Genomic DNA, 51,187 nt, shown 5'->3' with positions numbered 1-51,187 from the left:
AGTATGTGAACCAGAACCTAATTCTTTGAGCATTTTAGGAAATATGGGTTGGTTTTTGTTGAACTTTACCCCTTTTTTAATTTCCCCAAATACGTAAAGCTGCCATTATGGATCTAAACATAATTATAAATTTTTACTGGTTCACATACTAATTTTATATATATCCTGCATAAAAAACCAAACTTCATGCAAAACGGATGTACAGATAGCTAGAACTCTTTGTTTTAAGAAAGTGATGTTTTAACCATTTTTTTGCTGATTCAGCATTAAAAAACTTTTCTTTTTTTTCGTCATACAAATATAACTTTTTAATGTTGAAAAATAAAATAAACTTTCCCCTAAATTGTATTTTTAATTTTTTTACCAGTCGACCACCTTAATGTCATGTAAATTGTACCATGTATTAATCAAAATAGTTATATAGTTATAAGAAGGAAAAAAAGGTAAAGGTAAGAAAAAAATAAAGTAGTTGTAAGAAGAAAAAAGTAAATATAAGAAAAAAAAGCTCGATGAAAGAAAATAAAAGTTAGATGTAAGAAAAAAAGTTAGAAAATGTGTGTGCAAGTTATACAGAGGCATTATGAAAACTGTTTACTTATAATCATTTTAATTATTAGGTGCAGAATATTCCAAGTGGTCTTTCAGACTGATTTATAAAAATAAAATAGTTAAAAATAAAAAACACAAATGCGACTAAAAGTTAAGTAAACTATCTTGCTGCTTAATTTGATTCAAAATCAATAATAAAAAAAAGAACCCAAAATTTCGATCACATACTTTTATGGATTGTTAAAACAATGATCAAATCACCAAAAATCACGAGCGAAAAGATCTTAGCGGCAAAGTGCTTGCCTTAAATGTGGACGCTTCTGTAAAAATTGTTTTAATACGATATATATTTTAAACATCATAGTTGTTAGGACAATGAGTATTACTACAGTGACTCAAAGAATACTTCTACCCACCTATAGTACAAATGAAAAACTAAATTTGAAGTATTGGAATGGCCCTAATTCTTTCTAAAAATATAGCTAAATCAGTAATCAAGCCTATAAAATCTCAAAACTTACGAACCTCGAACGCAGTGGTTTTGAAAATTTCCATATTGAGACTAAATCCATTTTAAAGATTACTATTTCTAAAATATCTTTTTGAGCCCAAAATATTAGTTTATTCTAATATTTTACTAAACATTAGTTTTTTTCTTTTAACTTAGTTCTGATTCACTCCTAATTAGGTTGCAAGCAACCACTATTAAGTCGGAAGTTATTAGGAAGAAAAAAAAAGAATAGAGTTTTAGAGCAAAGAAACAAATGACAGAAGACTTGAAAAGTTATAGGTTATTAGAGTCAGGAAAACATGAGATGAGAAAGAGTTTCAAAGAGTTGAAGTGTGGAGGAAAAAATTAGCAAATCAAAGTTTTTAGAGCATGCAGGATAAATACAGTAAATGAACGAGACTTTGTTGAATGACGAGTCAAGCAAGAATGAGTTTTAATTGATGGAACTAGAAACGATAGCTCTTTTGAGCAGCGACCATGGTAGAATTTGAAAAGAGAAAGAGATGCATCTTTACGACAATGGGAGAGAGGTTCAAGCTTGGCAGATAGAGCTGGTCCAACTACGTTTATATTGCGTTTTTAGACTTTGTCTAAAAGAGAAAAAGCATTATTAGAAGAACCAGCTCAAATATGACAATAGCATTCCATTCGGGAACAAATAAGAGATTTGTCGAGACAAAGAATGGAATCAAGACTAAGAAAAAATGCGAGCACGGCAAATAGAAATAACCTTAGTAGATGCGAATTTAGCAATCGATTGTATATATGGTTTCCATTAGAGCTGTACAAAGTTAGGTTTTTATTTTTGATTGAGGTTACAAAAAATTCGAACGAGTTCGAGTTCGAGATTATTAAACAAACTAGTGAAAGTGCATATTCAATTCATTTAAAAATGTCATCATCAACAAACCATGCTTATCCTAATGCTAAAATACAAATTTTTATTTTTAATGATCGCATTTGAAAATCAGCAGTTAAATATATCAAACAAAATGGTATAAAGGAATACGGTGCGCGAGAAGACTATATGTCTGAGGAAAAACAAAAGGATGGCATGGCAACAAACTCCGTAATTATGCGATCAATCATTTCTCGTTTCAAATTTTTATACATAGTTGATACAATACTGCATGAAAAAGTGGTCCTGTTTGGAATATGATACTGAGGAACAACCAATTTTATAAGTGCCTGAAAATCTTGTTTTTCTACGAAATCGTACGGCAGATAATCGGAAACCAACAAGCGCCCAATAGCTCGTGTTATTTCTTTAGCTTATCGCCTATCAAAATAACTCCAAATAACGCTTCGTGCTCTCTCGTCCTCCATTTTGAAGCGTTTTAATATAACTTTACAGCGATTTTTTGAAGCATTTTAATACAATTTTACAGCAACTTTTTAAATATCGAACTTTTGGTTCGAAATTCGAATTATATTCGATTAACTAAACACATTCGATTTGAGTTCGATTATTGAATAAACTCGAACTCGAAACTTCGAGTTTCGCACACCTCTAGTTTCCATGAAAGTTCAGTAGTGAATGATAATCCGAGAAGACTCAGTGTAAGAGGTGCCATTAATCAAAATAGCAATGTCGACAGTATTGCAATAATTGTTTGCAGTAAATAACTGAGTTTTGGTGGAATTAAAATTTACAAGACACTGTAAGCCCTAATCTGTTACAGTAGTGAGATCAGATCCAAGATTGGCTGCTTGTCCTAAGCGATTAAAAAGAGAAGATTTTTTGTTAAGACAGGATTATAAAGTCAGCAAAAAGAGCTACTTTAGATGTAAGTTTTTCACGAAGATCATTAATGAAGATAAGAAACAAAACAGGATTAAGGATAGCACCTTGAAGTATCCCAGAAGTTACTGGAAATGAAGAAGAGAAAAATTTTCAGTCACAGCAGTTAGCAAGTCAGCCGCAGAGCGAGAGTATCGAAAAACGTGTTGATTATCTGACAGTAAGTTATTTGACTCAAGATGGGAAGTGAGAATTTGTTCATCTAAGATTCAAAGACTTTGCTAATAACAAAAAGAAGACTGATCGGACGATAATTGGGTCAGAATATTCTCAAAAGGCTTTGACCCACAGATGCCATTTTCAAGCAGACAGAAAAACAAGACTCAGTCAAGTGCTTATTAAATAGTTTAGAATGAATTGAAGAGAGTTCTGAAGAACAATTTTTTAAGACTATGACAGAAATGATGTCTCGACCACAAGCCATAGAAGAGTTTAATTGAAATATGACTTTAGAAACGGAAGCTGGATTGGTTTGAATGTCTAGCAATGGGTTAACCTGTTTAATTTAAACGGAAGGATGAAGGTGGCAATAAGATTCAAGAGTTGAGTTTGGAGGAAAGCTCTTTACAGATTGTTCTGACTTACCTTGGGAGAGTTAATAAGATTAGTTCCATGAATGAGAGAAGAAATGTTAGACCTAACAAAAGTTTATAAAGTCTAACTTAATAATTATGAGAATAATGGAGATTAGCATCAGACAGCATCTTTTTACATCGATTTTCTTACAATAATAAATAGCCGTTTGTTTTCAAGAGAGCTTTTTTTTTTTTTTTTAATGAAAATAAAAACAATTAAGACTAGATATGCACAAGAAAACCTTGAGTGAAATGAAGCTTGACGCGGAACCAACAAGAAGAAACAAAAACTTCCATTCCTGCCTGAGTCCATGAGGTTATGTAGGAGACGCATTTATTAACTGAAAGGGAAAAAACACTAGCCTATAGACCGTTACGTGCCAGCAGGACCAGTGGTGTAAGAACCATGCCTTTCAGTGTGATGAGCATTGAAGTCACCAATAAAAAAAATACTGGCAGAGGGGTAAAGATAGAGGGCATGTACAATTTGATTACAAATTACATCTAAAAGAGTGCAGTCTTAGGAACAAGGAGAACAATAAAGAACAAAGAGAATGGGAATAGAGTGAAAAGGTATGAAGTAGAAGTACATAAAAGAATGGTCATAGGATTCAAACTTGATTTTACGACAAATAGGTGAATTGATGAGTATGTATACCCCAAAATTATGCATATAATTATTGGAGCATTTGCAAATTAAAGGATATTACCCACCAACACTGAGATTTAAATAAGGAATTGCGGAATTTAAATTAGTCTCAATAAGAGCAAGCAAATATGGTTAATTTTGTTAGAACTAAGATTAAACTAATACAAGGTTGCTTTGCAGACCACAAATATTTGAGAAAAGATACATTAAAAATTTGGCATGGTTTAAATTTAAAGAAAACTTGACTTATTCATAGTTAGAGCACGGCCTTCTATCCAAAGAGCTATGCAGTTGTCACAGTCCCATTAATAAACCCAAAGTCGTAACTTAGAGCTACTTTTGTGTCCTCGACAATGCGCACCAAAAGCATTAACAGGGACACCGTCTATGCCCTACATGGCACTGTTAATACTTTGATAATTTGCAGCTGTTGATGGGATCAACTTCCCTAAGAGCTACCACTAAGTTCGGGAAACCTTACTACCAGCTGACCTCAGAATTAGTCAATGGAGTTTTAGAGTTGTACCTTTATTAGGAGATAATAGGAAGAGTTACATAGCCACTATCAAGAAGGTGCAAGCCAAAACCTATGAGTAAAGTCAAGAAGGTTCATTATTCATCATCCAAGGCAGAAACAATGTAACACACGTTTACATCTACGCCAGCCTAATAGGTGAAGAAGGGGTTCGAGGTTGGTCAGCCAAATTATTTTATTTACTCCTAAAGTCTTTGCCTAGGAGTACACACAAGTTTGCACACTCAAGTGTGTACTAACTTGAATCCTCCTGCAAAAAATGTTATTTGGTGAAACAAAATTAAAAATGTCATCTCGCGTTTACCAACATCAGAAAAATACATACGAAGGAAAATGGAATCATTCAGCAATAGCAGAACATTCAAAAAATTATGACGGTGGAACAACAAAAATACTTTACAATTAGAGGTTAATAACTTTAACAGAAAAGTGAGGGAGGCACTTGAAATACAATACAAATTATTTTCAGAACATTGCGAGCTTATAAGCCTGGTTTTAATTACAGCTTTTTGGGGTCGTCCTTAAATTACGTCACGCTCAAGAAGGGGGGGGGGAGGGAGGTGTTAGCGCTTTTGTGACGACTCATACGCGAGTTGTGTCTAAAGTGTTACGATGTTGTGACGAGGGGGAAGGGGGTCAAAACTGTCGGAAATTGCGTGACGTAATTTATGGACAACCTCTAAACAAAGTATGTACTTTGTAAAAAGCTGTTCTGTTCTTACTTGTAATACTGTACAGTGTACAGAATAAGAAATATGTAGTACAAGTAAGTACGGAACAATTTACAAATAAAACGGGTAAATTTGTATGTACTTAAATACCCACTATATCAGCTATAAGTTCGGTGAAATATTTATAACATTTCCCACAAAGCGATATACAAATAGATTTATTGGCATCTCCAATTTTTTCCGTTGTCGATAAAATACATACTGTGTTTTTAAATAACTTTAAAAAGTAATTTTTTTAAACACTTATATGTCTCTAATTAACGTTTACTTCTAAAATGATGTAGTCATTCTCAGCTCAGCTCACGCTTACTTTCAAATGGGCTTAAGATGAGGTAAAAATGTTTTAAAACTTGATCATATAATTAAAGGATTTTTTTACAACTTTAATTTTTTTCCTAAATTTAATATATATTTTTAGAAAACTTGAAATTATTAAATTTCATATTATATAACTTGGACAAAATTATTATTAAAAATGCGACATTATTATTATAATATGATATATACACATTAGGGCCCTGCGAATAGAGTTTAAAATTTTTTTTTATAAATTTCTTTGTTTTTTATTGTAAGTTTTTTTTAGTTAGGTTAAAAATAAAAAAAGTTATTAAAGCAATAATATTCATTACAAATCTAAGCTGCAACAAAAAGTTCTGTAGTATAAATGTGCTGAATAAGGATTTAAACAGATCGAAACTCACATTAGTTATACAAAATCTTCATCAATTACTTTTATACTTTAGCATCAATACTTTTCCATTTAGCGTTCTTTGAAGTTATTTTAAGTTCCTCTAAGCAACTTTTTTAAAAAGTGAAAAGTACATGCACTGACTGACAATTATATCAAAAATGTAAGATGTAGTACATACATTGACTGAGACTGTGGATTGGGACAGGGTTGGGGTTATATTTTTAATGAATTATTGTTATATTTCTATATAGAAATATAATAAATATTTATATAAATATTTTTTATATTTATATAAATATTTTTGTTTTTGTAAATAAATGAAGTACCGGCACTTCCTTGTAACAGCAGGCTGTAAAATGTTCAGTGTAGCAGCAATCCCTTGTAGCATCAGGCTATAAGATAGTTGATGTAGCAGCACTCACTAGTAGCAGTAGGCTATAAAATAGTTAATGTAGCAACACTTTACGCGTGTTCTACAATAAAGGTATAGAAATAATAATGATAATGTTCTGTATGTTTTCAAAAACATTCAGAATGTTTTTAAAAACATTCTTGTCTTTTAATTTGCGTTTTTGTGGTTTTTAAAAAAATGATAAAATTAATTAGTTTCAATTTAATTAAAGCTTTTTGACATAATCTATATTTAATTTTTTCTTAAGATCTTCATCTAATTTTTAATTGTCTAATTATCTAATTTTTAATTGTCTTCAACAGTGTGTTTTTCCATCAGTAAGTTCATCAGGAAGAATGTCTAAACATCAAAAAGTTCAAACTATAGAAAAACTATTTCACAGGAAGTTGGGAATTGTTATAATTAATTATGTAATAACTTTAGTATTTTGCAAACAAAAAGTTGCATCAACTACATTAGATAATTAAAAAATCATGAAAAGAATTCTTTAGAATTAGGATAATTTTAGACTGGTCATTTGTTTTTATAATTTTTTAAGAGAAACTTATTTTCATGTCTGCATTTAGAAATTAATTCAGATTTTTTATTCAGTAAATTTTCTTGATCTAAATGAGTAATAATTTCAAATTTTTCTTGTAAACAGTATACATTTTTTGGAAATGTTATTATAGGTAGGCGCGGTTTTTAGAACAGACCAGTTTAATTTAAAGTTAATATATTTTTCCTTCAGTAGCCAAATATAGCATTGTCTCTTTTCTCAAGTCTCAAGATAGCATAGTCTCTTTTGAGTATTTTTTATATTTAGAAGATTGTTTGTGGTTGGCATAATGTTTTTACCATTTGCCCTCGGTTAAGCCAATATATTGTTTATTAGGGTTGTTTTGTGAGAAAACAATGCATTTGTAGGGCAGTCAATTTTTTGCTTGCAGTTACGATTTTCAGTATTTTTTTATTTGGAAAATTCATTTTTATTAATCAATGCAAAATTATGGCCTTTTATAATTCTTTCAATATTTTTTGTACAGCTAAAGCTTACCTGAGTAGTGTTTCTGTTAAAAATTTTGTGCAATTTATTAGAGGGAGGGAAATGTATATCAACTAATTTTAAAAACGCTTTTCCAATAGTTGTTAAAACATTTATATAGACTAAATCAAAACTCTTCTAATGAAAATATTTTTAACTCTTCCAAACGTGTGTGCGAAGATGCTCTTAAAAGAAGCGGATTTAAAAATTTTGAGCTAAAATTTGAAACAAAAATTGCAAAATAGCGAAATAGAAATAGAAATATCATTTGGTTCAACCCTCCGTACAGCACAAAAGTTAGATAATTGTTTTTACTAATTTATATATATATATATATATATATATATATATATATATATATATATATATATATATATATATATATATATATATATATATATATATGTATATATATATATATATATATATGTATATATATATATATATATATATATATATATATATATATATATATATATATATATATATATGTATATATATATATATATATATATATATATATATATATATATATATATATATATATATATATATATATATATATATATATATATATATATATATATATATATATATATATACATATATACAGTGGGTGCTCATATTATTAGAAACACTGTCTTTTTTTTGAAAATTATGTGTTAAAGGTTATTTATTATAGAAATAAAAAGGTTGCAGACTATTTTTTCGTAACTTTTGAGTGTTGCGGTCTATATTTATTACAAAAAACATACTTATTTATATATTTTTTTTAATAATTCCAGTATTGTACAAGCAAAAGATTACATATTGGTGATTTGTTTTAGTATTTTGTTATCCCTCCCTTGGCACTTATTACCGCTTCTACACGTCTTGGCATACTTTCTATGCATTTTATTACATTATTTTGAATATCTATGTTATTGTGCCAGACTTTGATCATCTTTTCAATTAATTGTATTTTGTTGGTGATCATTTCAGAAGCAATTTCCCTTTTCATGATCTCCCACAGATTTTCAATAGGGTTTAAATCTGGTGAGTTTCCAGGCCATGGTAGCACTGGAATTTTCTTTGCTTTTAGGTACTCTGTAACCTTCTTTGCTTTATGGCATGGGGCAGAATCATGCATAAATGTAAATTTTTGGTTCTTTGGGAACCATTCCTTTAACTGTGGTACCAATCTTGTGTCAAGAACTTTAATGTATTGGTCCTGGCGCAAAGTTCCCTCAACGATATATAAGCGCCCTGTTCCATGTCCACTAATGACAGACCATACCATTATACTTAGAGGATGCTTTACACATTCTAAGATGCAGTCTTTGTGGAATTTTTCTCCAGCTCGTCTACGCACAAACTGTGATTTGTTCATCAATATCTGGATTGTTGATTCATCCGAGAAACATATCTAAACAACATCAAAAAAACTTATAAGTCAAAGTTTTAATGTAGGCAAATCTCTAAATGGAATGTGTACAATTATAAATGAAGTACTTACATTTTTCCAGTCATCGACGGTCAAATGCCAATGAATTTTAGCCCAAGCAAGGCGTTTTTGTTGCATTGCTAGAGTGAGCTTAGGCTTTTTAGCAGGTCGACAGCATCTAAATCCTTGTTCTTTGAGTCGGCGATGAACTGTCATTGGAGATACTGGTATTCCAGCATCTTGTATTAAAGTGGTTAGTATTCGCCTAGGCTTATTCCTATTTTCTAGGCAAATATCTCGTATTTTTCTATCGTCTCTTGGCGTTGTTAGCCGTTTTCTACCACAATGTCCTGTTCGTTGAGGAGTATAATCAGCATTTTTGTCTAGATTTTTTTTTATTCGGTTGACTGTTGCCACTGAAACCTTTGTCATTGATGCTATACACATTTGAGAATAAGAAGTATTCTTCAATAATGCTCCAACTTCTCTTTTTTTTGAGGGTGAAACATCTTTTGCCTTTCCCATATTGAACAAAACACGTGATTCTAGTAAATCGTTATAGAAGTCAAATTATATGTAAAAATATTGATTTAATCATGTTTAACTGTAAAAAATAGACACATAAATAGAACTCAATAACAAAACAATAAAAAAATCTTTGAAAACTTTAAAAAGAGAGCAATACACAAACAGCACTTCCCGCGACAACAACACATGTATAACTGCCAAAATTGTCAAAATTCGGGAAAAACCCTATAACTTCATAATGAGATGAAATGCAATGTTGCCAAACTCCCAGATTAAAGTAAAAGGTACATACATACTATTTGTAAAATAAAAAAAATTATTTTGTTAAAATGTTTTGTTAATTTTGAACTTTATTCACAAAGTTTTTAAAATTTGGTCGTGTTTCTAATAATATGAGCACCCACTGTGTATATATATATATATATATATATATATATATATATATATATATATTATATATATATATATATATATATATATATATATATATATATACATATACATATATATATCAGGCCTTGTTACAAGATTGTTAGCGAAAACGCGTAAAGCATTTCTAAGTAACTCAACTCAGCAAATATATTTTGCATCGTTAACTCCGCGCATGATTAACAGTAAAAATAAAATTAAAATAAAAACATTTTATTAAAAAAATAAAAACATTTTATTAAAAAAAATAAAAATAAAAACATTGTTTGTATTGTTAAAAACATTCAGAATGTTTTTAAAACATTCTGGTCAATTAAGTTTGTGTTTTTGTGGTTTTTTTAAAAAACGATTTATTTGTAATTAAATTAATGGTTTTTACTTTCTTCCAACACGCAAATGTTGGACGAAAGTCAAAAGTAATTAAAAGTGACATATGTGTTGGCGTAAGAATCACTTTTTTCCTTCCGCTCTTCCCAAAGACAACAAACTATAGATCTATATTTATATATATATATATATATATATATATATATATATATATATATATATATATATATATATATATATATATATATATATATATATATATATATATATATTAGCGATGTGCCATCGGCAAAGGCCAATTGAGGCTAATGATAAGGTTTGCACATAAAAGGTGTGCCTATGCACCAGTTTGGTTTGGATTATTAGCCAATGCTGATAAATCAACCGATGCCATCTGCCGATTAATCGGCCAATGGTTAGGCCAATTAATTGGTTGCCGATTACCAATAGCATAGGCTAGTATACTGAATTACTTCTGATAAATAGGTGCATGTTAAATATGTAAATAAAATCCTTAATATTATTATAAAACCCTTAAATAAATACATTAAACCTATTATTAGCCATAATCAGAATTTGCCATCGTTATATCATTAATATATATATATATATATATATATATATATATATATATATATATATATATATATATATATATATATATATATATATATATATATATATATATATATATATATATATATATATATATATATATACAGGCCTTGTTAAGAAGCGTTACGCAGCTTGCATTTTGCTTGCAAAAAGGCGATTTGCCTACGCGTTCAGCAGCTTTGCGCTACGCAAAAACTTATATCTTTTAGAATATTTAAATTACCTTTTGATTGTCGTTAACGTGACGTTTATTCAGAAGAAATAAAGTCGTAAGTAAAAGCGTTTAACCGCGATTGTAAACTTATAGATTTTTTTGTTAAAGAAACAGTTTGTTAAATAATTTTTTTGTTAAAAATTATTTAAAAAAAATTAAGTGTTTTAAGTTTTATCATAAGGATTTAAATATATAAATTTCTTTCAAATATAAAGTTTTTTTTTGTCATAATAGTTTAAAAAATGCACGATTTATTTTGATGTAAATATTTTATTAATAAGATATTTTGTTTATTGTTAATTCAATAACGTAAAGTTTTAATGGCATTCGTTTAATTTATGAAAATAGATTATAATCACGAATATGATATGGTAACTGATAAACAACAAAAAAAAAACTCTTTCTTGTTTAAAAACATTATTAAAATGAGTTCACAAATTAAATAAGAAAAAATTCATTAACAGTTATTAAAATAACCAAAAACCAACTGTAAAATCATAAGAAAATAAACAAACATTATTTTTATATTTAACACGTTTCATGAAAAAATATTTTTTTCAAAATAAAATTTAGTTCATATTTGAAAAAAATAATATAAATTATTTTTCTAATAAGAACTTAGATTTTATTTGTAACTTTTGTGATAGTGAGAAAAAAACAAACTGTTTGTATGATTTTTAACACTTTAATAAAATAACTTTAATTACGATGCGGTACTTGAAAAGACGCGATTGACGCAATATAACTTCTAACGATGCAAAATATATTTGATGAGTTGAGTTACTTAGAAATGCGTTACGTGTTTTCGCTACACAGCAAAATCTCGTAACAAGGCCTGTATATATATATATATATATATATATATATATATATATATATATATATATATATATATATATATATATATATATATATATATATATATATATATATACATATATATATACACATACTGGAAGAGAAAAGATGAAGATTGTAGAGCAAGTTAACAATTGACAGGCGGGTTAAAGGATAGCAAATTATATAAATCAGGAAAGCAAGATGAAGCAAATTATATAAATCAGGAAAGCAAGTGAATTCTAAAGATCTGATGTTTGAGGAAAAAAACTAGACAAATAAGAGTTTTTGGAGCACTTAGGAACAGTCACAGTAAAAGGGTGAGACTTAATTAAATGACAAGTAACACGAGAATGAATTTTAGTAGATGGCACTAGAAACGCTAGCTCTTTGGAGCAGTGTCCATTATAGTATTTGTAGAAAAGAGAAAGAGAAGCAACATTACGACAATGTGATAATGGTTGGAGGTTGGCTGCAGGAGCAGGTCCAAGTATGTTTACAATGCGTTTTTGCACCTTGTCTTAAATAGAAACGGCATCATTAGAAGATCCGCCCCAGGTATGGCAACAGCAGGGTTCCGAAGTCCCAAAAGGACTCCGGCCATATATCTCTATTTTTTCCAAGTCTGTAGCGTCCAGAAGCTCTAAACATGATTGTTGACTTATGATCTGCTATAAAAAAAAAAGTTCATGAGATTTAATGACTTGAAACTTATTGTTTTTAAGCCCGGAGCCCTGAAGTCCCGGAGTCCTTGCCGCCATTATACCTAAGGACTCCGGGTTCAAAAAACAATTGTTCCTCTAACCTAAAAGTCTTAATTTTTTTCCTATTAGTAGTCCATAAACTTATTTATATTTTTAGAGCTCCTGGATACCAAAAACTAGGATGAAGTAATCTTTTTGTGACTTTCAAATCCGGAGTCCTTTTTGGGACTCCGCATCCCTGGGCAACAGTATTCCATACAAGGCTAGATTTGAGATTTATAGAGATAGAGAATAAAATCCGAAGTAAGAAAGTGTCGAGCTTGATAAAAAGATACAACCTTAGCAGATGTTAATTTTGCAACAGATTTGATATATGGTTTCCAAGAAAGATCTGAAGTAAGAGTTATTCCTAGAAGATGAATAGTGGATGACTCATCGAATACATTACCATTCATAAATATAGGAAGATTTAAATAATTGCGATAACGATTGGCTGAAAAATATTGAGTTTTATCTGAATTTAAGTTCACCAGTCTCTGTGAGCCCCATGCTGTAGCAAAAGTGAGATCTTTTTCAAGCTCAAATGCTTCTCCAAGCAATCAGAGAGTGTTGGTTTCTTATTACAACAAGAATAAATGGTAGTATCATCAGCAAACAATGCCACCTTAGATGTGAGAATATCTGGAAGATCGTTAATGTAAATTAAAAAGAGTATAGGGCCAAGGATAGAACCTTGAGGAACCCCTAAAGTTACGGAATAAGAAGAAGAGTGCTGTTCATTGAGGACAACTTTTATACTACAATTGGAAAGTAAGGATTCAATAATTTTAAAGATGTTAGCAGATACACCATAAGAAAAAAACTTATAGAAAAGACCAGCATGCCAAACTTTATTAAAAGCTTTTGAAATGTCAAGAGCGATGGCCTTAACCTCTCCACCTTTATCTAATGCCCGATAAAACCTATCAGTTATTACTGTTAGCAAATCAGCTGTAGAACGAGAAGATCGAAATCCATATTGATGGTCAGAAAGTAAGTTATTAGATTCAAGATGAGAAATTAAGTGTTTGTTAATTAAAGATTCAAAAACCTTGTTTATGATTGGAAGAAGACTAATGGGACGGAAGTTAGACGAATCAGATCGCTCTCCAGAATTTTTGAAGATAGGGATAACAGATGCCGCTTTTCAGCTGGCTGGAAAAAAAGACTCTGATAAGCACTTGTTGAATAGTTTTGAGAGTATAGATGACAGCTCCGGAGAACACTTATGCAAGACAATAACAGGTATGTTGTCCGGGCCACAAGCTGTAGAAGAGTCTAGGCAGGAAATCACTTTAGATACAGAAGCTGGTGTGATTACGAATGTCAAGCAATGGATCAACCTGTTTGTTCATATATCAGGTTATATCAGGTAGAATGTAACTAGTGGAATCAAGAGATGATATTGATGAAAAGTTTTAGCAAACAATTCAGCTTTGTCTTTAGATGAGGTGAGAAAGTCTGAACCATACAAGAGAGGTGGAGTTAAAAATTTGCCCTTTTTATTAATACTATTAAAGATTCTCCAGAAGTCACTAGAGCCCAATTTTTGTGGGCTTTAATGCCTGTTGAATCACTGACACTAGAGCCAAGCCATTCAGTGTGATGAGTATTAAAGTCACCGACAACAACAATTTAGGCTGATGGATAAAGAGAGAGGGCCTGGTAAAATGATCAGAAATAACCTCAAAAAGAGTGCAGTCTTGAGATGAAAGAGAGTGATATAGAACAAAGAGAAAGGCCACAGAGTGAAGTGGTGCTAAACGAAAGCACATGAAAGAGTAGTCTGTGGATTCAAACCTAGTTGAAATGACAAATGGGTGAATATTTAGTCATGACAAATGGGTAAATATTTACAAATGTAAATGCCCAGGCTAAGCATGTGACTATTGGAGTCTTTACGAACTAAAGGAAGATAACCATCAACACTAAGATTGCAAGATGAGACAGCTGAACTTAAATTAATCTCACAAAGAGCAAATAGGTCTGGTGAACTTTGCAAGAGAAAAAACTCAGCAGAAGAAAAGTTACTTCAAAGACCACAAATATTAGTGAATGATAGGTTTAGAGAACTTGGTGATGATGGTTTTTTATGCTTTATAGTTTTTGGTACTTTATTAATTTTTAAATTTGTTGAAGAACTTGACTCAAAGCATAGATAGTACTCAGAACACTGTTTAATAGCCCAAGCAATTGCCATATTACTATTAATAAACCCTAAGCTGTAACAAAGGTGGCCTCCACAATGCACACCAAAAGTACAAACAGGGACACTGTCCATGCGCAACATGGTACTGTTAATACTTTGATATTTTTCAGCTGTTGATGAAATCAGCCTCTCTGAGAGCTACCACAGAGTTTGGGAAACCTGACTACCAGCCGGCCTTAGAACCATGAAACTTAGTTTTAGAGCTGTACCCTCATTAGGAGATAATAGAATGAGCTGCCTAGTCATAAAAACAGAGACACAAGCAAAACCCATGCATTGATTCAAGAAGATCCAGCATTTAACATCCTAAACTGGAAACAATGTATTAAAAATACATCTGCGCCAGCCTAATAGATGAAGAAGGGGTGCAATGCTGGTCAACAGGTAGAATCTGTTTACCCCTTAAGTCTTTGCCTAGGAGGCCTTCTACGAGACAGTAGCCGGATGCATTTAACATCTGCCCAAGATGAGTATTTTTATTGAGACACCATCTCTAGCCTTTACTCAAGCAAGAGTTTTAAGTCGGAGTTGGCATCTTCTAGCCTTTGCCTAAAAAGGTATATTCTACAGGGCAGCAAGACATGAAGCATATTATACTGGGTTACATGTTACCAGTAACAGGATAACCTGACCTGACATATTCTCAAACAAACTGTTCGGAAGTAAATATGATATAAACTTATAATTTTTAATAACTTCTTTTACTTGAAATATTTTCTTTATATACACTCATATATTTTAGTTCTTGAGTAAAAGCCTTACTAGGACATGGAAAGTACATGCAATAAGTTCTCATCTAGCAGCCTTCATAGATATGCACAGCTGATCTCTGTCAGGTTATAATGAACAATCAACAGAAGCCTCACTCCAAAAATGAAGGCTTTTGTAAAGAGATTTAATGTATCTGTCCTTAGCTTGCAGCACAGTGAAAGTAGTAAATGAACTGCTGAAACTTTTTCCAATATATATATATATATATATATACAGAGTGTTAACCAGAAATAAATTTTATACCGCGTTTTTGCCGTATTGGGAATTTTTATTGTTGTTGTTCTAGAAAATGTTTGGAATTTTCTAGAAAAAGTCCTAAAAAACTCAAAAAAACACTTACAAAAAAAAAGGTCATTGACTTTTGGGAATTTTAAGCCCATTGGGAACTCCGCGTTATATATATCTATATATATATATATATATATATATATATATATATATATATATATATATATATATATGCATATATATACATATGTATATATATATACATATATATATATATATATATATATATATATATATATATATATATATATATATATATATATATATATATATATATATATATATATATATATATGTAATTGTTAATCTATATTTTGACATATTTTAAATTGTTTGATTTTCTTTTCTTGAGCAAGACTATGAACTTTTGACTTAATGCCCATCATCAAGTTTTGCACAGTGCTATCAGAAACCTTATCACAAACTTATTTCCACTTTTTAAGCAGCTTGGACTCTGTATTGGCTTATTTAACTTAAAGTTGTAGAGTTCCTTTTTGCTCCTCCTTTTTGTAGATTTCGACATTCATTGGCTTAGAGGTTACAAATGACTTGCATTTTTTTGCCACATCTACAAATAGCTTGCCATATCATACATTTCCTGCCAAACTCATCCAGCTTTGTATATTTATTTTTATTGCTGACAGCTCCGCGCTTAATGCCTACATAAAATCTATGGTTAAATATTTGTTTAAAGTCTAATGCGACATAAGTTTCATCATCAAGAGATATGGCAAGCTATTTGTAGCTGTGGCAAAAAATGCAAGTCATTTGTAACCTCTAAGCCAATGAATGTCGAAATCTACAAAAAGGAGGAGCAAAAAGGAACTCTACAACTTTAAGTTAAATAAGCCAATAGAGAGTCCGAGCTGCTTAAAAAGTGGAAATAAGCTAGTCAGCCATTGAACTTTGTCAGAATGTTGTCTTACAGTTTTTTTGCTCGCGTTTTGATACATTTTTGCTGCTTTTCTGTATGGTTTGGATATTTCATCTTGCGATAAGAGTAAATACCTTAAAAATTCTTAATTTTTTGCATAAAAGAATGCGATGTATCTATTTGCTTTTTAATAGTCAGATAGTCCAGAAATAATGAGTTTTTGAGGCCAATTTTTAATTCTGAAAACCCTTTATTCTTTAAAATCCTGACTTACAATTGATGGATAAAAATTTCTTGTAATGTTTGAGAACCCAAAAAACAATTGACTGTCAGACTTGGCTAGTTTAGAAATTGTTCTATATGATGACCTAGTAGTTTCACAGTTAATTTGTTCTTTTGGCATCTTTTTTAACAAAAATCTTTTAGGAAAAAAAGGTTTTGTTTACTTTTTTGTGAAAAACTTATAATAAGCTTTGTTTATAATAAGTTTACTTTTTGTTATTATTTTTTGTTAATGTAAATTTAAATTAAATAGTGGAATCAATTTTTTTTGTGGCTATGCTTTATTTATGTATGTATGTATGTATGTATGTATTTATGCATGTATGTATGTATGTATGTATGTATGTATGTATGTATGTATGTATATAAGGGCGTAGCCAGAAATAAATTTTATACCGCGTTTTTGCCGTATTGGGAATTTTTATTGTTGTTCTAGAAAATGTTAGGAATTTTCTACAAAAGGTCCAAAAAAAACACTCTAAAAAAAAAAAAAGGTCATTGACTTTTGGGAATTTTAAGCCTATTGGGAATTCCGTGTTATACACGGCACCATTGGGTTAGCGAACACTGTTTGTATGTATGTATGCATTTGTTGTCGCAAAAAAAATATTTTTTATTATTAACCTTTATGTATATATGTCTAATTTATTTAATAATTAACTTAAAAAATAAAATGAAAAAATAAAATAAAGACATACAAATAAAGACTATGAAATAGCCCAAAACGCAAAATAAATGTTAAAATAAACGGTTTAGAATAAAAAGCGTTCTTCAAATATAATACATAAAATTTATTACTATGATGTAAATAGGTTTAAATTTTTGAAATGATTCTATTACTGGCATAATGGCTAATTGGAAAATAGAACATATTGGCTAAATGGAAAATGCTGATTTTTAAGCATGCAATAAAGTGATACAAAAATCTATATAGAAAGTATTTTATTAAATTGCCAGCCTAATAATTAGCCTTTTGCCAGAGCTTTGTTGTGCATTGATGGTTAATAAATGTGTTATAAGGTGAGAGAGGTACATGCAATAAATGGACAAAAAAACTTTCTGGCAGATGACTCTTTCTGTCCTGAGATGTCTGTTTCATTAGTTTCACTTGTTTACTCTAGCTGAGGCATGTGAAGGGAGGAAGGAAGTCTTGAAAATTAAAACAGTTGGCGTTGTCTAACTATTGACGTAACTCATTAAAAGCCAGAGATTTATTTATCAATTGTTGGTTGGAGTAAAAAAATTATTCAAAATTTATTATTTCAAATTATTTCAAAAAATTATTAAATAAGAAAAAGACATCAGTATGCTTCCATTTATAAGAAATATTCTAAGAAAGAGGACCTCTATTGCAAGTACTATATGACAACATTCCGCTTAAAATTTGTGCGCAAACTATGGACTGAATGGGGGAGTATCTGTCGACTTTATTTGTGCCTAGAGGCCTTCTAAAAACGGAGTTGTTGAATGTCATCATCAAACAATTAAACGTATGGCACCCAGAAGCAGCATAGTTCTGTTAAAGTCTACTGTATAATAGTGTACTGGTATAATGTGGCGCCAAGAATAAATGGCAAAGAAATGTCATTTCCCTAAAGAGCTGTGTTCTCCTATGAGCAGGGGCAATTCTAGGAAAAATCGAGGGGGGTGAAATATGTTGAAAATACAGACTCAAAAATCCTTCACGTGACATTTTGAGAATTTGTTTTTTCTCTGTATCCATTATTCATAAGCACATTTTTTTGGAACGATACATTTAGACAATAGGCGGATAAAATCTCACTAGCAAATCTTTCTTGTCGACTAAATATTTTAAAATTTGAATTTCGCAGCAAAATGTACACTCGTCGACTAACCGTTTTGGGTTAAGTGCAAAAAATTTAGTTTTCAAAAAAAAGTTAACTTACCGGACTAAATTTAGGTTACCAGTTATTTAAATATTATTAGGGTACCTAATAATATTTAAAAGACTTTTCGAAAAAAAAATTAAAATTACATTATAATATTCATATGATAATATAAAAAATTAAAGATCTAGACTTTGATTTTTTCAAACTTTTATTCTTCTTTGCTTAGCGGAAGACCATTTCTTAACAACACAATTGATATCAATTTTGTCAGTAATATCTTTTTCACAACTTAACATCATTAGTGAACCTAATCTTTTAGTAGTCATAGTAGAGCGCAAACTATTTTTAACCAACTTTAATTTACTAAACGTACGTTCATTTGATGCTGTAGATATTGGAGCTGTTAGGCGACACAACTGATTTGCCCAAGGTAATAAGTTCTTCAACTCGTGAGATTTCTCAATTACTTCCATTATTGTTACTAAACTTGAACATTGATGACATAATATCTCCCATTCAGCTGCAACTGCATCAAAGTCTAATAAATAGTCAGCTTGATTCTTAGGAGGAAAAAGTGAAAATGCTTTTTCTAAATTTTCTGGTGAGCTGTAAACTTTAGCGGAATATGTAAGATAGTAAAAATCGGCTTGAGTTTCTCAATGAAGGCTTTAAGATTTTGATTTGGCAAACTTAAAAGAGTATTTAAAATTTGATTGAATTGTTTTCGATAAAAAGTTAACAAATCAATGTTTGCAGAATTATCATCAATTTTTTTTGCATGCTTCTAACTCTGTGATATCATTTATAATCTGCATCTGGATCAACTCCATACAATTGAGCAGTTTTTTTTTGAGGTTTCAATTAAGTTATTCATATTATCAGAATCTGATCTTATATTTGTTAAGGAAGAAACAGTACTTTTTATTAGTACTATTGCCTCACATATATTCAATTCTTTTGTTTCTAAATGTTCGGTTAAATATTTAAGTTTGACATGATGTTTTTCATGAGCATTAACAATACAAAGAAATCAAAATTTTTTTTTTTTTTTTAATCCAAAAGCTTTAGTTTTTGTTAAACTGTTAAATTTATCTGAATCGTTATGTCTTTTAATGTATCAACAATTGAATTTAGAGATGTCCACACAGATTTTATACTTTCTGCTCGAGCAGTCCACCTTATTTTCAATAGGTTTTTTTAGCTGTAGACATTCCTTCAATTTCTATCATACGGTCTGTTAAATCTTTGAACCTTTTTGTACTGAATGAAAAAAATACATAAATATTTTCAAGTACATTTATAAATTCTTTAATTACATCACAACTATGCTCAAGAAAGGTATTTAATCGATGTGCTTGACATGGTATATATGGAACAGCGTGGCCAACAAATTCAGTAAAGCATTACTGAGCTCCTTTAATATGTCCGCCCATATTGCTAGCAAAATCATACGATTGAAACACTACATTATCAGTGTTAATTTTATGTCTTACTAGACAGTCATAAATATATTTAGCAATTTCATATCCAGTTTTTGTAGTTGATTTAATAACATCAAGCAATCGTTTATTAGCTTTGCGGTTTGAATCAATATATCTTATACATACAACCAATTGATCTTTGTTAGTGTCTAGTGTCTTTGTTAGTGTCTTGCATTGTGTCTAGAAAGTAAAAGAACTATTTGATAAAAGTTGCCATCTTGAGACTCATTTTCTTTTTCTTTGTGGCTGTGAAAAACCAACCCTTGTCTTCCTAAAGTGTGGGCCACATCAATCAAAATTCCGACTGCTTTTCTATTAAACTCTTGTTCATAGTTTTCACGTATTGCCAGTTCTCAAGCAGACTTATTAAAAATAAAATCAACACCACTTGATTGGCTAGTAAATGCACAATAATCTAACATAGCTCTTTTATGAGATACAGATGAAAAATGTTGACTCAACTTTCCCTTTTTTAATTTTCCTCTGCTTTTCATTTTCAGCCATTGCCTTACACCACTGTTAACCCAAACATTGTTTTCATTTATTTGAGAAAATAATGAACAGACAAAACAAAATACAGAATCAGCTACAATTCTATACTCCAGCATAGGAAATTCATTAAACGATATAGGAGTAAAGTATTGTTGTTTATTTACTGGAATGTTGTTGTCTCTAGGATATCTGGCCAGTTTAGGTTGATGGAGTCCTAATGATATTAAAAATTGTCATTGTAATATTGTTAAATTGTGAATACGTTTACTTGGATCATGTTCCACAAAACTATTGCACTAATGTTGTCATGTTCATTTCCAATCATTAAGTCATCTAATGCTTTTGTGGCGTAACTTATGTAATCACAAATACTATTTCTAATACTTGATATGTATTCTATACTATTGATCAAAAAGAGTACAGGGTTTGGAAACTTTGAATTCTTAACATTGTTTCAAATTTCATTACATTGCTCAAATTCTTGACTTATGGCTTGTAATTGTCCAATACAAGATATCCATGGGTGTTTTTTTGTCTCCAATTCATCAATAATTTGTTTTTCATTAACTAGTAGGCTTCTTTTTTTAACTTCAACTAGAAATTAAAAATGAAAGTTTATAGTTAAATAGTAATATTTTATATAAAGATAATATGCATATATATGTAATAATATAAAAACAGTCAAACCATTTTTTGCATTCTTCGAACACTACTAGATAATAAAATAATATGTCAATAATTATTCAACAAATGAAAAATGCCTTTTAACTTTTCTCGATCTATTTTGTTAAATGCAATTTGTTGATTAATGACTTTTTTCCATAAAAGTTTAAAATCAATTGGATTTTTTGGTTTTAAATTCTGCATAACTAAAGATAAATGATAAAGTTAAAAAATCTAGAAAATCAACATCAAAACAATCAAAACACATTTAAAAACAACCTTTTATCATATAGACTCGTAAAAATTTACTTCTATAGTTCTGAGCTACATCATTTATATTTGAACAAGTTACTTCCATTTCAGAGTTCGATAAAAGATTGGTTTCTGCAAGTGACTCCTGTAAAATAATATATAACCTAAGTATATAGTTTCCTTGTGATAACATAGATCTCTGTTATTCAATGGTTATACATAATATAACTGCTAATTATAGTATTGATTTGACGATAAAATATATAAACTTCTGGTTTAAATTTGAAAATTTTAAATAAATTATAAAGCTCAGGGACCAAAAGATTGACTTTGTTTCTATTTTATTGATGTTGGTAATAGAGCATTGATATCAATAAAATAAAAATAAGGAAAATACTGAAATATTGTCATACATGTAAATATTAAAATATTAATGTAATATATAGTATTAATATTAATACTATATATTACATTAATAAAATATTAATGTAATATATAGTATTAATATTAATACTATATATTACATTAATATTTTAATAAATTAAATATTAAAATATTAATGTAATATATTAATATTAAATTGCTCACTCTAAGACCTTTTTTAATAAATAGTCTTAGAGTGAGCAATTTAGATCTAACACCAAGACTTGATCTGAAAACACAAAGACTTGATGAAGACAAAATTTTTACACATATAATATCTATTTATTTTATTTATGCAATATAATGCAAATTAAGAAAAAAAAAAACAGATACTTACAAAGCTGGGTGTTGGAGCTCTCAACTTTTTGGCAACATCAAACGGATTTCTAGGGGCTCCTAAATGTTTCGTCTTTATTTGTTTTCTATTATGAACTACACGTTGATGTTTTAATTTGTAGTCGTTATTAAAAACACTGCCACAATCAATGTATTCCAGCTTTATTCTTTTGCTTTTTGATGTTTTTGACATTATTTTAAAACTTTTATTAAGTAAATGCCAGTGGTATAAACACAAATAATAACACTATTAAACGTAAGTAAGCAATCAATGAAAAAAGTAATTTAAGATAAATAGCTCCTTTCACTAGCTCCTTTGATTTATAATCGTGTATATAATTAAACTTTGACGCTAGGAAGCGGGAAACATTGTGTTAATTCAGCAAAGTATAACTGACCGTGTTCAACCGAGTCCAAGTTTAGTCGGTAGTAAAATGTTCCAAAAAAATAGATATCACCACTGTAAAAGGTAATTATATTGCGACTATCGTATATAAGCAGATTTTAAAAATCACACACACACACAAACATGTAAAATCATCCCTGCCTATGAGTGGAAACCACACATAGTTTGTACCAAAATTAATGTAAAAACTAAGCAAAAGTATTTGTGGAGCCTTCCGATTTAGAATGCACCAGCAAATGGAACAAAGGGATTGTCTTGGATGTGGAGCAAGGAGTTTCAGTTAAAACCAAAAAATTTCCAAGACAGGCAGTCATCTGTCCTGCTCCTAAGTCAACTGAGTTAAGCACAAGTGAATCAAAAGAATCACTGTGGACACCCTCAGGTGATTGACAAGAGTGTGGAAGTTCCCAGAAAAGTATGCAGAGTTTGTGTTCTAGAGACCAAGGGGTGTTGTGATTAGTTTAATGTTTGCTTTATATATAAATTGTATTGGAATTAAAATAGGATTGTAAATATATTCAGCCCGGTTAGCTGTCCATACCAAAAAAAGATTTGCCTATGTATAATCCTACTTTCAGAAGTTTTGAGCAGGTTTTCATGTTTCCAATCTACTTCGTTGCAATGTTTATACACTCGTAATCCAAGCACATGCTCGCCAAAAAGTTTTTCTGGCAACTCTGAATCCAGTCCATAATTTTACAAATATTCTTGAACCTTGCAATTTGACTCAATGTTATTGTTAACAATGATGTCATCAGTAAATGAATCTGTACTAAACTTGATAACTTTGTCCAATGATAAAACTTATTTTAAATTTTTAGTCATTATTCTGGGTGCCGCATCAGGGTTAGCCAGGAATATTTTTTTACCGTTAGCTGTTAGCCAGGAATATATTTTTTACTGTGTTTATGTGATATCTATTGTTATTGTTCTGCAAAATATTGAGAATTTTTATTGAAATTTTCCTGTTACTTCCCACAATGGTTTTGTATTTTGTTTGATAGTTTGGTATTTTGCTTGTTAGAGTTGGTGCTTCTTGCAGCCGTTTCCCACTTAAGAACAGTAGTTGGAAAATAAATTCCGACTACCATTCTGCTGTGAATTGTGTTTCTATCAATCAATTTTTGAGACTTTAGATGTTAGCAATGTTGGCAACCAGCCAATTTCCAAAGCATTTGAACATATTCCAAAGCAACACTAGTTTTATTTAAGAAAAATTCATCAGCAATTTGGCGTCTTACTTCAACTGATTCCCCATTCATCATGACAATCTTTTCTCTTGTTAGTGTGATATTTTTCACATTTACAACATAATTTATATTAGATTTAAAGCTTCCAGTGTCCAATAAAGCTGTTAACTTTCTTCCTTTCACAAACTTACAAAGTGTAGGTGGTTTTAAGTTTTGTGGTAAGTCGCTTGTACAAACACTAATCGTCTTACTCAGACATTTTTTGGGTTTTTAACTTTTTCAGAGCGGTGCTGAGCTATGTGGTTCAACTATTCCACACAAGAAACTGCAACTGTAGCACATAATCATTTTGTGATTATGTGCTACTGTTTTATCTCGAACAGGTGGCACCACGGTTCAAGTGACCAACAAAACAAAATTCTTTATGAAGTGAGGTTATCAAGCTTCTTGTCTTTTCAGTAATATAGGACAGCAACATGCAGAAATAACGGAGAAGCAGAGAAAGTAATTGTCAGCGCAGTTTTGTTTACATGATTGTAATCTTTAACATCCTTGCTTAGGCCTTGATAAACAGCAAGCGTCTTGCCAGATAGGAACAAAGGTGTGGTACTGACATGTGGTACTGACATTTAAATCATCAACATTTTGAAGATTTGCTATGAATTCTAATTTTTCGATTCATTGAGAAATTCAACAGAACCACTATACTGCGACACCAAGTAACCAAACTCTATCACTGTACTCAGCCGAAATAACTTGTCATAATAAATGTGTATTTTGCTGTTTTTTGCTGTTCACAAGTTATAGAAATTTCCACTGAATATATATTTATATAATTCTAAACACTCAAAGTATAATAATTAATATCATACAATACAATATAATAGCTATGTTCAAAACACACCCATTCCTTCTGATGCAATTAAAAATATACAATTTATATACAAAGTAATTAAAAATGTACAATTTATATATTTAGGAAACATTAAAACTAATCACAATTCTGGTCTTCATTTAATGTTATTTAAAAATATTAAATTTAAGTGGAACAGAATAGACAAAAAGTGTAAGGATAAATACTTCATCTTGTAAAATCTGTCTGAGGCAAGAAAAATTAAATAATTGAAATCAAATTATTTTATTTATTAGTTAAGCTGTTTTATTTCAAAATTTATTTTTATAAGTCTTATAAAAGCCAAGAAAAATGTTCCTAGAAATCATTAAATTATATATCATATATCATCAAATTAACAACTTTATTCACAAATAACCTCCTTATATGGACCTGTTTTCTTATTCTACCTAAACCCTTTCCAGATGTAGGGGAAAAAACTTAAAGAAACTTTTCAAAATATATCCTTAAAAAGTAAAAGTCATTAGTACATAGTGTTATACATTTTTTAAAAGCTTATAAAAAATAAATCTATTTAAATAGTTTTTATTTATTTTTATTGATAAGGACAGCAAAATCGGATGGCGGTGGACAAAGTAGCAAACAAATTAATTTTTAGTTAATTTACTTAAATATTTATTATTTAATTTTTTTTTTGTTTTTTTCAGTTTTCTCATTTTTTTAAAAATTTTTTTAGTGATGATGCACCGCTATGTACATTTTTCGCTCGTGCCTTTCAAATCGATCCTAATACAAAGAAAAAATGGATACCTTTGTTTGATCAGTCTGTGAATGTGTCTTTTCATTATGATACTAGCAAGTTTATCTATAAGATCTTTTCTGCAATTAATGGAGATGTATGCTCATTGTTTACAAATTTTATTGTTTTATGATAAATATGAAAAAGAAATATGAGTGTTTTCTGCACAGACTTCGTAAAAAACTAGAACCTCAACAATCCAATTTCCATTATAATATCATCATAATAACTGTATCATTTTATTTATAAGCTTTATTTTTTTTAGGTTCTTATCAATAGTACAATTACATCAGGAATGTCTTTCACAAAAACTTCTCAAAAGTTTGGGCAATGGTCAGATGCAAAGTTAAACACTATGTTTGGCCTTGGCTTTACTTCAGAAAATGATTTGGTGAAGGTATAATTTTTTTTTTAGGATGAGATATGATCTGCTTGATCTTTTACAAAAGAACCAGTTCACTTTCCTTATAATACGAAATTTTATTGCTGATAAATATTGCTGATATTTGACCTCTTTATTTATTATATATCATTTAACAGTTTTCTGACAAGTTCAATGAATATAAGATGCATGTTTGTAATGGAACATCGCCATCATATTCTAATGGAAGTTCTTCAGTGTTTTCTAATGGGGTTTCTCCACCACATTCAAAAATTATCAATAATAGCCCTCTATCTGTATCTCTTTCTGCAAGTCAAAGTGGATCTATTATCTCATCTGGTAGTACTGGAAGCAATGAAGTAATTAGTATTTTTTAAACAATTAAAACACCAAACAAAATAATTGTAATAAATAATATATTTTTTATTAATAATAATTATGCTAAGTGAGCTAATGGACCCTAACTTTTTATTTAATGATTACTTAATGATGGATGTGTTTTTTTTTTTTTTGCCTAGGCAATATTTCTTATAATTTTTTTTCTAGCAGATATATATATATATATTTTTTTTTTTGTTCTGTTTAAAAAAAATTTATTAAATAATTTATATATATATATAAATACAGTATGCAAAAAAAATAATCGTACACTTGAAAAAAAATCATAATTTTTAAAATTGCATCAAAAATATGAGTTTTCCGTTCAAATATTTGGGGTTTTTTTTTTTTGATATCTTGATAAGTAATGTTTTAAGAATTTATTTCTGCATTGGTGAATGAATTGTCTTTCAAACCTATTGAATTTTACACAATGGGTTTAAGATGCATAAAATTGAATGCAAAAAAAAATAATCGTACAGTTCAAAAATAATGTCAAATTCATCAAACTTCGTGGAGATTAGTATCGAGTGGGGCCTCCTTTGGCCTTGATGACCTCAGCTAGACGATTTGGCATTGAGTTGACCAAATTTTAGGTCACTTCTGTTGTTATATTACCCCATGCGCTCAATATAGCTACTTTCAAGTCCTCTTTGCGTGTAAATGCTCAATCGCCAATTTTTCTGTCTAAAATATACCACAAATTTTCTATTGGATTTAGGTCCGGACTTTGAGATGGCCATTCCAAAACATTGATGCTATTTGTGTCAAAGTATACCTTTGTTTTCTTAGCGGTATGCTTTGGATTGTTATCCTGCTGGAGTATGAAATCATTTCCCATTCTACATTTTTTTGCAGATGGTCGCAAGTTGGCATTGAGAATTTCACAATACATTGAAGCATTCATTTTATCATCAATAAATGTCAATTTCCCCACTCCTTTCCAACTCATACTACCCCAAACCATCACATTTCCTCCTCCATGCTTTACACTAACTCGCAAACAACTCAATTTATAAGCTTCTCCTTTTTTTCTCCACACCTTCTGGACTCCATCCGATGAAACAAGGTTGTATTTTGACTCATCTGACCACAAAATATTTTTCCAATATGATATCTGCATTTTTTCGTACTTCTTTGCAAATTCCAATCGACGTTTCATTTGTTTTGCAGTTGAAAAAGTTTTTTTTCGAACTACTCTACCTCTGTATCCATGTTCTCTAATATGATTTCGGATTGTTTGAGGAGTCACTGTGATGTTGTGATCTTTTTGAACTTTTAAAGCTAATTTAACTGCCGAAACAAATCTTTTTTTTTTCACATTAATGATGATATTGCGATCAATTGGTAGGGTATCTGGCGGTAGGATTTTTCTTGATTTTTCAAATCAACAACAAAGCTCCGTTGATGGAAAGTTTTTTTTGACGCCATTTTGCTGAAATACTATTTAAATATATTTTATTTTTAAAAAATTACTATTTTCAACTTTACTTACTAGTTTGATTGTTCAGTTTGCCTGATTTACTTTAAAATAACAACCTATTTTATTAGTGTACGCTTATTTTTTTTGCAGTCAATTTTATGCATCATTAGATCAATTGTGCAGAAATAAATTCTTAAAACATTTAATAAAATATCAAAAAAAAATTCCAAATAATTTAAGGGAAAACTCATTTTTCTGATGCAATCTTAAAAGCTATGATTTTTTTTTAAGTGTACGATTATTCTTTTTGCATACTGTGTGTGTATATATATATATATATATATATATATATATATATATATATATATATATATATATATATATATATATATATATATATATATATATATATATATATATATATATATATATTTGTTATTTCTGTTTTAAAAAAAAGTCTATTGAATATTTTTTAATTTTTATTATTTTCAAAAATCTTTAATTTAAAAAATTGTTTAATTATTGTAATGAAAGTTTTCAACTATTTAGGAAGGTAGACGCTCTCCACACAGTCGTCATTCATCAAATAGCTTTAATGAATCAAATCTCAAATATGAAAATGATAGATTAAAAAAAGCTTTAGCTCAAAGGTATATATTATTTCTAAAAAATTGTAATGCTCTTTTTTATATTCATTATTTGTTGTTTTTTTATAAATTAATATTAAATTTTTTTTTTTGTTTAAAAGTCATTATTCAACTGTGAGAGCCTTGCTTTTTAATGTGTTAAATAAAAAGTTTATATTTTATATAAATTAAATATTCTTTATTTTTAATGTATTATACTTTTTATTATGCAGTTGTTATTATTATAAAGCCAAAGAAAGACTTTGTAGAATCAAAGTAATTCAAAAAAGGCTTTCTAAAGTCAAAGAGTAGTTTCATTTCAATTGACCAAGAAGTTTTTAAAAATGTCACTATATATCTCAGATTTTGCTGATTTTTATACAATAAAAAGTACATTGTAAAATAAGAATTCCTTGAAAATCTTAGCCTCTAGCTCCTGATCCTGAAATGATGATGAAGAAATAACTAGACAAATGACGAAGACAAATGCCTGATTAAAAAGATTACATAAGTATCCGTAGAAAACAACACATGCAAAAGCGCCTGATTTTTTCTTTTTAGAACTGCATATTTCTTTTAAAATAAATATTCTCAAGAAGTTATTTGGTTTTCTAAATTTTGCATTTTAAGATCAAAATGGTGTATAACTGTTAGAGCATTAGAGACTCATTGTTTGTGTATGTGCGGTAGTGGTGTAGTGGTAGAGCGTCGCTTCATAAGCGAAAGGTTCGGAGTTTGATCCCCACCACGTCCCTGGAAGTACCGCGCTCAACACGTTTCTCCGGGCAGCAGCCCTGTTCGTCAAGGTTCGTGTTTCGGAGTTATAGAGTTGAGAGAGGGTTAAACCACAAATGAGTAGCCTACTCGTCTGTAGTGGCCTTCTTGGCCTTGAGAAGGTGAATTAACAAAAAAAAAAAAATGTACCCACCATCAAAATGTAATACTCGTGACCATTATATATTATAGACCCTCTTGAAACACTAAATAATTAAAATGTAGTTCCAAAGATCTAATGTCAAAAGTTGTCTGTAATGTGACAAGTTCATCGAACTCCAAACTGTCCAGGTATTGTTTCTTTGAACAAGTTTCTGGATGTACAACTAATTGACCGTTAACAGCTCATTCCTACATTGCAAAATTTCAAGCAAGATATCTAAGGCAACAAAGGGAAAAGTTGGCAAAAGACTGCTATATTGTCTTAGATGACTTTGCAGAAAACTACATATTTCTGATTCAAGATGAAATCCAAAGTTACCTTTGGTGCCAAAGTCAATCCACATTACACCTTGCTGCCCACAACATTTATTAAACAAAAATGACCAGCCTAAAGAACAATGGTTCTGCTTCATGTAAATGAGCATGATCCTGGTTTTCTATATGATGTTTAGACACAATTAGTTATTTAAAAGATCATTCTAACATTTTAAACATTCTTTATTTTTTTAGATGTTTGTGCTGCATAAAATTAAAATGCAAAAATTAAATTATGCTATTAATGCATAATTTAATTTTTGAAGACAATGTTTTCAAAGTAATTTTAACTTGGTTAAAAATGAAAAAAAAGTTGTCGTTTTTTTTTTGAGAAAATAAATGTGGCAGAGCCCCCTGTGCCCTGGCCATATGAACTCTCTAGTTGTCTGCCCTGGAAACAATTTTAACACACATTTATCAGTAAAAAGAAACATAAATGCTAAAAATTTCAGTGCTCAAGTTTGTCTGGAAGGTAGAAAATCTCTTGCAAGATTATGTTACAAACAGTGCAAAAGTCATGCCCTGGCCCTCTCTGGTGTCTTGGAAACAGTTTTAACTTGCATATTCATTGAAACTACACAAATGCTGAAAGTCTCAGGTCTCTAGCTAGTCTAAAAGGTAGTGAACAATCAATCACAATAACCCACTACAAAAAAGTGGGAACCGTGCCCCGTTAACCATATACAGAAATCCGTATACTTGCAGATCAAAGTCCTTATGTTTTCTTAAAGATCAATGATGTGAAAAAAAATTTTTTTGATATCATCAAGGCCACATGGGTTTCTTGAGCATTAAAAACAGGTATATAAATATTTGCCCAAATTTATTTAAATTGATAATTATTAGTACTTAATAATATTCTTTTATATTTCTGATCTTTTCATTAGATTCATCACCCCTTAAAATAGCCAGGTACATATTTTGAAGTAAAAAGATCAAATATTTTTAAAGTTGTGACAAAGAACTCTCAACAGTATAAAAATTAACAAAATCTGAGATGTATGGTGACACAGCCTGGTTCAATTGACATTGAGGTTGTCCACAAATTACGTCATGCAGTTTTTGACAAATTTAGACCCTCCTCCCCCCTTGTTACAACATTGTGACTCTTTAGTATCAAGTTCCGTATGAGTCCTCACAAAAACATTACCCTTCCCCTCCCCCTAAAGCATAATGTAGTTTATGGACGACCCCATTAATATATAAAATTAATATAATAATATCACCTTATACAGGGCTCAATTTAATTTTTTATAAATTCCCAGACAAAATGTCCGATCAAAACTTGTTTGGGTTGGACGGTGTCCGATCAAATTAGAATATAGTTTTTACAGTTTTATGGAACCGAGTTATGCAATTGAAATCTTTGTCATGTCATACAGTTTATTTAACGTTAGTCTAGTAAAGTTGTATTTTCTTTCCTTATTATTTAAAATATTTCATTGCAGATTTTTGTTTTTTAATAAAATAGTTTCAATTTAATATTGTCTGTTTTTTAGATAGACTTAAATATTTACGCTGTAACTGACAATGCATTTTTTTTTTCTTTACAATTTGACTACGGCTGTTTTGAAGTGGGAGATATTTTCTCTTTTATGCTTCAATTTTTTTAAACCTAATAGGCTATTTTGATTTTTTATTTAAATAAAGGCTCTGCGAGGGAAAACTTTTGACCTTTTTTATTTTGTTTTTTGTAAAACTTTAGCGTTTTGCGTAACTTTAATTAAACGCTTTAAAAGATGTGTTAAAGTTATTTTTTTCAAATGCAATTAAAGCGTAACAAAAAGAAATTTTAAATTCGAGTTTTTTTATTTTATTTTAAAGCAAATTTATTTTCTTTTTCGTAAGGAGTTGCTTTGCTTATTCGTTAGTTTTTTAAATTTTTTTCCTAATTTAAGTTTAGGTTAACGTTTCTTTTTTCAGCGCATTTCTGAAACATTTAAATAATCAAAACGTGGTCATGTAAACAAAAAAATTCATTTGCGTGGTCAGTAATAGCGTTTGATTATTACTGTCTAAACTTTATTTTGTAGTCGCACATTATTACTGTCTAAACTTTATTTTGTAGAATTTAACTCTCGTCGGTCGAAATATCTGATTACTTTGTAAATTGATCAGACAATTTGAGGTTTTAGCCGGACAATGTCCGAAGTCTGACCATTAAATTGAGCCTTGCTTATAGACAACTATTTATAAATGCAAAATATGTTTGCTGCCAACAAGCTAAACAATCATGTGTTGCATAAGTAAATGCATAGTTTTAAAATATTCTATATTCATGCATTGAAGTCATGTGTGATTCAATCATTATTATCTTAGTGTATGGCTACACTTGCTAAATGTGCACAATTACAACTATTAATAGAAGATGACAAGTGTGAATGAATGATTGCTGCACGTTTAAAAATGTTTGAGATAACTGTTCTTGATATCATTTAGCGCATCAAACCAAAAGATGGCATCAATCCGGGAAATTCCTGAATTAATGGATTGAAAATGAAAATTTTGAGGCAATTACAGATATTTTTGGAGAAAGGCGTGGCTTTAATGCAGCAGAGTAGAATCAAAGATTAAAGTCCTTGGCAAGCTTCTTTGAACTTTGCAACCAAGCACACAATGAGGCCATTCAGTAAGACTTTGAGAGTTTGACGTCTCTTTTTACTCAATAAAATTTTGTGAGTTTTGAAATCCCTTAATGTCAAGACAAGTTGTCTTTATATCTTGAACAAACTTTAGTAAATAAGTTTAGAATTAATTAAATAAAATTTTAGTAAATAACTACAGAATTAATTACAAAACAAAATTTTTAGCTATCCATTTATTTACTTACAACTCTACTTATTTTAATAAAAAACTTGACAAAGAGCAAAAAAAGTTTTTACTGCTTGTAAAAAATAACTTATATTTTCTTACTGTAATAAAATGCAAGAGTTTGCAACAATTATTACAACAGTTAAAGATTCCACTATAGTGTATTATTTTTCATTATACAGTATTGGCCATTAATAACAATCCATCGTGTTATTTTAGTATGAATAAAATTTTGAAATTAAATATTTTTTAAACTAAAAGTGATTTTTTTATTGAAATAAATCAAAAAATCACAATATATATTTATTATAAATAAATCAAAAAATCACAATATATATTTATTATAAATAAATCAAAAAATCACAATATATATTTATTATAAATAAATCGAAAAGTCACAATATATATTTATTATAAATAAATCAAAAAATCACAATATATATTTATTAAAAATAAATCAAAAAATCACAATATATATTTATTAAAAATAAATCAAAAAATCACAATATATATTTATAATAAATAAATCAAAGTTTCACAATATATATTTATTATAAAGTAGAAGAAGTTTAAAAAATTAAAAACTAAACTATTGAAATTAAAGTAAGTGTTCATTTGTATCAACAACAAAAAAAAGTGGTTAAAATAAACAAACCACAAAAGCAAAATTAACAAACTTTGATAAAAAAATATTTACAAAACACACAAAAAAAGAATTAATATTTTGATGACAATCCTATTTATTGATATGTTTCAGCATGGAATTTGCTAAATTCTTAGTAATATCTTTTGGAAAACTGTTTAGTAATTTTGCTTCTAATTCTTTTAGCTGGTCCAGATCTTTTATTTCAATTTTACCAAGATTTTGGTTTAACCAAGAACACAAATTCTCTATGTATTTGAGATCTGGACTATTAGCAGGCTAAGACATGATTTTAATGTTGTTTTTTTCAAACAATTGCTTGCAAATCTTAGCAGTATGTAGCATTATCTTTATGGAAGATAGTTCCCATGTCTTTTAGGAAAATGTTAATAGAAGGCATCATATAATTATCCAATATGTCTATTAATGTAAAATATATCAAATATCTTTGAGAATCAAGCCTTTCATTAAATAGTCTGAAACAACCAACACCTTCATAGTTCATGTAGGCCCAGATGTCTGTACTACCACTACCATGTTTTGTTCTATACGTAGAACAATTTGGGTCCATTTTTTTATGTGGCTTTCTTCTCAACATTACTTGGTTTTTCCTTCAATCAACCTCAATGTTTATTTCATCTATGAAAAGAACGTTGTGCCACCTACTGACCAAATTTTATGAGCTAAACACCAGTTTTTCTTGCTTTCTGATGTTTTATCAAAAGATGTGGTTTTTTGAAAAAAGCTTGCCACATGTAATTGCATTTTTGTAGTACTCTTCTGATTGTTTTAGCACTAGCAATAACATCAGAAGCTTTTTGTCCTTTTTGGCTGAGATCAATAGATAATAAATATCTGTATTTTCACTATGCAAATAAGTGAGTGTTTATTTCTTTTATTTGAAATGTTGGCTTTTCCAGGTCACAGAAGATTTTCATTTGTATGCTATCTTTAATATGAGCTGATTATTCTGCTAAAAGTTGCATGTGTTGTGTTAAAATGTTTTTCAATTTCTCTCATTAAGATGTTTTGTTCATTCATTACTATGATTTTACATTTTGTTATCAATGATTTTCCCAGTCAATTTGATTGTTTTATTGCTGAAATATTGTAGTTAATTAGATTTTTATATTTTATTTTTATGCAAATTTTTCAAATATTTATAAGGATTTAAATAAAAATTCTCAAATAATTATAAATAATTTGCAAATAAGGGCAAAGTTTTAATCAAAGACAAATAAAATTTTGAAGGAAGTTTGAAATAATAGAGTGGATTGTTAATTTTGGCCATTAGAATTATTTTAGATTATGGGATATATCAAAAAAAGCAATATAATTAGCGCATCAAATATTATTTTTATGAATATTATTTGAAAGAAAATAGGATGCTCATCAAAATCAAACCAATTTAATATCAAACCAAGTCGAATGATATAAAAAAACCATGCTGGATTGTTATTATTGGCCAATACTGTATATTCCACAATAAAAAAGTGTTTGTATAATAATTACAATTTTGTTTTAGCAGAACTTTTAAATGTGCATTATATTTTTTTATTTTGCTCAAATTGAAACAAACTTATATAATTTATTATAACTGATATATAAAACATATAATTCATTAAATAATATAAAAATTATTATACAATAATTTAGGGCGTAATAAATTTATAGTATATATATATATAAGTTTTAGCAAAATAAAAAAAAGCAATTATAACATTCAAAGAGAATGTTTTACTTTTTTAAATATATTTTTAAAAATGTTTTATATTTTAAACTGAATTTTAAATAATATCTTTAATATAATATCATAGCATTGACTAAGAAAATGATTTACAACAGAATACAGATAATTCCCTATAAGTCGAGTACCAATTAACTCGAACTTGTGTTATCTCGAACTGTTTCATTTGTTTTCTTGAAATCGTTTAACTAATTACTATTAAAATTCTCTAGTTAAGTTGAACCTCAGTTTATTTATTTTTTTGCAATAACCGTGCCTTTAAAAAAGCGTTTCACTTTATTATGCAATAATTGGTTTATGTCTAAAATGACTTGATGTTTGTCATCTTAGTTACAACAATAATGATTTTCTTTTATAAACAACTTTGCAAACTTGACCTTATTGTCATTAATGTTATAGTGATATTGACTGTAGTGTAAAAAAAACAACAATAAAGTAATCACATTTTGTGAGCAAAAAAAGTCAGTTTGAAACTTGAACTTTGTTCGAGACCAAGAGGCAAAGCTCTTGCTTCCTGCCGAGGTCTGCACACATGTATATATATATATATATATATATATATATATATATATATATATATATATATATATATATATATATATATATATATATTAAAACACATATATATATATATGTATTAAGACACACATATATATATATGTATATATGTATTAAGACACACATGCACACATGTATATAGACAGATAGATAGAAACATGTATATAGACAGATAGAAAGAAGAATAGATAAATAAAGAGAAAAATTGTTTTCATGTGTTAGGTTTTTTTTTTATGTCCTTTATTAATAGTTCTGTTAATGCAAAAAAGTGGGAAGCGGAATTGCAAACACTGAAAAATAATAACGCTCGTCTTACTGCTGCATTACAAGAAAGTTTAATAAATGTTGAAAAATGGAAAGAGCAGCTACATAACTACAAAGAAGAAAACACAAAGCTGAGAAAAATGGTAATATTTAATTCACTGTTTATAGTATTTCACAAATGAGGGGTGAAAGGAATATTGGTGAGAGTAGTGATCAAATTAACTTAAGAAGCAAAAAATAATATAAACAACATAATAAAACAAATTTAAAGTACTGAATGCATAAAATGAATACAATTATAGATTTTACTTGAATACAATGACAGATTTAGTTATCACCTTAAACTTAATGTAAACTTGATATTAAAGACATAATTTTTTACATTTCATTTGATTTTATTTCGTTTTTATTAGTATATTTAGAATTACATTTTTTTGTTAACATAAGAAAATTGTTTGCTTTAGTGGATTTTACTCTTGTTGGTGAGGGAAAAGTTATTTATTTAATTACTTGTTGCTGTTTATGTAGCTAAAATAGAGTTTTGCATGGACCACAATTTAATCAATCATCGTGCACCACAATTCCATTTAACACCATTACCCTACACAACAATTTCATTGAACAGGTTTAGAGAATATGGATATGAACTTAGTCCAAAAAATTGCACCATTTTTTCTTTCACCATTCAAATAATAGTTATTTAATTATATTTAAGCGTATTATAGTATTTATAATATGTAAATGTCTTGACTCTTTCGCTACCAGCCGTTTTAACAATAATCTTTTTGCTGCAACTGCACATTTTATTGAATAAAATATGAATGGCATAACATTGACAACTAATTTATATTCGAATAGTAAATTTCTTTTAAAGCATAACAAACTATATCAATAGAAAGCTAAACAAATGAACTTTCCAGTTAAATAACTTTTTAACATGCATCATCGATCAATACGAAATGAAAAGTACTTAAAACCATTGTTTTTATAAATAGTAACTAAAACATTATGTCCAAAACAAAACTTTATTGTATAAAAAGAATGTTTTTCTTCAAAAGACTTGTAATTACTCAGCTAAATACTTATACACTTATACAAGTTAAATACTTATACACTTCTTCAAGTTAAATACTTATACACTTCTACAAGTTAAATACTTATACACTTCTTCAAGTTAAATACTTATACACTTCTTCAAGTTTAATACTTATACACTTCTTCAAGTTAAATACATATACACTTCTTCAAGTTAAATACTTATACACTTCTTCAAGTTAAATACTTATACACTTCTACAAGTTAAATTCTTATACACTTCTACAAGTTAAATACTTATACACTTCTTCAAGTTAAATACTTATACACTTCTTCAAGTTAAATACTTATACACTTCTTCAAGTTAAATACTTATACACTTCTTCAAGTTAAATACTTATACACTTCTATGAGTTAAATTTTAGTGTTAACGCTGCTTTATTTTACAATTAAATTTAAAGAAGTTTTTTTAAATCAAGGAATACCCAAAAAATTTTAACTTTGTTAAGTGATAACTTTTTATAATTACACAATATAGCTCTTGTTTGTTCTTGATTATGTAGAGAATTAATTAAACCTTCAGAACAAACAAATTATGTGTCTAGAATGAAAGTTTATGTACAAAACAAGATAAATTGTAAAGCATACTCGAAAGCCGCTACCAACGGTAGCGTTCAAAACTTAATCAAAACTTAAAAAAATCAACAGCTGCTGTCAGTGGCTTGCGAAAGTGAAAGTATTAAAATATTAATAATATTTAAATTTTTTATAATATTTGTAAATATTGACATTGTTATTATAATAACGTGTTTTTTTTATCTTTTTTTAATAATAAAATAGATGTATAAGTAAATGCATGAGTGCATATGTTTCATAGAGAACCCTTGGAATTAGGGTTGGCATTCATCAATGTTGAACTGCTTCCCTGACTGAATTTAAAGTCAATGATTTTTGCCGACCTTGTTTTTATGTTTTTGTTGTACAAATATATATAAATTTTTTAACAAAACTCTATTTAATTTTTTGTTGTTGTTGCAAAAACAGTTTTAATTAAACACTTATAATCAAACCTTCTCTTAAAACAATGCTTCTAAAAATTTCAATGATTAGTTAACATTTATCAATTTAGTTAGTCACATGTTTTGTTTTAACATTCATAATTAACAATAAATGTGGGATATCAGTTTTTGTAGGGAAGATTTTATCAAAAAGTTGTCAATCACTTTGTAATTAAACCTTACAAAATATCTTCTGGCTTATATGTAATATTGACATTTATGATAATTGTTATAACTGCAACATAGAGTTGTATTTATCAGAATTCTTTTGCTATCCAATCAGATAAAGTTTATTGACTGGAAGGTCCTTTTGTAACCAATAAAATGTCTTTAAAAAAAACTAGTTAGAAAACAATGAAATCAACACTGATAAATGTCATCTAGTCTGATGAAGAACAAACTATTGCAGAATAATTATATTAGTTTTTTTCTCTGATGAAGATATGTCATAGTCATCTAAAATATCATTTTTAACTGGCAAAGATGCTTTTATATGAAATATATTTAATTATATAGACATATAATTAAATATATTATAACCAAAAATTTTTATTTTTATTTTCATGAGTTTTTTATTTTACTTCTGAAAAAATTCCTTAAGATGCTGTTTTATTTAAGTTTCTTAATCTGTGGCAGTACTCTTATCACTCTGTTAAACTTAACATGGTGCAAAAATTTCTTTTTAGTTTTAGTTATTAAAAAAAAATATTTAAAATTAATTTTTTTTTTTTAAATAAATGTTTTGTTTCAGTATTTAAAAATAATAAAAAATTTCTTTATTTAAAAGAGCTGGAAGGAAATTTTAGACTAAAGCTTCGTTAAACTTTAAGGAGAGAGAAATAATAACCACATCAACAAAAAGCTCTTAACTTTTGCTATTCAATTGTTATTTAGGTTGCAACTGGCATTGAATCAAATGAAGGATATTTTTCATCTGTTCGTGGTGTTTCTTCATCTTCCAATCATAAAATGCTTGAGCAATCATTTAAAGAAGCTCAAGAGAAACTTAGAAAGCGAGATGAAGTAAGTTTTTAAGTTATCATTATTTTGCCATTTAGTTTTATAATTAATATAAAATACTCTAAATAAAATAGAAAATTAGAAAAAAAATTATGAATCGGGAATGAATCCTTATTATGAAAATTTTAATGAAGCTTTGTATACTTAATTATTATTTGGAATTTATTTATTATTATTATTATTACTATTGTTTGATAAATAAAAATAAGAACATACATGTGAAACAAAGTTTCGTATATTATTGCAATCAAGTTAAATTACAATATAATTTTATCATTATAAAATTAACAAAAAAGTAACCAAAATAACTTAGATTACAAAAGTTCAAATTAAACAACTATAAACAATGTTTTGTGCAAAATTTAATTCTGATTAATAATATGCAAAAAATTTGAGTTATTATTATTCGAAATAAATTGAATTAAATCAAAAAGTACCTAAAACTGTTACTGCAGTTATTTTTTTGAATGTTAATGAAAGTTTTGAATTTTAATGAAAGTACCTGAAACAGTTAATTTTATTTTTTTATTATCTCTAATGTACCTTATTTTTACACTATTTGGTGGTAAGTTATCATTAAATGCTCATTAACCAACTATTAAAAATAAAGTATTTGTCAAAATATTTTTTCTGATCCTTGGAGGTTCTGTGCTTTCGGTTTAAATGGAATTTAATCAAGTTAAAAACTATTCAACTTTTATAATATTTAATGTTACAATAAAATAAATAATTTTGAAACTAATCTATTAATTAGCTTGCTCAAAACTAAGTAATTAATATACAACTGCTAATGTTACAAATGCTAACTATGTTAATGTTCAGAGTATTTACTAGAGATGTAAAAAGTATGTTTGTTACAAAACATTGTCATGAAAAATCTGTTTTTTGACTTCAAGGTATTTTCTATTAAATCATTTTTTTCAAATGCATTAGCACCCATTTAAACAAAATAAAATTTGTGAATTTGTGCCCTAACTGTTTGTTAAGGGTTCACATTTAGGCTAGGGGACTTTAGTTTCATTGTTTTGACCATGTATTAATTTATTTTAATGTTATTTTACATCTGATACTCCTTTTATATACAATTCCTCTCTTATTGTACTGCAAGTTTTAAATTTTAAAAACTATTTTTGCCAAAAAGAATTCTAACACAATTCTAAGTTGTATCATCAAATGCAGACCCGGCTATATGGCAACTATGTGGCCCATAGTTTAATGCTAGGTATATCACCTGTAGTACTGCTTCGCAGTAAGTGTTCTTTTATCAAAAATGCATTATAGAGAGGTAAATTATTTTGTCTTATTAAGTACTCAATGCAATAAACAAAATTTTATACATGAATTAGGGAAAGTAAACTTGTAAAATTATAGGTAAGATCTAAAACTTTCAAAGAATTTTAAATCAAAATATTTTTCTGTTTTTGATTTCCTAAAGCTCTTCCATCCTAGATAACTGTTGAAATAGCAATTTGGTTTTGATAGAGCAAAGCTTGATTATTTAACTAAACTTGATTATAAAAAAAAGTCAATTGGTATTCAATTTGTTCATTTGTTAAAGTCATCATTTTGTATGTAAAGGCAAATGTAATAGTGATTTTGTATCACTTTATTGTTTGTAATGACCACATCATTTCAAAAGAAAGATCTTCTGATTATAAGATAAACAAGTTTGATTAATTTGATATTCAAAAGAATATATAGATTTGGAAGAATGAAATTACCATTAAAATCTGTTCAATTTAATATTGCTCAAAAAAAAAAAAATGTTTATTGTTCTGAGACTATTTTATGGGAGAGTTGTTTGCTATTTTGTAACCATATCAACATTAAATAATAAAAATAAATTGTAAACATTAAATAATAAAAATAAATGTAAAAAAGTGTTATATTAAAAGATAATATTTAAAAAATAAAGTTTAAGTCTCTTTAAACCTTACTCACCCGTCATTGCCACTGTTTTTTGTTTGTATTTTTAGTTTGTTTTATATTTAGTTTGTTGATGTTTAGGAAATCAAGCAACTTTCTCATTGTGAAGAATTGAACTCGCAACAACTTAAAGACAACGAATTTGATAAAAAACAACTTAAAGACAACGAATTTGATAAAAAGATAAAAGTTAGTATTTTTTGTTTATTTCTGTCATTTTTTTATTCAATATTTAAGTAATATTTAAAGGAAGTTAAACAATATTTTATACACGAAAGAGTTTTTAAGATCTCTTTATGAAGAAAATTTTACATCATATTTGTTAGTCTCTGCAAGAAGAAAACGCTATGCTTAAAGAGCAGACCAATCTTTTAAGGCTCAGAGAAAATCAATTAATGCAAATTTCTGAAGTTAAAGGAGACATTGATAAAAAACTTTTAGAATTAAATTCCTTGCATCAAAAAATGGCATCATTTTTTAATAGTTAATCGCTTTATTCTTTATAATCAAGATTTGTTGTTATTTCAATTGGAGGTCAATTTAAGAAGTCATGCGTAAGACGAACAGTTTCGATCAAGTGTATATTTTTGAAAGATCTCATTGTCAATTATAGTAAGTTTCTATGTGGAAGAGTATTATTTCTGATTTTTAATAAAGTATTTATAGTACTTTGTTAAACAATATATATTTAGTTGAAAAGGTGATAAACATTAATACCTAACCATACACAACTAAAGCAACTAGTGGCTATTTATAGTTGTATGAAATAAAAAAGAAATTATTTTAGATTATTTATTATATTTATAGATTTTTATTTCATTTGAAGATTTTTCAAAATTTTTGGTTTATACTTTGTTGTTAATAAAAGTCTGCATTTGTGCTGTTATTTTTTAGAAAGTCATAATTAACAGATATTCAATAAAAATTCTTTAAAAGTTTGAAGGTTAAAAAAAGTGCACTCCCAAGTTTTCTTGTTTTTAGATACGACTTGTTTTGCCATAAATTTATCTTTCTTTGCTTACTCACACACACACACACACACACACACACACACACACACACACACACACACACACACACACACACACACACACACACACACACACACATATTTATATATTGCATTTTGTTATAAAGCATTTTGTTATAAATGCATATTTCCTAGAAAATAAGATGAAAGCAAGAAGGCAAGAAGCTAGCAGAAAAGAAATTATGAATTTTATTTAACATGTTGATCTTAGAAAACAAAATTACACTAACCCATTTAAAAAAAGAAAATATTTATCCCCAACATAATAGTGTCCTAATGTTTCTGGTTATAAAAGCAAGTCAAAGAAATTGTTTGTGTTGTCAGAAAAATAAATAACACAAATATTAATGTCTATCATGCTTTACTATAATGAAGCTTTCCAATTGTAGTTTTGCTAATTGGATGCATGAATTTTTATTGAATACCTGTTAGTCATACAAAATAAAGTTTTCGTTTATTTGAGAAACGATTAGATAATAATTTATTTCTTAATAAATAAAACGAATACAAGATCCAACAGCTTATTTATTTAATTTCCGTATAAAATACATGTTTATATATATTTATATATGTTATATATATATGTTATGTATATATATATATATATATATATATATATATATATATACATATATATATATATATATATATATATATATATATATATATATATATATATATATATATATATATATATATATATATATATATATATATATATATATACATATATATATATATATATATATATATATATATATATATATATATATATATATATATATATATATATATATATATATATATATATATATATATAAAGTGATTAAGTCCAGTTTGAAGTTATAAATTCGTAATTAAAATTATTATAGTTTAAGTATAATACCTTCAATTATATAAAATCTTTTCATTTTGAAATGGAAACAATTTTTTTTCATTTTTGAGTGGGAACAATTTTCTACAATATTTTTCAAATTATTTGCTTTAAGATTATTTAAATATAATTGTTATTCGAAATTTTTATTTGTATAAGTTTTTTTTTCAAATATTTTTATGTTGTTTTAACCTAAATAAATTTAATTATGCGAGCGTCAGTATGGGAAGAGATTTATATGTGTGTGTGTTTGTGTGAACACACATTTTGCTTATTATGAATATTTCTCTGTGGGATTTTTATATATTTAGGGGAAATCGGTTGTTTTTTTTTACATGCGTATATTAAGATGAAAATCGCGGTTGAAGGTTGCGCTCACGGTGAGCTGAATAAAATCTATGAAAGTGTTGCATATATTGAAGCTCGAGAAAACATTAAGGTCGATCTGCTTATTTGTTGTGGGGACTTCCAATCAGTTCGCGACCAAAAAGATATGCACAGTATGGCAGTTCCGCAAAAGTTTATGGACATGAAAGATTTTCACGAATATTATTCTGGTAAACGAAAAGCTCCTGTATTAACTTTATTTATTGGTGGTAACCATGAAGCAGCACTTTTTTTATGGGAATTACCTTACGGTGGATGGGTTGCTGAAAACATTTATTACATGGGTTATGCTGGCGTTGTCAGCTTTGCCGGTTATCGAATAGGAGGATTATCTGGTATTTATAAGAGCGGAGATTATTACAAAGGGCACTTTGAAAAACCGCCATTTAATGAATCTACTAAAAGATCTTTCTATCACGTTCGCAGTTTTGATGTTGCTAAAATAAAACTTCTTGCTGATGAAGAGAATCCTATTCATATATTTCTCAGTCACGATTGGCCAAAAGGCATCTATCATCACGGTAATTGCGAACAACTGTTACGGTTTAAGCCTTACTTTAAACAAGAAATTGATAATAATGAGCTTGGCAGTGATGCTGGTGATGATATTTTAAAAGCATTAAAACCAGCTTATTGGTTTTCTGGGCATTTGCATGCCAAGTTTTCAGCATTAGTTGAACACGAAAACGGAAGCGTTACAAGGTTTTTAGCTTTAGACAAGTGCTTGCCGAAACGAAATTTTTTACAAATTTTGGACATTGGGTCTGCAAAAGAAGAGGCAGTTCTAAAATATGATGCAAGCTGGTTAGCTATTCTTAGAGCAACTGATAATATCCAAACAACTTCATGTAAGAATACATTTCTTTGTGAGCTAGACGAAAAGTACAAACCAACTGTTGAAAAAACAAAAGAGATTAAATTAGATGATTTAAAAGTCATAGACTTTTCACATTCATCAAATGGTGTTAATTTGCAAACAGTTAAATTTTGTGAGCGTTTTAATTTAGTTAATCCTTGTAATGTATCGATGGAGCCGATTTGTAACAATGCCTACGGAAGTAGTCGTAAATCCTTCAGTTCTCTTTCTTTACCGAAGCCTATATTTACTTTCCGAGACGAAATAGAAGATAAAAACATTACTAATAAGCTTTTAGATTCAAAAAAAGTTATTGATCATTCCGACGAGTTTGCTGAGTTAAAGAGACCTATCCCAGTGTTAGACGAGTCCTTCAGTGACGAATCCAGCAGTGGTGAAGCTGAAGAAGACAATAGTTTAATTAATCCTTGTGAGTTAAAAAAATCTCAAATATTAACATTAAACGAAACACCAAAACAAAACAAAACAGCTGATTCGATTAATCATTCTTTTTCATCGTTTATTGAAACTCCTTTTGATGAAGACGTTTTAAGCAGTTCAGCTCATACTGAGTTTAAAAGTTTACCTAAAGAAGAGTTAGATTGTACGCCTGTAGCAAAGAAAAAGTTTGTTATAGTTAGGCGGAACCAGGAAATCTACACGCCCAAGGAATAATTTCAGGTCATTTTAGTAAAGCGTGATCTAAACACTCAATAAATTTAAAGAAAAGTTTTTAATTTTAAGTCATTAAATAATATAATAGTATTATAGTTACTTGGTTTTCTTTTCTATCATGCGAGTACTTTCTGTATATTTCCATCATGCGTGTACTTTTTTTTTTTAAATTCAAGTTGTTTTCCGCGTTACCGGCCCTCTGCATCGAAACTTATTCTATTATTTCTTATTCGAAATATATACCTTTTTTAGTTAAAAGCTTTACCAGCAATTATTAATAAAAAAACTTTTTTTCTCTTTTTTTTCTGGAGTTATATAAAATAAATATTGTGTGAATTTTAGCTTAAAGTTTTGTAAAATTACAGATAATTGGATGGTTAAAGTAATTGAACAACCAAGATCACGATTAGTATCTGTTATTTTAGTAAAATACTTTGCCAAAGTAAAATAGATATTTTTTGTAAAGCAATCACTAAAAAAGGCCCTATTGTAAATAAAATGTATTCTGACCAAAATAAAAAGCATTTTGATATCATGTCTTACTGCCAGCCCCTTCTACAATAACAATTAGAAAAAAGCTACAAACTTTACATAAAAAGAAATAAATGGTTTCTGAGATATGTAAGGCTTTAGATTCAGAGAAAGTTTAAAACGGCTTTTAAATTAAAAGTTAATCAAAGTAATCATTAAACCCATACTGGCCGAAGTCGCGATTAACTTCTATCTCGCTCCTTATCAAAATAATATTGATATTATAATCTTAAAGCCCTTTACTTGATTTTTACTTTAAGACGTTTTTTGTCACACTGTTGCTCAATTGGACAGTGTGCCAAATTACTCAAAAATCGTAGTCAACATTACATGCTGAAAATTTGTCACAATGATAATGACATTCATTAGAATATATATTTATTTAAACAAAAGGGGGATCCATAATGTTTTAACCCAGTAAAACCACTAATTTAGGACCGTTGTACGCACCTGTATGCTTTTAACAACCTCTTCCCTTTTGCGTACGTACACATTTGTTACAAAACCAACCGGGTGACAGAAATAGTGTCGAAAAATGAACTTCAGAATAGTGCCAAATATATAAAAAGACCTGTCGCAAAAAAAAAAGGAATATTGTCGCAAATGACTATAATGAATAGTTAATTTCAGCAACTGCTTACTCGTTTTGCTTATCTTTATAGCAAACGGCTTTTACAGAAAAAAAACAAAGAATTTTTTAAAAAAAAATATTGCTACCAAACCCTCAGTCGATGTAGCGGTAGCAAGCTAAAAGATAGTTGGTGTATGTACTGAAGCCCCGGCAGCATCTATTTCAGTATGATATCAGACATGTTATCTTAACATCAGACATGTTACCGTAACCGTTTTATTATCATCGCGAGCGGACGTGTTTTTTTTTCAAACGATTTTGTTAATGCTAAATTTGTTTATATTTGTTTTTCTAAAGAAAATAAATAATTTTTTATATAGTATGGCAGTTATATTATTAGAAATATCAAAATTGTTTAAAGATTACAAAAAAGAATTTGAACTGATGTTAAAGCAACAAGAAAAAGATTTTATTAGTATTATTAGTGGAAACTTAAAAATATTTAATGACAGATTAGAAAAAGTAGAAAAAGACATCGACGATTTAAAACTTAGTTTGAATTTTCAAGAACAATTAGTTGATGAAAAATTTATGAAAGCAAAAGTTTGCAGTAAAGAATACAATTCAGAAAGTATACGTATACAAAAAAAAATTAAGGGAGATAGAAGATCGGTCGAGACGTAATAATTTAAGAGTAGATCGAATTGATGAAAATGAAGGTGAAAGCTAGGAGGAAAGCGAAATAAAGGTAAAAAAAGTTTTTGAAGACTCTCATCTGTTAATAATGTCAAAATTGAACGGGCTCATAAAACTGGCAGCAAAGAATTTAAAAAGCCAAGAACAATAGTAATAAAACTTTTAGATTATAAAGTCGAAATTTAGCAGTCTCAAAATTAAAAAAGTGAAGGTTTTGATAAAATTAGTGTCGATATTGTAAAATCAGTATTTGACGTCATTGAACCTTTTTTATTTCACATTTTCGATCTCTCATAAAAGTCAGGTATTGTTCCATGATAAGTTAAAAATTGCCCGTATTACACCAATTTTTAAATCTGGAGATAAGTCAAATATTTTAAATTACAGGCCAATATCAATATTACCTTGTTTCTCAAAATTGCTAGAGAGAATAATGTATCGCAGACTTTATAATCATCTAACTGAGAATGATATGTTGTATTGCAAACAATTTGGCTTTAAAAATAAACATTCTACTGAACACGCAGTAGTTGAAGTTTCCAATCAAATATCTAACGCCTAGATAATGACTGTTTTACATTAGGAGTTTTCATTGATCTGTCCAAAGCTTTTGATACCGTAAATCACTATATTCTAATAACAAAACTCGAAAACTACGAAGTGAAAAATAAAAACTTACTTTGGTTCAAAGATTATCTGACAAACAGAAAGCAATTTTTATACTATGATCAAACAAATACAATTCCATACTCCATAACTTGCGGGGTTCCTCAGGGATCTATCTTAAGACCCCTTTTATTCCTGTTGTACATAAACGACTTATACTTATCAACAAATCTTTTAGACCTAATTTTGTTTGCTGATGATTCTAATCTTTTTTTTTCTCACAGAGATGTTAAATCACTTTTTAAAATAGTTAACGAACAGCTATGTAAAGTTAGTGAGTGGTTTAAAAGTAATAAACTTTTACTAAATGCGGATAAAGCAAAATATATACTTTTTCATAAAGTAAGTAAATCTGAAAATATTCCTCTTAAATTACCAGATCTTATAATTAATAACACTTTTATTAAAAGAGAATCATTCATAAATTTTTTAGGAGTAAAATTGGATAAAAATTTACAGTGGTATTCACACATAAATAGTATTGAAAAAAAAATCTCAAAAAATATTGCAATCATGTTTAGGGCTAAACCTTTTCTAAATATATCATCCCTGAAAAAATTGTATTTTGCCTTTATCCATAGTTGTTTGTCTTATTTGGATTATCTCCAAAAATATTTCAATCTTATTTTAATAAAATTAACCATAAATACTCAACAAAGTTTTCAGATAACAATTTTATTGTTCCAAAATATAAATTAAAATTAACTTCCTATTCAATTAAATACCGCGGACCTAATCTGTGGAAAAAGTTTCCAGATATTGTTAACAATAAAGAGACTACATTAGAGCAATTTAAGGACAAATCAAAACGATTATTGTTATCTATGGATATATCCAACTTTAAATGTTTATTTTAAACTAAAAACAATCATATAAAAAGTAGATTTAATTGTATCAGTGATTAATATAAATTAATACAAAATTTTTAAAATAAAAAAAAATTTATATAAAATATCACTGATGATGTTAATAATGTGATTATATTAATTTTGAAATTTCATTTCTTGTTGTCTTTTATCCTCAAGAAATTTTATTTTTTTGACTTTTTAATTTTCTATTAATAATTTGTTAAACATTTTAGCAATTGTTTTCAACACTTCTTTAAAAAAAAAAAAAAAAAATTAACTATTTTTTATTTCTAATTATATTAGTTATTTTCGGTTTTCATTTCTATTTGTCATTTTATATATTTTTTTACGTTGCGGTAATGTAGAATTTATTGCTATTATTTTTTTTAAATGGGACTCGACGATAAGGCTGAATACGCCTTCTTCTTGCTCCAGCCAATAGAAAATTTATATAAATGTATTTGCAATGTAAACATTTTTAAACGGCAAAATAAATAATCACAAAAAAAAAAAAAAAAAAAAAAAAAAAAACTTAATCACAATATCTTTAACTAATAGTATTATTAACAGTTATGCACAAATGAGGTCTTTTAATGTGTTGTTAAAAACCATATTAAATTCATTTATTAACTTTATGGTAACCAATAATATAATGATTTCTACTTGCGTAAATTTTGAGATGTAATAGTTTTATTCACGTAAAGCTGAGCAATTACTGAGTGAATTGCTTAACTTTACGCGAATAAAAATTTGTGCAAAACTGCTGAAGTTTTTATTCACGTAAAACTGACCAATTAATGAGTAAAAGCAACTGCTTTTTTTTTATTAACCCGGCCCATTACATCTCAAAATTTACGCAAGTAGACACCATTATATTTTTGGTTACCATAAAGTACCAATTGCTTTTTTTTTGTATCCACGCTCCAATCACCACAATTTTTATTTCTTAATCTACTTTATAAATCGTTTTTACGCTGCAGTTCGGGTTAAAGGTATATTACACAGCGGCGTTACAAAGTATTTTTGGTTAGTAGACATACGTGACCTAGGTGCCCGATTTCTGTTTCTCTGAAACAATAACTTTTCTGAATAAAAAAACAAACAAACAAAAAAACTCTTTAAATATGTCTTAGGGTTCCTAAACCTTGAGGTTCTAGGTGCAGTTGCTTGTGGGATTGTAAGTTTTGCTTATACTGGCCATGCGGCAGCTAGGCCACTGATACTACACGCAGATAAAGATATTTACGCAAAAAATTTTAAATTTTTCATGTCCCTGTAAAAGTATTGTAGTTGTTTAAACAAAGACTTTTAGAGTGATAGGATATTCTTGAGCAGGTGGACTTTTTCCGTATCAAAGTGGCAAAAAATCTTTGCAAAAAAAAGGGTCCACTTTAAAAGTTTGGGGCTCCTTAATCTTCAGGGCATGGTGTTATAAACCCTATAATTTAGGACAGGTTTAAACTTTCTCTCCTTAGTTTTTAAATAATAAATACATTTACGCTAAAAACTTGTTAAAAAGAACTAACTATTATGCCAATTATTTTCCTTTCAAATAAACCACCTTTTCTGAGTCTCCCATGGGTATATGCGCTTTCTGCTAATTACCTTGTTTCAGCTTTGTCTAAATTCCAGACCTTTCAATTGGTTGACCAGAGAGTGATTATTTTTGAGACGGTTTGATTCAGAGAATGGTTATTATAGCTAAAACTCTCAAGGGCCGGAACTAGAGAAAGTTTTAATCATGGACAGAAACCAATTATTGATACTTTCAAACTTTTCAGGGAAGAAATACCTAAAACCGCGCAAATCAAAAGTTGCGGCAATCTAAAATTTAGTGACTTTAAGTTTTACTTTTTTGCAGTACTTTTGTACAAGATGCTGAAAAAGCTATTGTAAATAAATTTATTTACTTACTTCATATAAATTGCTTTTTATTTACTTTACAAATTATATAAAATGTAAGCTTATGTAATCTAAATTTTATTTTATATAACTTATTTTTAAAAATATTTGTTACGAATTTTAAAATAAAAAATTCCAACTTAAAAAATATTATTTTATTTGTAATTTTAATTTACTTTTGGTAGCAAATTACTTTTATGTAATTTACTTTCAAATGCAAGTTACTTTTTGATATAATTTTTTTTTTAATTAGGTGCTCTTATAGGTAAATGTAAATTACAGTTTAAGGATCTTTTATATTATATAATGTAATTTTCAAAAGTAATTAACTTTTAAATGTAAAATTAAATAGCTTTTTCATGTGACTTAGTTTTAAATGTAAAAGTAAATTACTTTTTGATGTAATCTTCTTTTAACTAACATACTTTTGTAAATAAAGAAACTTACTTTATAAAGTATAAGTCGTTTCAAAAAAATTAATTACTTATACGAAAATGTAAATTTACATAAAACGTTTAAATTTACTTTTGTAATTTACTTTTTTATAAAAGTTAACTTACTCGTGTAAGTAAAAAAAAGGTAAGTAAACGATCCATCTTTATTTATAACCTTAACAGGCCATGAACGTGAGCGGCGTTCACTTTTTAGTAATGGGCAAGTTAACGTGAGTTGCGACCTCATTTTTTTGCGTTTGCGTACATCCAATTGTTGAACCCTCCCCCCTCTTCTTCCCCACCTATGTGCACTCGTACGCAACTTACTCAACTTGGGATACCCCTCCCCTCTCTGTGCGTACGTTATATATGGATGGTCCCTTACAAATACTTACGTTTAAAGATATTGTTTTTTGGTATTTGTAATGGCAACAGTTTAAACATCGGCGTTACCGTAACGGCGGTAAAAAAATTTCGGTAAAATGCGGTAAAAATGCGTAATATGCATTTTTACCGTATGCGGTAAAACGCGTATTACGCATTTTTATGCTTTCTTATTACAGAAGACGGTAAAAATGCGTAAAATGCGTAAAATCGGTTAAAACAGTAAAACTACGTAAAAGCGGTAAAAATCGGTAAATTCGGTAATTTGTGATAAAAGTTAGTAAAAGCGGTATTTTTTATGATAAAATAGCTTAAAAAATTACTTTGTTTTTATCAAGTCAGATGGTTGTTTAATAATTAATTACATCCTAAAATTAAACTAGCCTCCTATACAGGCTTGACAAAAGTAAAGAAAGACTAACAGTCTCAAAGTTCTAACTTCATTGAT

General features: G+C 28.4%; 2 protein-coding genes across 2 annotated transcripts; both read left to right on the top strand.

The window, feature by feature from the left end:
• The first annotated feature begins 5,404 nt into the window (after positions 1-5,404).
• Positions 5,405-41,767, top strand: LOC100215288 (uncharacterized). The gene is made up of 9 exons (XM_065816370.1): positions 5,405-5,683; positions 25,701-25,860; positions 26,029-26,160; positions 26,304-26,504; positions 28,496-28,596; positions 35,833-35,989; positions 38,834-38,962; positions 40,967-41,074; positions 41,212-41,767. The coding sequence occupies exons 1-9, from the start codon at positions 5,679-5,681 to the stop codon at positions 41,371-41,373; spliced, it is 1,155 nt and encodes a 384-aa protein (XP_065672442.1). The 5' UTR covers positions 5,405-5,678; the 3' UTR covers positions 41,374-41,767.
• A 1,235-nt stretch (positions 41,768-43,002) lies between these two features.
• Positions 43,003-44,806, top strand: LOC100215288 (uncharacterized). Its single transcript, XM_065816369.1, has one exon. The coding sequence runs from the start codon at positions 43,139-43,141 to the stop codon at positions 44,705-44,707; it is 1,569 nt and encodes a 522-aa protein (XP_065672441.1). The 5' UTR covers positions 43,003-43,138; the 3' UTR covers positions 44,708-44,806.
• The last annotated feature ends 6,381 nt before the right edge of the window (positions 44,807-51,187 follow it).

Source organism: Hydra vulgaris, chromosome 13 (genome assembly GCF_038396675.1).
Source record: "Hydra vulgaris chromosome 13, alternate assembly HydraT2T_AEP".
Taxonomy (NCBI): domain Eukaryota; kingdom Metazoa; phylum Cnidaria; class Hydrozoa; order Anthoathecata; family Hydridae; genus Hydra; species Hydra vulgaris.
The sequence above is the reverse complement of the archived record's forward strand: the minus strand, read 5'-3'. Positions and strand labels throughout refer to the sequence as shown.

Bases quoted from the DNA above. Each gene is read 5' to 3' on its own strand.
- LOC100215288 (XM_065816370.1), top strand. The intron at 35,990-38,833 runs GTAATATTTAAT...ATTGTTATTTAG, and splicing joins ACACAAAGCTGAGAAAAATG to GTTGCAACTGGCATTGAATC. The intron at 41,075-41,211 runs GTTAGTATTTTT...CATATTTGTTAG, and splicing joins AATTTGATAAAAAGATAAAA to TCTCTGCAAGAAGAAAACGC.
- LOC100215288 (XM_065816369.1), top strand. From the start codon at position 43,139: ATGAAAATCGCGGTTGAAGGTTGCGCTCACGGTGAGCTGAATAAAATC.